The sequence below is a fragment of the Polypterus senegalus genome, chromosome 15 (genome assembly GCF_016835505.1).
Source record: "Polypterus senegalus isolate Bchr_013 chromosome 15, ASM1683550v1, whole genome shotgun sequence".
Classification (NCBI taxonomy): Eukaryota; Metazoa; Chordata; class Cladistia; order Polypteriformes; family Polypteridae; genus Polypterus; species Polypterus senegalus.
The window spans coordinates 53,530,753-53,602,841 of NC_053168.1; the positions used below are offsets into that span (position 1 = coordinate 53,530,753).

General features: G+C 37.3%; 1 protein-coding gene across 3 annotated transcripts; it reads right to left on the bottom strand.

Moving 5' to 3' along the window:
* Positions 1 to 961: 961 nt before the first annotated feature.
* On the bottom strand, positions 962 to 56,952 carry sp4 (sp4 transcription factor). 3 transcript variants are annotated; one of them, XM_039736410.1, is made up of 6 exons: positions 56,504 to 56,952; positions 56,021 to 56,103; positions 53,975 to 55,526; positions 16,096 to 16,309; positions 8,783 to 8,982; positions 962 to 3,155 (listed from the first exon to the last, which is right to left on the bottom strand). In XM_039736410.1, exons 1-6 carry the CDS (start codon positions 56,508 to 56,510, stop codon positions 2,911 to 2,913), a joined length of 2,301 nt encoding a protein of 766 aa, XP_039592344.1. In that variant the 5' UTR covers positions 56,511 to 56,952; the 3' UTR covers positions 962 to 2,910. The 3 variants fall into 3 exon arrangements, with proteins under 3 accessions (XP_039592344.1, XP_039592346.1, XP_039592345.1); XM_039736412.1 differs by lacking the exon at positions 56,504 to 56,952 and adding an exon at positions 56,314 to 56,453; XM_039736411.1 differs by lacking the exon at positions 56,504 to 56,952 and adding an exon at positions 56,189 to 56,453.
* Between the last annotated feature and the right edge of the window lie 15,137 nt (positions 56,953 to 72,089).

The following is a 72,089-nucleotide window of genomic DNA, read 5'->3' on the forward strand; positions in this document are numbered from 1 at the left end:
TTATACTCGCTGCTAGAAGTGCTGTACCACCCACATATTCAAGGTCTTTCAGTGGTGCTCTGCTGACATCTAGTCCACCACTATTATCTGTTTCTTATAATAGATAAAAGGTACATGTATTGCATTCTGAAAAAAACAGAAGAAACACAACATTTTGGCTGTTGATCTTTTATCAGATATTGTTCACTTTTACCGGTTTATTCCCGATGTAGATGTATATAGATTCTACATAGCATTAACATTTTTTATAATTAACAGAGACAACAAATTTTGCATAAATGAATTGTAGTTTGTGTTTTATATTTGTAAGCTTTTAAAACATAGAATCTGTATGTAATGGTACGTAGGTTGAGGCATTATAGATCTTACTGATAAAAGTACCTAAATAATAACTCAGTTTTCTTTATGTTGTTAAATCCATGCACACTAGATCAATGTGATGTATTTATAAGCAGTCATGAACAGAGGCAAAAACAATAATTTTCATCCATGTCAATGCCCTTTTCTGCCACGCTTCACTTCCAAACCTTGTACTGTACTCTGCCAAGAAGTTATACAGCATATACAGGGATAACACAACCATTTAATGTAGACATTTATTTTTTGGCTTGTCTCTCGAATATTTTCAGAGGTTTTGGCTTGCAACTGGAATCAAACATAAGTTTAAGTAGAAAATGTTTTAGTATCTTTTGCTGAAACCAAACGCAACATGAAGATTCCATCACTTTTTCCTCTAAAACTGAAGTTTCCATGATCTGTAATCTACACATATTGCCAAACTCTTCATTTCACTATTTTAAATATATCCAGCTTTATTTTAAGGAAATTAAATTAGATAAAAGCTTAATATTTGATCAATATTGTTGGTTCTAAAAAGGTAGTTTAAAATAAATCATGAAGCACATGTCTATATCAATCAGAAATACAAACATAAATCCAAGTTAAAATCAAACACTGAATGTATGGTGTATGTTCATTTATTATGAGGATGGCAAGTACAACTATGACCCAAGTATCAAGACTTGGAAAAAAAAGGTACCAAGATAGCATCATTTCCATTTAGAAGGGATTTATTAAGTTACTTGCAAATTCAATGCAGGCAACAGTCTTTTAACATATTTTTTCTTTTCATTCACAAAAACACTTTTTATACAAATTTTTAATTTTAAAAATGTCAATAAATTCAAGTCTTTAAGACTTGTCTAGCAAAATCTATTAAACTTCATGATGACCAAAACAATTTTTTTTTTAGAAAAAGGTTTACAAATGAGATGCTGCTAGAAAATATTAAGGAAAAATTATCTGTCAAGTAAAATATTACTGAAAACACTTTCTTAGTTTGGTATCAGTCAGTCTGTTTACAACAGCTTTTCAGTCTTTTATGTACTGTTTCTGTAGATCAAAGCGTAATGATGCTATGGTTGCGTGTATTAAAAAGGATCCAAATATTATAAAACGACATTATTTCAATGTCAAAAATTTATTATATATATATATATATATATATATATATATATATATATATATATATATATATATATATATATATATAACACATAGAAAAAAAACAACATGCTGTACCTAAATTTTCTGAAATGTAATAGGTAGGTAGCTTACGATACACACTTTAGCTTTTCTTTCTCAAAGGCAAATAATGAGAAATGAATGATGAAGAATAAATCAAAATACACTGTCATTTACTGGTGGCAAAATATGACTAGAAACCAAAATGAAATGGAGTCTCTCACTAACATCTATAACACAGGAATTATTACTGGTAAGTTATAATAACTCTGCCACTCTTCTTTAAGGTAAAGCAAAATGATGGCTTAAAAAAAGGAATGATTTTAAAATGACATTTTATTAGACACTATTGCACATTAGTGCCCTTTTACTTGTGGATAACTGAATGCCATTATTCAACAAAACCTCAAGCACTCTATTTTACATTCCTTTAAAGACACAGTAGTGGACTCACAATGCTAACTGACCATTGGCAATTTATGTTTTATAGGGGAAATGCACCTGGGCAGATTAAGCACCCCTTTTACTTTATGGTGAACAACTTCACTTTATTAAGGCAATACATTTTAAACCACGGTAAGAACTGCTGATAGATCAAAAACATATATTTTAGCCTTACAAATTTTTTTAATTAAATGAGTGAATAATTAATAAATTTCCCCAGATATTTTAACTTATATAGAAGAAATCATTTTAGATTTTATACTAATGTAAACATGATTTCATTCAAAAGATTGTCTTTACAGTATAGCTTTTTAAAAGTATTATGTAAAATGTAACAAAAAATCTTCAAAACCCAAGATTGCTTATATAAAATTTGTCTATTTTGTAAAACTAATTAATCTGTGTGTGCTTTTTGTAAATACTAGTGTCAAGTATTATTATTTTTTAAATTTATTTAAACAAACAGACTGTCAATTGTTAACAGAAAAAAAAAAAAACCACAGGAGCCTTTTATACATCCTGTACATGTCTTCAAACTAATGAAATACATTCTGAAAAATATTTCAGTCCTATGAGTGAGGTCCATTGTATAAGACGCACCAATATATTAAAACTAAACTTTTAGTTAACCAAATAGGTGCAAAATGGCAATCATTCTCTTGAGAACATAGGAGACTTTGTATTACACCAAAAGGTAACATTTTAAAGTGAAATCCACTTTTCATTTACATGATTTTTCCTTAAATCATTGTGCTTGTTTAACTAGTAACATGATACTTTTTACTTAATTCTCTTATCATACATATACTCAGCTTTAAACCTTAATATAAAACATGTTTTGATCTGCATCATTATTTATTTATTTATTTTCAGTCCACTTTCATATCTTGAAAGGTATGCAACCTTAAGTGCAAAATCGTGCCCAGGGATAGAAAATACTCTTTAGAAGTCTTCCATGTTATTTGAGGTGTTTGGAGTTGCTGGGTTGGAATCTTGGGATAGTGATGACACAGTGACAATCCGTGGTGATCCCAGAACTTCATTGACACTAGCTTCCATGTCTTCTGTTGTGACAATAGCTATGGCTGCTCCACTTTTTTTATTCTGGTGCGTTTTGATGTGCTTGGAAAGATGGTCGCTTCTCATGAATCGCTTTGAACATTCTGGACATTCAAATCTTTTCTCACCTGCCCAGAAAGTTAGAAATAATTGTAAATATATCTACATTAGAATTCTCAAGAAAACCAACTTTATCAATCAACATTATAAAAAAAACAAAATGCTGAAGGGACCAATAGTAAATAGTAAAAATAATGTATCTTTGCTCTGTTTCCCCAACCTCCCCCCAGTAATTCACATTTATAATATACCCTAACATACAGAAAAATGAAAGAGAATAGGTTCTCTCCCTATAGGCAATGCTGCAGGAAGATACTTGGGAAAACCTTTGCAACCCAGTGTTAAAAATAGGAAATTCAAAAATGGATGGGTTCAAAGAATAGTTGCATTAATACTACTTAAGGGTTAGGAGATTTTACGGAGAGAATTTGTGTACAGTAATCCCTTCCTATATCGCGCTTCGACTTTCGCGGCTTCACTCTATCGCGGATTTTATATGTAAGCATATCTAAATATATAACGCGGATTTTTCGCTGCTTCGCAGGTGCTGTGGACAATGGGTCTTTTTACTTCCTATACAAGCTTCCTCAGTTGGTTTGCAAAGTTGATTTCATACAAGGGACGCTATTGGCGGATGGCTGAGAAGTTAACCAATCAGAGCACGCAGATAAGTTCCTGTGTGCTGAATGGCTCAGCGATGGAGCGCTGAATTTGATTCTGCGGCGTTAACCAAGAAGTTTTGTCTCGCTCATTCAGCATCAATGTGTTTCGCTGTGTAAAGAGTTAACTTTTGTGCTCTTTTGTGTTTATCTTTGTGCATAGTCAAGCTCTTCATTGTGGCTCCAAAACAATCTGCTCCTGCTAGTGCTTCAGGGGCTGTGCCCAAGAGCCAACGGAAGATGTTAACAATTGCCGAAAAGGTAAATGTTTTGGATATGTTGAAGGAAGGGAAAAGCTACACCGCTATAGGACGCCATTACGGCATCAATTTTATTTAAAAAGTAGGAAAGGAACATAAGATCTACAGCCGCAGTGTCCTTTTAACCAGGGTGCAAAACGAGTTGTAAGAGGCTGTAGTCTGGATGGAATCTGCTTTAGGGATTTGGATTGAAGAAGAACAACGGAGGTGCTACACAGTCGCCTGAACAGGCTCCTTTAGAAGAGCTGTAATGCTCTCCTTTGTTGTGCAGTAAAACTAAACTCATAGTTATCGGACAAGTCATCGTGTCATTGTTGGTGAGTAACCATAATTAATTTTCTACTTACAGTACTTAGTACATGTACGTACATTTAGTGTCACTGTACACACATTTACTGTATACAATTTTTCTTGCATTGTACGTATATATTGCTGGTGGCCTGTCTATCGTAATGGCTGTAACATGTGATATCGGAGACACTCTATATCTTTAAAATAATATTTAGGTTTTACTGTATATAAACCGTGTGTTTACATACATAATTTCAATGAATCTTACCTAATAACTTAGAGAATGCAAAGGGTTTATGCTGTATAACTGTGCGGGGAATATTTATAAACAGTTTGGGAGAGTTTATAAGGGCTTAAAATATATAAAAATAACCATACAAACATAAGGTTTCTACTTTGTGGATTTTCACCTATCGTGGGGGGTCTGGAACGCAACCCCCGCGATCGAGGAGGGATTACTGTACTTCCATTTCCAATAGCTGGTGTCAACAACATTTTCCACATTTATTCTGACATGAGGGTCACTATTACTATTTTTGTTATAATATATTTTATTTTTTTGCATCTTTCAAAACACTCAGGTTATATTACAAAAGCATAAAACATACAAAATATTTAAATAACAAAAAAGTCATAGAAATATCATGAAAAATGTAAAACACAGAAAAGGAAAGTTTATAAAGATAGTTTTTAAGTTACTTTTTAAACAATAAAATTGAATCTATAATCATAATATGTAAATAGAGTGAATTCCAAAGCTTGGATACAGAATAGCTAAAAGTTCACCTTTCCATTGTGTAAAGTTACAGTGCAAGCTTGAAGGCATATAATCCTTAAGAAAATCCAACAAATAGACTGGAAACACAATATGGAGGGCTTTTTATTTAAGTAACAGTGAGGACACATGTTAGATTTAGTCATTTTAAAAGAACTAAAAGTAGAGGTCATAGAGGTTGTGCATATCAGGATCTCAGACTGCTTCTGCATTCTATTTGATGTAGAAATACTGGTAACTAGGACTAAAAAGCAGCACATTGTTAAAAAATTTTATTATAATGCATCTGCAGCTACGAGTTTTGCTAATATTCTGAATAATCGTCTGAAGTTTGTTTTTGTCCTTTAGCACAACCAGCAATGTTACCAGTAAGATGAATATTTTTTTAATTCTAAACTGACAACTGAAGCCGACATAGTGGGCCCTAGAAAAAAAAAATTAAGAAATCCTCAGTACTAAAATACTTAAGATTGTCTCTCTAGGAGTTTACTGAAGAGAAAATGCCACACGGCTGAGCGCAAGTGGAGGAAAAACTAAATTAACAGTACATTATGAAATATTAAAAACACATATGATGAAGTACAATCAAGTAGTTTGTCTTGAGAGGAAGCCCTGTTTTTCAAAAATTACAAATGATTATGCAGGAAATCCAGAGTTGTATTTTCAGCTGTTGACCATCTTCTTAACACAGCTCAATCAATAAAATGCCCCCTGAAAACTTCTAGAGAAACCTTTAAGGCTTTTGCCAGCTTTTTTAAACACAAAATAAATGATATCAGATATAATATGTCTCTCCAGAATTAAACTTGTTGAACTTCAGCATGCTCTTTTTAACAAATTAAATTCCTTCACTCACATAGCTCTATCTGAGCTGCGTAGAATAATTTCAGATTTCCATATAATAATTTCATTCCACTCATGTCCTTGACCCAGTACCAAAAGGCTTTTTAAAAAATGTCTCTGATGTGCTCATTGATTGTGTGTATGACATAGTTAACTCGTCATTAGATATTGGTGGCGTCTTCCCAGATTGTCTAAAGACTGCAATAGTTAAACCCCTGCTAAGGAAAAACAATCTTGACTCCGCTGTCTTGACAATTTTGGACCCATTTCTAGCATATCTTTTTTTTAAGTAAAATTTTAGAAAAAGCCATTTTTTTTCAACAATTAAGTGATTATTTAAATAAACATTCTGTTCTTGGAAATTTCAGTCAAGTTTCAGAACAAATTATAATGCAGAAACTGCACTGGTTAAAGTAGTAAATGGCTTAAGGGTTAATGTGGACTGATGCCACATATACAGGTATGTTCTTGTTCTAATCTAAGTGCAGCATTTGACACCACAGTCCACAATATTCTTATAAATCACCTAAGTAAATGGGTGGGGCTCACCGGCAGTGTTTAAAACTGCTTTTAGTCTTATTTAACAGATAATTTCTTTGTTAGCTGTGGTGATTGTAGATACTATATATGGTGTACCACAAAGACCTATTCTGGGCTCACTGTTATTTTCAATCTACATGATCCCATTTGGCTAGACTGTATTGAAACACAAGGTGAGCTACCACAGTTATGCAGAATGCATGCAGTTTTACCAATGTATGGCACCTGATGACCCTGATAGGCTATCTAATCCAATGTCTTACTCATATTTTGGAATGGATGAGTAGTAATTTCCTCAAGCCAGATAAAGAAAAAACTGAAATCTTAGTTTTTGGTAAAATAGAAATGATGAGAGTATTAGAAATAAACTTAATCCTTTACCATTAAAGGTTAAGGTGGAAGTAAAGAATTTAGGTGCAATCATGGACTCTGATCTAAACTTTAAATCATATATTAACCATATTACTAGGACTGAATTTTTCTATTTAAGGATCTTTGCAAAAGTTAGAACTCTTATAACATTGGAAGATGCCAAGAAATTCATTCACACTTTTGTTTTTAGTTAAATAGATTATTGTAATGCATTCCTAACAAGACTTCCTAAGAAAGAGAGTAGTTTGCCATTATTTCAGAATGCAGCAGCAAGAATCTTAACTAGAAAAAGAAAGTTTGAGTACATCTCATCAGTTTTAGTGTTGTTACATTGGTTACCAATGTTCTTTAGAATTTACTTTTTTATGCTACAAATGGTATATAAAGTTTTAAATAATCTTAGTGCACATGACTTAAGAAAAAAAAGATATGATTTGAGTATGCATATGCAGCAAACATTGGCATACTTTTTCCTCGAACAATCACAGTAGTTTGATGACAGATGCACACTCAAATCAGATGACTTCATAGCATACTGACACCTTTGCCACTCCATTGGACACTTGGCATATTTTTGTACAGAGTATCATTTCTTATGAGCATGGTAGAATATAACTGTCAATTAAACTGAATTGGACAGAAATAGCAAAATATTTAGCCCAATGCATTGGTGAGGTGTGGGACAGCTACCATATAGTAGTCCACCTGTAGAAAAGTTATAACTCTAGTCACGACAGCTGCTATGAGAAGTGGAAATGTATCCTTACTTCAAGAGAATAAAACCAAGAATCTTTGATAATTTTTTTACATCCAGTGTAGTTTTAATTGTTAAAGGCATGCCTCAACAATGTGGAAGGTGTGTCTTCTTAAATCAGGTGCTCCTTGAACTTTATTTTTTAATTAATTTCAAAAATTTGTAAAAAAAAAAAAAATTGCTTTACTTTAAAACAAAATTTCACATGGTAAATTAATATATGTTTACCCCAAGATTGTGAAAAAATAAGTTTGGGATTTTTCAAGTTATCTTTTATGAATTTGTATGTTGTTATTTTTATATTGTTTTAGAGGTATGGTTTATTATTTTTGTTTTTAGTTTATATTTAGAATAGGTATTTGCTTTTCTAGTTTGTGTTTATTTCTTTCTCCTTTCTTTTCCTGTTTTGGATTGTTTTCAACCTATTATTATTTCAATAAATACTTTTATTTTTTGTATTTTTTATTGGATTAAGACTAGGGTATTTTTTCAGATTTTGGCAACCCTAAAGTATGAGTTGGATGTAAAGTCTCCTTGCTTCTTACTTTAAGTGTTCTTTCATTTCTTTATGAAAAATAATGCAGGAAGTGCACAAACCCACTCAGAAATGTACACCAGTATAATAAGCCTTTTTATTTTTTTATTTTGATACCTTAATCAAGAACATTGAAGCTGTTTATTGGTGGTTGATGGACTGAGAAGATACCCAGTCTCAATTTAAGAAATCCACTGTTATCACTAGTTTTGCTTTAACACTCAGAATAGCAGAAATATGTCCCAAATCCCCAAGTATTACAATACGTATGCCTTCTATTTTATTGCCATTAAAACAATTGTGATATTAAAGCATTTTCAAATGCCCAGAAACATCTTTTTTCAATTGCCAATAAACACAGATAATGAGACATGAAGTTTTTTGTCTTCTAGCTCCCTTATTTAATGAACCAGCACAAGGAACAAATTTAATTTGGACAGTTAATTAAAACTGTAGCTAGTCTCTAATGCCACTAGATCCAAGTCAAGGTCTAATGTAAGTGTCCAGCAAAGAATTGTGGAGATGAAACAGATTACAGCATCTTCACTCAATTTACGAATAGTAAGTGGCAAAAAAAATCTTAGCATAATGCAACACCTTTTCAGTGTTAACATTTAAAATTAACCTGCACAAGCACAACATATGAATTCAGCAGTTAAACTGTACCTGTATGTGTCCTCCGATGTCTTTGCAGCTCATCACTTCTTGTAAACCTCTTACCACAAAAGATCCAGTTGCATACAAATGGTCTTTCCCCAGTGTGCCAACGCAAGTGAGCTCGTAAATGAGAGGTCTTTCCATACACTTTCCCACATCCCTCTATGTGGCAAATGTGTTGCTTCTTTTTTCCTGGTTCATTACTATTTCTGTGTGGAAGAAAAAAAAAATGTTTAAGTTGTAAAATATTTTGGGTAAAACACAACCATCCATTTTCCTAACCTATAAAACAAAATTTCATATTAATGTTTGCTACCCTGAGGTACAACATGGAATAGGAAATTCCAGTAACTTAAGTGTCCATAACCAAGAGGTTCCAGTAAGTTTGTGAAATCTTGTGGCATTAACTGTGCCTGTCAGTAAAATATATTGTCCATACTGTTCAGTTTAAAAACTTTTAAAAATCTTTTCATCATTGCCCAAAATATAATTTCAAAGACTGTGAGGTGTTTACTTTTGAGAGTTACTTTAAAGCATACATATATTTCTTTTTAAACTCAGAAAGTACTTAAAGATTCTTATAAGACAAGTTTCTAATGAGAAGACATGGATTAGCTTTATAAACTATTAATAAGTGTATGTCAATCAATTGATTTGGCTAAACCTAAGAAATTAGATATTGCACTGGGGTCAAAAAAGCAGAAAATAAACAAAACTTTCTCCATTTTCACCTTAACTATTTGTAAAGAGATGGCAGTGTACAATAGGTTCAGACATTTCTGTATTTGAATATTTCTGGTTGCAGGGGATATATTTATTAGAAAAAAAAATAACAAAATGCCCATCACCTTCATCTTTAGGTTTACATGCCTCTGGCTCATTCAGCCTACCATATGTCTCAGTGGTAACATAACATGGTTAACTGCCTTTGAAAAATGTCTTCCAATGGATCCACTGTATGTTTGTTTTGTTTTTTTTTCACTGTAATTAACTGTTAGTCTTCCAAAAGATTTGATTGTCGCATGCTCTTTGCTGATATAATTCTACTTGCCTCCAACACAGAGGAGCTGCAACAAAAGCTTGATCTATGGAAAAGAGCTATGGAGGATAGGGGATTTAAGATTATGTTAGAATATGTCCATATGACAAGCTACAAATTGCTACCTTCCTAGGCTTAATTAGATGAAAGACTGGTACCCTGTCCAGGGATTGTTCCTTCCTTGTATACCATGATCGCTAGAATAGGCTTGGGACCATACTATTTGTACTACTACTATTACATTCACTTTTAATGAAAACTTTGAATAGGGTGATAAATATAGCAGCTAAAAACGCTGCTGTTAATCATTAATATAGGTTACCATCTGAGTGGTATCCTGTGGAGTGAGCACTGCGATTTAGCCTCTACAATTTTTCTTCCAGACTAAGCCATATGGAGCCAGCAAGGAAAGAACAGAAGTGTGTAAACTAAGAACTGGCTAAATGTTTCTTGAATACTCCAATTCTGATGTTGAAAATGGTCTGCCTTCCTGTGCCTTTACATCCTTTGTTTTCAAAAATTTAGACAAGCATAAAATTCAAGTGAAGTTCAGTTTTAACTCTAATGAACTATTCTTTTGTACTTTACCTCCTGTTTAAAGGGGTGGCTTATTATGAAAAGATTATGCAGTTAGTTCGGGTGTAAAAGGTAAATTACTATCTGTTTTTTTCTGAAAAATATAGGGGTTTAAAGTAATAGTGGACAGACCATTTTTTTCCCTCTACGATCATTCTAGAGAAGTGTGTGATGTTATATTTCTTGTATTACATTTCATTTTAATGGTTATTTTATGTGTATTTGGGAATGACACATCTTTGTTAACATTGCCTGGGTAGCTTTTCCCATCCTTAGGCATTGTGTCTCCCAAGGTCATAAATTGTGGGTAATTGCAGCAATAGGTTTATCATCATGTCCTTATCCAAGCTGCAGATATCAGTCCTTTGTTAAGCCTTCTTTGAGAATTCCTTGGCTTTGAATTGATCTCTTAGATTCTTGACTTTCATTTCGTTCTTTTGACTTTGATTTTTGCACAACATTTTTTCTACACTGTTTTGGATCTTATCAGTTGTCCAGTTTTGATTTTTTTCTATTTCGTGTCTATCTCCTGACTTACCATTTAAATCTTTTGTTGACTCACCAGCATGTGCAGCACACAATTTCACTTATATTTGAGCCAGCAAAATAGTTATATTGTGGAATACATTTTACACTAACCAGCTAAAATTGCCTTTATTTTAGGGGGGGGGGGTTTGCAACACAACTGTATATATCAGATACACATCATCCAATCTCCTTTGAACATGGATTGAATTTTTAGATTTATAAAGGGAAATGTACCTTGGCCACACTGAAAACCTTCACATTACACTAATGCAAAAAGCATGCGTGTTAAATGAAAAACAGAAAAACAGACAAAGAAAATATACTTCAGTAATAGTCTGTCTCATTACTTTCCATAATCAAATACTTTACTGGAAAAATTAAAAGAAAAATAAGACACTAGATATATGTCCTGTTGTACAGTATGTATCTACACACTAAGAATATTTTTGGTTTCAATGTTATATAAAGAGTTATAAAAGATTAGAGTTTAATGTTAAAATCCAAAGTGAGCTCAAGAGTGAAGGCTGTGGATTGGGATTAGAAAGTAAACAAGGTAATTCTTTAACAAGCATGAATTTTAAAATTATGAAGAGAATAAGTAATGTTAATGCTTTATTAAAAATTTGTTTTGCAAGAAAGAAGACATCAAAGCACATCCAGAAATTAATCAATATTAAATAAAAAAAGAACTGGTGTTTAAAAAAAAAAAATTGGAATCAGGTTCTTAAAATTAATGAAACCAGCACATAGTGGAGTTCACACACACTAGGTTAATAAAAAATGTTGCCATAGTGGACTAAAAATGTCAGTTTTTTTTTTTTTTTTGAAAAGTACTACATGTGCAGAAATAAAATTACTTTTAGAAAGACGAGTCTCATTAACCTCCTTGGGATTTACCCCAAGCATTTCCTCACAAAGTCCAAAAAACATTCAGGGTTCATCCGTTGGTGTTGCTAAATTGGCCTGTATGTGTGCGTTTGTGTGTTCACCATGTAATAGATTAGTGCCCTGTTCAGGTGTTGTTACTGCCTTGCACCCAATGATTGCTGGGACAGACTCCAGCTGCCTCACCATCCTGCCTTGAATAAGCAGGTTAAGAAGATGAGATAGATATTGTCACTTGTGAACAGACTGAAATCCAGCGAGAAATCATTTGTATCTGATACATCTGTCTTGTGCTCTTCATATAACGGCAGTATTGAAAGTTGTTCAGTGCTAATGCCACACCATGCATGGTCAAAAGTGGAGCCTAGTTTACCATTTGAGCAAAACTAATCTCTGTGTGCTTCACTATCACTGCTAAAAGAAGCTAAAATGCGGTCACTGAATATTTCTGACAAACAACCACTATTTTGCACAGTAAATCTATTTTTCCGTCATGCACTTTACAATCTGACAGCTTATAGTCAATTTGCCATGCAGCCGTCCCCCATCATTAGCTTCTGTTTCCAGGGGAAAAGTTAACGTGGGGATGATAATATACAAGCAATTTGCTGAGGGATAACATAAAAAAGGACAAAGAGGACTCGATTGGCATATATAAATGCAAAGTGGACTGACTTACTTATCAGCCAAAAAAACATTAGTTAAAAGGCTGAAATTTGGCAATACATTACATCTACGACACCAGGTATCACCAAAGAAATGGTATTTCAATATATCAAGATTTAGACTTAAACTACAACAACAGAAAAACTAAATACCCAAAATTAGCTGACATGTTTTTTTATTTATCAATAAATGTTTAATTTGTCGATATTTATTAATATAATGCTAACTTACATGTTCTTTGCTGATCTGAGAGTGTACTTTATGGAAATGAAGGATGCAGCATAGAAGATTGACGGGGCACGCAAATATCACCACTAACCAATGGAATGGACGTACGGTATAACTGAAGACGGGGAAATAAAAAAAAAGAAAGAAAGACGATCATGCTGTGAAATGGAAAAACAAAGTTTGGCAAAAGTCAAGGACGATGCAAACCTCAATGGTTAGCAACTGCTGTTTTTTTTTTTTTACTTTTCACTATCAGTTCTTATATTGGTTATTCATTTAGCTCAGTCAACCTACATTTCTCAGCCAGTGTTATAATGTTCATATACTGTGTGATTTTTAGAAATTGTAATCAAGTGTCTACTCACACTGCATGAAAGAGTCGCTAGTCGTGTATGTGCTCAAACTCTAGGAATACATTTGTTTTGATTGACATACCATGGCATGGATGCTGAGACTATACGTGTGCATGGTCCCGACAGACAGTATTACCCATTCAAAAGACATGATGGCCACAGGTTTCTGACGTTTTCAACAAAGAAAAGAGCTCTGTTCCTGACTCTTGCTGTACTGCGTGCCAAAAGTACAAAGAAAAGAAAAAGGAGTAATTGGACATGCGGCTGGTTTAGGCATGAACAATACTGTCTGTCTATTTTACAAAGAGAATTAGAAGTATACAATCATTTAATTTACCAATGTGTGTGTTTATTTTGGGGTCTTCCAATAATGGGTTCCTAAAATGCTTTTGTCGTTGGTCATTCAGCTGTGTTGCTATATAATACTGACATTTTTGAAATTAAAAATGTGAAAATGAGAGTGATAACAATTCCCAGTGTACAGTATATTGCTATCAGAAAATGCATCTTATGAGACTACTCCCACTACAAGACAACTGGCTAAAATTTCTGACATAATAGAAATTCTTCCTATCTTCTGAAGAATTCTTCTGATGCATTGTAAGATGCAATCAAGCATTGCAACCCCTCTCGGAGTGTGTGTGAAATGATGTGTCAAAATTGTAGTGTATGCCCAGCATTAGATAGTGGTGTTTGAAATTGCAATGGGGAATTGCTCCATATTCCTTGCTCTTCACATTAATGTATCAGTGTAACACAGAGGGTCTCGACACTTATGTACAGTATATCCACTTCGAGCACTGCTTTGCATATACATTCACATCTGCAGATTTTTAATGTGAACTACACACAACTGCCGAGAAACATGAAAATAAATGCTATATTGAGTGAATGGCAAACAAATAAAAATCATAAACATCGAATGATAATATATACTCATATTTTACAACTCCAAATCAGAAAACGTTGGGATGGGATGGAGGATATGGAAGAAAAAAAAAGTGGCGATTCTTAAATTTACTTTGACTTTTATTTCATTACAGACAGTATGAACCCAAGATATTTCATGTTTTGTCTGGTCAACTTCATTTCATTTGTTAATATTCATCCATTTCTACATTTCCGGCCTGCAAAGCATTCCAAAAAAAAGTTAGGATACAGGAAAATTAGAGCCAGTAATGAGGTAAAAAAATTATATAATGAAGTGATTTCAAACAGGTCATGTCAAGATGTGATTATAATCATGATTTGGTACAAAAACAGTATCCACAAAAGGTTGGAGTCTTTAAGGAGCAAAGTTGTGCAGAGGATCTCCATTTTGTCAACAAAAGCATGAGAAAATTACTGAAATTTTTAAAAACAATGTTCCTCAAAGAAACATTGGAAGGGATTTCACTATACAGTGCATAATATCATTAAACATTTCAAGGAATTTCAATATGTAAAAAGGGCAAGGCCCAAGCCTAAACTGAACACCCATAATCACCAATCCCTCAGATGGCATTGCATCAACAACTGTCACTCGTCAATAGCTGATATAACCACATGAGCAAGTAATTTACTTTGACAAACCTTTGTCACGCACTACAATATGGAGTTACATTCACAAATATCACTTAAAACTTTACGGTGCAAAACATAAGCCTTATTTTAACCATCTTCAGTAGCAGTGGCAATGGCATCTGGGATGGACCATCACACAGTGGAAACGTGTACTGGGGTCAGACCAATCCGTATTCCAGATAATTTTTGGAAGAAATGGGTGCCGTGTGCTCCAGACCAAAGATGAAAATGACTATCCAGTCTGTTATTAGCAACAAGTCCAAAAGCCAGGGTCTGTCATGGCATGGGGCTATGTCAGTGCCCTTGGCAAGGGTAATTTATACTTCTGTGATGGCAGCATTAATACAGAAAAGTACATTGAAATTTTTGAGCAACATCTGCTGCCGTCAAGATGGCATCTTTTCCAGGTACATCCATGCATTTTCCAACAAAGTCATGGCTGCGAAAGAAGAGGGTACAGGTACTGGGCTGGCTTACTTGCAGTCCTGACCTGTCCCAATAGAGAATGTGTGGAGAATTTTGAAATGCAAAATGCAACGACGACCCTGTAATGTTGCATACTGTAAGACGTGCTTGCAGAAAGAATGGGACAAAATAACACCTCAGTGCCAAAACATCTTTTATATGTTGTGAGAAGGAATGACAACATTACAAAGTGATGAATGCTTTACCATCCCAACTTTATGTGCAATGTGTTGCAGGCCTGAAATACAGAAATAGATGTATACCTGTATTTACAGATGAAATGAAGTAGAAAGGACAAAACAGGAAATATCTTGGGTTAATACTGTCTGCAATGAAATAAAGGTCAAAATAATTTAAAAATCACTGCTTTTTTATTTGCATTTTCCATACTCTCCCAGCTTCTTCCAATCTGGGGTTATACATTATTCCTACCGATTACCCATTTTACATAACTGATGAAGTGGATGTTGCATAATTACTTTACTAACAGAATATATAAAGTACCAAGGGAAGACCTGCGCCCAGCAATACTGCTTATAATTCAGCTGATGACGTACAATTCCTGTAATAATTTTATACTTGAAATCAACTTGTGCATACTTTTTTCTACTTTCAGTTGGAATTCTACACTGGTTCAACATACAATGCCATTTCTGTTTTGTGTGTTAGTCAATTTTGGTGTGCTTTTGGGATACAGCATTAAGCAAAGTTAACCCAACTGCAGTCAATTTTTAATTTACTTCATGAGTAAGAGGGTAGAAAATGAACAAATTGGTCAGTGCTACTGCTTCACAGATCCAGCATTCTCACATCCAGTCCTGGTCTGTTTGGAGAGTGCACTGGTTGTTTTGTTTCTCCCACATCCATAAAGAGCTAGACATTAGGTTAACAGGTGATTCTAAACTGGCCATGAGCATGGATGTGTAAATGAGTGTACCCTGCAATGAGCTGCCATCCTCTTTCTTTTTTATTCCTATATCAAAAGAGAAAGGGTATTCGTAAATTAATACAATGCTCACCTTCCTTCCCCATCTCGGCAGTTAGGACAGGAACAAGCGACTCTTCTTAGCCTTTTACCTGGCTGACCCTCTTGGTCTGAAACTTGCTGTGTTTGCTGAATCTGCACTTGGGTAATTTGGTCAGAACTAACGGCAGTGAGAGCAGCATTTGCAATATTCCCCACTGCTACTGCAACTGGAGAAGATTTTACTCCATCCTGATTCTGCTGCTGACCTGGGAAAATAAAATTGTATTCTGGGTATAACTTGAGGTCTAACATGTAGTAACTTATAAAAAAAAATTACAAAAAAGTCAGTATCATATTTAACTCCGCAAACAAGCTTTTCAAATTTAATAGGGTGTTTTCAATTATAATTGTATAAAGAACAAAATATTATCGTAGAAATGATAACAATAAAACAGATGGATCATTCCAGGACTGGATACCTACTTATCACAGGCCAAACTAATACACATACCCTCATAATTGCTCTTATCACAGATTTTTAGAGCAACCCATCAGGCTAACATTAGATTTTTGGATTGTGAAAAAGGGTAGGTGCCCAAAGAGGAAATCCACAACAAGAATCCCAAATAAGTTTCTTTGTTTTTTATTTAAAAATAAACTTTGAGGCACATGTTTTTGTAACAATGCACTTTAAATTTTATGCCTAAAATGAACTTTAGTTTTTAACATGCTATCTCTACACAAGATAATCTGCAATTTCATTATCAATTATGTTTCTCAATTATATAAAGTTCATTTAACATATTTTCAATTTGAAATGACCAATTATTTCTTATGATTATTTTTATAATACACTAAAGTAAACTTTAGGGAAATGCATGATGTTATCTTGAAAGTCATCACTGAAGTGCCTGAAAGTGATTCAGTTTGGTATACTATCCATTAAGACATATTTTCTATGATATTCCAAAGAAACATTGTAAAGCCATTTAGCCATTTGGGTTGACGATCCAACCCTGTGTGAATCCGTTGGGATGAGACCCTTTGTTATTGTATCATTTACCACTACTTTACATTCAAACTTTAGCTCTCCCACACCCACTTTTATCCACCATTTTCATCTCATCCTATTAAAGTTTGCTTCAGGCTCCATTTTTTCACTTAACACACATCAGCAAAGTTGCACCTCTTACAATTTTCATAAATGTTTTTTTTAGTGTGCGAGAATCATTTCAAGTCAATACTGTCCTAACTTTATTTCTAGATATTCCACCTTTTATACCACCTACAGTTTCATTCAACATGCAACTTACTCATAAGTGCCTACTTTCTCCAAAGCAGCGCTATTTCCAATATCTAAGTTTGCACTGAAACCTGCAGCCAGCAGTCCTCTAACGCTCAACAAACATTGGCTATGCATGCGGTCTACACATTACTTAACTTAAAAATGCTCAGGTATTAAGGGTTTCCTGCCTATACTGCAGTTGTATCAATAAGTATTTATCAAAATTCAAGATAATTTTACAAAAATTACCATAAGGCATTTTGGTAAAATGTTAGTAAATTGTTTGTTGCACAATTATTATGTCTTTCTCTATTACTACTAGTCTTCCACCTTTCCGAAATTCGACTTACAATTGTTGAATTTTGATAAGACAAGTCCGACATAAAAAGCATTTGAGCAAGTCTGATGAAAACAGGCCATTCACCCCAACCCTACTCATAAATTCTATTGACCTAACGTGCAAAATACCATCAAGTCAGTATTTGAAGATCCCCCTAAAAGTGGTACTCTCTGCCACACCACTTGAATATTTATAAAGAAACATTTAACATTTATGCAAAGTTTACTATTACTATCTTCCATCATTCATGAACTAATTTTAAAGTTACAGCTGCCATTCATCGTGTTAATGCCCTTCGTAATTCCAAACACTTCTGTCATGTCTCCTCTTAACCTCCACTTGTTACATCTAAAAAGATTAAACTCCTCCGGTATTTCCTTGCAGCTTTGAACAATGGCTAGGACCATTACTCAGACAGAATTCTGTCTGGGTGGAATAACCGAGGGAGAAGGCCACACTGGAGTCACTATCTTCCCCAAGACACTAGAGGGTAGCCCCCCGGGGTTGCTACAGCACCACAGATTCATGCAGGGCATGTCAGGACTTGTAGTTTGAAGCAGCCCTGTTGGGCTCCGTGGATGCTGCCAGGAGGTGCTGCAGGTGTAGCTGGTTCCCTGGAAGGGCCACTTCTGCCACACCCGGAAGTACAGCCAGAAGACGGTGGAGAAACACCTTGAGCAGTTCTGGGTGCACTATAAAAGGAGCCGCCTCACCACCAATCAAGGAACCATAATCAGCTGGAGGTGGACAAAGCTTGCGGGAGGAGGAATGAAGAATTAAGAGAGACAGTGACAGAGAGAGAGAAAGAGACAAGGACTGTGATATATTTGGTGCTTTGTACTGTGCTGTGAAGTGTGGAGCAACAGAAAATGCTTTCCCACTGAAGAATAAAAGTTTGTTTTATTGAGCTGGTGTTTCAGCCTGTCTTTGTCAGGGTTTGGGGAGCAGTATGCCCCCGTTGATCCACATAGCTCACAGTCCAACAATTAGTATAGATGATGTTCTCTGGCCTCTCTCAGGCACTGTCCAAAATCTTCACTAATAATAACACTTATAGGTTTTATTTATATAGCAACGTTCCCATGTTACCCAATTTCCTCTTTATTATTTGTATACTGTAAATTATATTATAGCAGTAACTTTAATAATAAGGAGCACAACATAGATGCGCAAATATTTGAACAGGACACATACAGTTACAGGCTCTGTGGAAGAGGAAGACTTGCCGTAATCCCGGTAAGCTTAATGTTACTTCAGCGTTATGTGATACAGATGCATAATGCAGTGTTTTCTAGGCTAGGCACAATGACATGACTTTCCAGTTTGAAGTGAGGAATAATTCAAGTCATAGTCCAGCGCCCTACAATGCGAATAAAATACTAGCATATCGAACAAAGTTTTATTATAATCAACTGAAATGTGTGTCATTAGCCACTAGCTAATAAAATGGTTGCGAAGAAACGCAATTCCCTGTCTGAGCAGAAACCTTTTTTTTTTCAGTCTCATGTGCAAAGGAAATCAAAATCTCAGCGAAATGCAGTGGTAAATCTCACAGCACATCAACCACAACTGAAAGGCATATCGCTCATTCCAAGTGAAAAGACGGGAGAGTGGGGTGGAAAAGCGACAGTTCCAGAATAGTTGGCTATCAGACTTCAAATGGTTTTTATACAACTGGAGGAAGACGTGATAATGTATAAGTGTTGCTACAGCAAGTCTAGTGTAGCCAGTATAACAAATTTTGTGTCAGGATCACACAGTTTTAAAATGTGAAAATCAAACAGCACACTCCTGACAGCAAATGACATGCAGCATGCTGTGACAGTGTATTGGCTTTAAGCAAATGTGCAAAAGAATCTGTGGTGGTAAATGTTTCCAGACACAAAAAAAAAGACAAATGATTACATAAAAAAGATAAGATCTTTCAGTTAAAATAAACATAGCAAAGCAAGAACTGAGTTTCACACAAATGAAACCACTTGCTGTGGAAAATAGTCTGGACATATCTCCAACAAATGACAACTAATTTCAAACATTACTGCAGGTTTAAAAAAAAAAAAAAAGTATTAAAGTCATAATGGTGGAATAAATTCTTCAGTGGTTGAATACTGTGCTGGTCAGATATTTACATGATGGTTTGCCAGTAAACCTTCTCTTTCACTGAAATTGAAGAAGAAAAAAAAAAAAACTTCATTTAAATTACATGTTTAATTTTGAAGTGCATGTTTACTGTGATTCTGTATATTGTGTGTGTGTGTGTGTTCATAAGCCAAATTGCGAGTTCAGTTTATTGAAAACTATTGTTTTCAAGGAAAGTATGTGTGTATATGTTCATTGCACAACCACAGCCAGAATTGCTACTGTTTTATTTATATTTATTACTATTTATTTTCAATGTATTATGTATTATATATTATATACAAAAATCTATGTTTTGTTTAAAATATCTATAAGCAGTTCATTTAAAAAAATGCACTTCTGAAAATTTTATACAAATCTGTTTATTTGGTGAAAAGTTCCATTTCATGAATTTTGTATTTAATATCAAAGTAATTGTTTACAATCCAACTAATCCATTAAATCGACAAAATAATCATCAGATTAAATCGATTATCAAAATAATTTTTAGTTGTAGCACTTGGAAATACTGTCTCTCGCCGACAACAATCATCTAATCTTATTATCTGATAAACTTCATGATGCTAAAGAAAGGGTAACAATAATAAATTAAGAAGGAGTTAAGAATTAAAATAGAAAAAATGTAAAGGCATAAAAAACACACAGAAAATAAAGACAGTGAAATTATTACATATAAAAAAAAATGCTAGAAGCAAACTAAAGGTTTAAAATTACATAAGTAAAAATTTAAGATACTAGGGGGCTCTGCCCCTACTCGCCTCGCTCGCCAACCCCGTGCGAGCCCTACGCGTTAGCCATTTCTCAGATCTGCCGCTTGTGACGAATCGTGCTGTGCTTTTGGATAACACGAATATCAACTCTGTCTTTGATATTTCCATCTTTCGAAACTATTATCACTGACAATTCATCACGTTGTTTTATTATATATGCAAGACTGATCTTTCCGATTCATATAGAAATCCAAAAAAACTTTTGTCCATGTTTTTCAGATAAGTTTAGTGTAAAGTAAAATACTTTTGGATGTATGGATTTGTATCTATTATTGGCTGTAGAATTTTTAATACATCCGTTCGTTTGACTCTTTCGATTCTATGTTGCATCGCTTCTCCGTGATCATAAATATAAACCTGACTGAATTGCGGTTTCTTTGAAATTAAACTTGTAGTAGCTTTAATTGTTGCGGGATCACAGATTCTCATATTATATGGTCCTGAATCATGTAAATCTACATTTTTAACATTGTATGATGCGAACGTGAACAGATTATTGTAGATTCGGATATTTTGCCTATAGTGTTTGTGGATTTTACTTTCACCAAATAACAAATCTTTTATTTCTCGCGCATATGCCTCTTCATTGGGAAGAAACACTACTTTTCCCCCCCCGATTGCAACATGAATTAGATGATCTACAAGTCTCCGACTTAAACTTTAAAGCCGACCAATATCTACATACTTCTGTCATATCACCTATGTCGATATATTCTCTTATCTCTGTTCCGTTATTTCACAGAGTAATAATTTCCATTTTTTTACGCTAATGTGGTCTTTACTATCAGTTTTCTGAGACTTTCAAATTTTAGTACTTGCATAATCTCTAACCCGCTCTGCATGTGTATTGCTCCAACATTTTTGAACCTCTTTACTACGTTCTACTTTGTCTTCTACTCTTTGTCTATTTATACCCCCGCTTGGACCTGTTAGGTTTTCAATTCATCTCTTGGCACAAAGTCTTGTCTCGCAGGACGTGAAATTATCTCTCTGAAAATGTCTCATCTCGTCTCTCAGAAAAAGTCTTGTCTTGTCCCAAGTTTTTTTTTTATATAATTGAGAGATATACAGTTAAATTAAATCAAATCAGTTTTGTCCTTCTTCAAACCAGGAAAGGAGTAAACGCCCATCAGTTTTAAAAATTTTAACATGACATGTCGAATGAGAGTTATTTCTCTTCCACTGCTATAGAACCAGTCATATTATGTCTATATATAAATCTTTGACCTTCGTTCCTGCTTACCACAGATCATATTGTGATACTGTTTTTGGCTTTGGTTATTCTTTTCAATGAGGTTGCTTAGATACCCTGGGAATCCTCAAATATATTAAAATACATAATTTCCCAGATAAGGTAAAGAAAGTGAAAGTAAAAATAGGATAATGAGTGAATGAGTTTTCATGTGTCCAAACCTGACAAAAAGACAAGACAGCATTTATAGTTTAAACCTTGACAAGGTATGAATCTTTTTTTCTTTAATACAATTCTTACGAACTGTCAATTAGAGTAAAATTGCAAAACAAAAGTTGGGCAATTTCTTTTTGTCAAAATAATGAACTTTAGAAAAGTTTTTATCACAAAATAAACTCTGGGTTTAAAGAAAAATAACTATAATAACGGGTGTTTTCAACTGCTGTATCCCTTGGAGGTCTTTGTAGGTATAGATACACAAACACCCTAAATTAACTTTGAAGATTAAAATAAATAAACTTGCTTATAATGCCAAAGCTTGTCTGACTTCCACTGTTGACCTACAGGTAAGCAAACAGTATTTTGTCCATCTAACTTCTATAAATACATTATTCCTTTTGTATTCCACAGCATTATGAGGGTGATTATAAACAGTAGACACCTTATTTTGTACCACTTAGTACACCTCTGTTTACGTTAGCAACAGCTGTTATTTATCTTTGTTAATTCTAGTTGCCTCTCAGAGAAGGAAATGCTAACCACGTTTAAAAAAAAAAAAAACAATCCTGCCCTCAGTTAAGTAAATAAAACTGTTACAGTGTTGTGAGTGAATTAGAAACGCAACATTACATAACTAACTGCAATAATTCAGGTATCAGCAGAGAGAACAAGATTGAATTATAAATATACTTAAAAAAAACTTTTTAATTTAAGTTTATGTAGTATTATATACAGATCTTTGGACTTCCATTTACCAGTCCTCTAGCATTTAATAAATTTCAATCTAAGAAATTAAATTTAATGCCAAACTGAGCACAGAATGATCTGTGTCATTGTTAGGTTTGCTTGTGTTATCTTTGGCCTCAACTACCTACTCATGAACAATAATCTGTTTCCCCTTCTGGTTATAATGACTTACAGCTGATTCCAGATATCAAAGGGCACAAAGCAGAACTATAACTTGGGCAGGACACAAGTCCATTAATCCATGTCAAAGAATTTTTGCAAAGTTATTAAAAATAAAAAACTGAAATACATTATCACACAAGTATTCAAACCCTTTGCTCTGTACTGTGTTGGAGCACCTTTGGCACAAATTACGGCCTAAAGTCTTCTTGGGGATGATGGATTTTTTTGCCATTCTTCTCTGCAAATCCCCTCAAGCTCTGTCAGGTGGATAAAACCATCAGTGGACAGCTATTTTCCAGTCTTTCCAGAGATGTTTGATTGTGTTCAAGTCAGGGCTCTAGCTGAGCCACTCAAAAACATTCTGAGAGTTGTCCCCAGGCCACCTCTGTGTTGCCTTTGGTTTGTGCTCGGGGTCATGTCCTGTTTGAAGGTAAACACCACGGAATGATGCTGCCACCACCGTGCTTCACCCTTTAAATGGTATTGAGCAAGTGTTGAGTGGTGCCTCGTTTTCAGGCGACATGATGCTTAAAATTGGAGCCAAACAGTTCAATCTTTGTTTCATCAGAGCAGACAATCTTGTTTCTTACCGGCCGTGGGTCCTTTAGGTGCCATTTTGCAAACTCCCAGAAGGCTTTCATGTGTTGTCTGGCCATTCTGTCATAAAGCCAAGGTTAATGGTGTGTTGGTGGTTATCCTTCTGGAGGTGCAGAACCATATCAACGATGCTCAACATAATGTGATGCCCCTGAGCCAAATTTCAAGTGTCATAGCACATAGGGTTGAATACTTTTGCCAATGTGATATTTCAGTCTAAAATTCCATTTTCAATTTATCCTTATGGGGTATTCAGTGTTACTTGCTGAGGAAAAAATGAATTTAACCATTTTTAGCATAAGGCTGCAACATAACAAAATGTGAAAAAACTGAATGAGTCTGAATACTCAGGAGGCAATGTGAAAAGGGGACAGACACTTCATTCAGGCAGATCTCTAAAAATGGATTTAAGGAAACAATAATAGAAATTCTACTCAGATACTTTAAGTTGCACCTGCTTTTCAAATTACAGTTCATATTTTTACTTTATCTTTGATTCTTCCTATCTTTGGTAGCATCTGATACCTATGTATTTGGCCTATTTATCCTTCCTAACTTCATCACAGAACCTTTCAGTGTAAGGGCTACCATCACAAACAACAGACCCAACATCAACCTATTGTTATGTTCAGACAAACACAACAACAATTCTATGCAAATTTAGTATATCATAGAATGTCTAACAAGAGGCTGGACGACCAGCTGGCAGAAGACTTCAGAAAGACTTTCACCTTTATTTCTTCTACATTTTATGAACCGAAGGTTTGATTTTTACAGGCCTTGACCTAATACATATTCATACTTTGTAACTTACATATTAATACTAAACAGTTTTAAGTCTAATCTACCGTACTGTAAGTATTTATTTATATAAATTTCTATGCACATTATATATTTACACATACACTGCTTCTCGCAACAGAGACTCTGATTTCATCATTAGCAATGCATATATTCTTCAGGCGTTGCAATGCCGTCTCAGCAATGTTAATATATTTTTGCAGATGTCCCAGTGGATATTTGGGCATCCCCCCAGGATGGTGGTGAAATCCTTACCCGGCCGGGATGCCATAATGGAAGAATGGACTAAACAGGGGCAATACCTGGCTGGGACACCTTATGATTCCCATCCTGAGCAGAATTCCTGAAGGCTACAGGAACTGGCAAGAGGGGATGGCAGGGGGCAGTTCATCCCCCACTTGTTCCTCATATGGAGTTCCAGTCTGGACATCTGCATGCATGGAAGTTGAAGTCCAGAGCTAAAGTCCTGTACTGGTCCCTGGCGGAGATAGAGGGCCCTAATGGGGGAGGACCTCCCTGGCTTTCCCATGACCCAGAAGTGCTTCCAACAGGCCACGCCACATCACCAGGAGTACTCCCGAGTCCTCCATTAAGGAAACTGCACTGTCTTGTCCAGATGTCTCGGAACTGGGAGGAGAGATCTGCAACACTTGACTGGAGAAACACCAGTGCAGTGGGGGAAAAAGAAACATTTGTCAATTGTTATACAAGGTATTTGCGTGTTCATAGCTGGGGTGTGGTGCTCTTTGGCACCTGCTAGCCTTTAAAACTGGTGTAGTTGGCAGGATTTCTAGCCATCTGTGTGGCAGAAACCTGTTTTATATAAAGTTTAAAGTATTTGGACAGTGACAGTTTTTCAGAATTTTGGTTCTTTATGCCACCAAAATTAATCTGAAATAAAGCAATCATCATGTGATTGAAGTGTGTACTTTCAGGTTTAATTTAAGGAGTTTACCAAAAATATCTTATGAGCCGTTTAGAAATGACAGATATTTTTATACATGGTTACCCTATTTTCAAGGGCTCAGAGGTATTTGGACATTTGACTGACAAGCCATTCCATAGCCAGGTGGGAGCAGTTCCTTCATTGTTTCATTAACTGTTAAGCAGGTAAAAGGTCTGGAATTGATTATGCAGTGTCCTGGGCTTGTAAATTAAAGTACTGACTCACTGAAAACACTGATCTAACTCTACAATTAGTAATGTAATGGTATGCCTTTTTTGTATTTAGCAACAAGAATGACACATAGTTACATGGAGTGAGAACTCTTTAAAACAATCTTGTTATCTTCAGCAAATGTTAAGAAAGCTTTCAGTAGCTATATTGTTTGCAGTATCTAAATCAGTCAGTCAGAATTATGCCTCAGTAGCTAAGTAACTTTGTTTTGCATTACTACAAGGTTGCCGGTTCAATCCCCACCATGACCCGTGTAAACATTTGCCAATCATTAAATCAGTCTGTACTTAAAGGAAAACCAACAACAGCTGGTTTAATGTGCATTACCTGGGTTTGTCTAGATTGGCTGGTTAACCATCCCCAACCCTGCAATAACCTAACCAATCTTTGCTGTCAATTGTGATTTGTCCTTATCACACTAACAGAAATGCTGGATGTCCATCTGATCCATTTCATCGAAGTTCTTTCCAAATCTCATTTCATTAACTTTTCTTTTTAATGCAAAGAAGCCTGCCTCTTTAGAAGGAAAATAAGGAACAGTTCCCAGAATTTCATTTCTGCACACTTCCCTTTTGCTATCACATGCAGCTTTACTCAATGTGTCACCCAGTAACAAAACTTTCATACTTTGTGAAAAACAACTTAGTTTCCAATATCAAAGTTTGCATTTACTATATCATCATCTTGCATTCCTCTATCATACAACAAAGTCAACACTTCTGCAGGTCTTCAACAATCATCTCACTAAGTATCTGGCAAGATACTGAGAAATGGTGAAGTCCATGATATACAATATATTTCATATAATGTTAAATATTAAGGTTAACAAGAAAATACTATATTCATTATTTCATAAACAAAAAGACACCAATAAAATCAAAGGATCACATAGAACAATATAACATAATAGCAAAAACAGCTCTAATTGTAATGGATCTATATTGTTTACTGTACAACCAATCAGTGCTATTTTGCTCAACTCTGCCCTAAATAAACTCACTGACAAAGTGGTTAGTTTTCGGTTTTTAATGGAATACAGTTGTAAACTAATGTAACGGTTGTAAAACTCACAAAGCATAGTAGAGTGGTGGTTGACAGAGCCGTATTCCAAATTCAGCATCATGGATACAAATACCATGTCTTCTTGTTGTCTGTATTTAGTCTGCATGAATAACTAGGGTTTTTATTTCATGCATCTAAATTGATCCTTTGAAGCTGTATGCACAAATGGGCTCTGTATTGGACAGTCGCCCTGCCTCTGGGACTAGTTCCTGCCTTTCACTCAGTACTGCTTGGTTAAGGTCTGTTGCCTTGACATTAATGTAAATTTATAATTTGTGTATATATATATATATATATAGTGTGTGAAGGACAGCCGGGTCCCATGCCCGGCAGGGGGAGCCGCCATGGGCAGTCCAATACCTCCTCCGGGACGCTTGGTGGCAGCCTCCCTGGCCGACGGCGATTCCCCAACCGCCCGCAGGGCTCCATGGGAGATGGAGTCCTCCACAGCTTGGATGGGGCCCGGGGTGGCCACTAGAAGGGGCTGTCTGCTTCCCACAGCCCAGCTGGACGAGTCTTCAGCCCCACCCGGAAGTGCAATTAGGACCAGGTGGTTAATCACCTGGAACACTTCCGGGTGGGCTATAAAAGGGCCCAGCCACCACCACTCGACGAGCCAGAGTTGGGAGGAAGGGGACGAAGCTTGTCTGGGAGGAGTGGTGGAGCGAGGTGGAGAACGGTTTGTGTTTGGTGCTTTTGGGACTGTGTTTGGGCTGTGTGGCACGGGGAAGACATGTCCCGCAGCCGAAGAAAACTAATAGAGTCTTTGTGCTGTTTATACGTGCCTCCATGTCCATCTGTGTCGGGTCAGGCGCCTATATAGCGCCTTTGTTACTATATATATATCCCGACAGCAGGATCGTGCCCCGAGGTCCAGCAGGGCCTTATGGACTTTGTAGTGTTTATACACAGCCCTGCTGGATACCTTGGGGACCGCCAGGAGTCGCTGTGGGGGGGCTTATGGGCTCAGTGATGCCCTATAACCCGGGAGTACGTCACGGTCACATGACGGGAAGGAACGACGTGCTCTCGGGGTGAAGAACAGGACTGTTTTGCCCTGACCCGGAAGGAAAAAAGAACTGTGGTCTAATTGGACAGGAACACCTCCGGGTCAGGGGCTATAAAAGGACGGTGCCTCAGACCAGACACTGAGCTGTGCTGGGTGGGAGAGGAGCAAAGTGTCTGGGCGAGGAGGAGTGGTTTATTGTGTGAGTTTAGTAGTTTTGTATGAGTAGTGTGGAGGGTGCTTGGTGCACTGAAGAACAAGTATTGGACTTTTCCCGGTGTCTGGAGTTGTACCTGAGGCTGAGGGTTCAAGGGAGCACTAGCGCCCCCTACTGCCACTATATATATACACACAGATATATATATATACACATATACACATATATATATATATATATATATATATATATATACACACACACACACACACATATACACACACAGTGGAACCTCGGTTCACGAATGTCTCGGAACACGTACAAATTGGTTTACAACCAAATAGTTTGCCAAACTTTTGCATCTGTTCACGACCACACACTCGGTACACACACACACACACACACACACACACTAGGGGGCTCTGCCCCCTGCTTGCTTCGCTCGCTAACCCCTGTGTTTGGTTAATCGGATATACAGTAAATTTTAAAAGCTGTATTTTTTTTTTGTTTGGAATTGTTTCAGTGTCATTATTTACACTTTTACAAGCTTCATTAAAAACAATATTTGGAATTACCTTTTCTTCAAGATCGCATTGAATTTTAAGTCCGTTTCTGGAGATACATTGTTACAGCATAACGTATACCCCGTGAGTGAATATTGTTTCTTTTTCTCTAATAAAAAAAATCTGACTTTTTCTAATGTTTGTCCCTATAATTTGTTAATTGTCATAGCAAAAGCTATTCTCACAGGAAATTGTAAACATTTTAATACAAATGGCATCAAGATCTCCTTTGGTGTCTAATGTTATTCGCGGAATATATACATTACCTTCCTTTTCTCCAGTTTAAATGTGCATCACCTCTCCGTGAACATAAATATACACCTGGCTGAATTGTGTTTTCTTTGAAATCAAACTTGTCACTGCTTTAACTGTTGCGGGACCACAGAATCTCATAGCATATGGTCCATAATTTCTCTTTTTTAGCACTAATGTGATCTTTATCTTGTTTTGATCCTCTCGACTTTTTCTGCTTTTACATTCTGTAACTTGGTCTGTATGTATATCGCGCCCATGTTTTTTGTGTCTTTTGAATTCCACTGTTTTTGTTATCTCTAACGTGTTCTGCTTGTGTTTTGCCCCCTCGTTTTTGAACCTTTTTATGACGTTTAACTTTGTTTTCTACTCTTTGCCTTTTAATTCTGACCTCATTTTGTCCTGATATTTTTTCAATTACATCTGGTCCTGATGATTAATTTCCTTTTGTTTGAGCTAATGCGATCTTTAGTATCTTTTTTTTGATATTGTAGCGATCTCCGCATCCAGCTCGAAAGAGAAGTAAGAAAAACAGACTGACGTAATAAAGTGTCGCAAAAGTTTTACTTGAACAAATCGCCGACTTTGAAACCCCCAACACAACTTTCTAGCATCCTCTCTAACCCCTCCTCCCCCGGGTCTCGCCCGCATCAATCAATACTCCACTATCAGTCTTCCGTGCTGTACTCCGCCCTTCCTCAATCGGACCTAACAGTTACTTAAAACAAAAAAGGCTTCAACCTGGCTGGGACACTACAATATCTTCAAATTTTACTGCTTTCATATTCTTTACCTTTCTCTGCATGTGTATCACGCTATCGTTTGTTTGAGCCTTTCAAATTCCACTTCTTTCATAATCTCTGATCTGCCTTTTTTTCTCTCCAACGCTTTTGGGTCTCTTTTCTCCGCTCTGCTCTTTCTTTTTTGCTTAGTCGTTGACGTTTCTTCTAGAATGTATTGTCCTTATATGCTTTATATGTGCTGAGAGCAGAGGATCTGTGTGTGCTACATGCCTTTACACGACTATTTGCTGGCCGTGCTCTTATTTGATATCGGTTGTAAGTAGGGCGTGTCTTGCAACAATCTCATGTTCCACGTCCCCGTAAGACGGTCCTGAGACAAGCTTTTGGCACCAAGTCTCATGTTTACGGTCCCCGTGAGATGCTCTGCCTCGTCGCCCTGCTTTTCCTTTCCAAGATTTTTTCATGATAGATAGATAGAAGGCTGGAAAAAGAGTCAGCAGATGCAAAGCTTACTCGGAGAATTTAGAGCTTACAAACTTAGTAAATTTAAGGAGCGAAGCATAATACAATTAGGTCAAAGTTTGAGATTGTGCTCTTTATTCTCTTCTGTGGCATTGCTCAAAGAAAGTACAATATAAATTAATATGTCTACAGTATCACTTTTATATTGATCCATGTAGTACTCATTTGTCATGTTTCTATTTTTACATACTGCTAGTCATAATCAGGGCTGATTTTTGGGTCATTTGGCTATATTCCATATTAGACTCCAATTATTGTGTAATTGTCGTTAAGGTTGTGCCCCACACTTCTATGGATATGAGCTCAACAGGATACAAGGTCATTGTAATGCACCAGGCTTTATCCCATCTGCAGATAAATCCTTAAAAAAAAAAAAAAAAAAAACCAACCCTCTCTTTGCTAATCGATTTTCATGTTTTGCCTGGATTTGACTTCTTGCCTGATGTTTTGACTTAGATTCTAGGAAAGGGGTTCCCACAGTTTCTCAGCTTGCAAGCTAATTTTAAAATGACCAGATCGAAATGCTCTACCTACTACAGTATTTGGATTTAAAAATCTTTATGTGAGAAAAGGCTGACTCGCATAAATAAGTAGAGCCGAATAATACAGTCAAGGAGGTAGCACAGTTCCTCATGTTTGGGTACTTTTCCTCTGTGAGCAAGTTCCAAAACTGTCCAAGAGCCCCAGACTTCAGCTGAATGTCATCCTGTAGTGTCAAAATCTCATCCTCCACAGTAGAGGAGTTGTAGGTGAAACAGTGTTGCAATTTCTGATGCGAATGAATCATCCTCAACATTTTCCCTAAATGGATAGCACTTAAATGTAGCAATTGGCTCAAGTAAAGCTGAGTCTTGAAACCATCTGTCAAAGTTTGACAGGCAATTTTCAATCTGCTCTGTAGCGTATGCTGTCAAGTTGCACTCACACCTTCCATTGCATCTCCAGCATTGACGCAAGGTTTTGGATGTTCCCCAAATCAAGGCGCTGCAGCTTCGAGTTGCATTTTTGTTGCATTTTTCATTTAAAAGCATTAACTGAGCTAATCATATTGACCATGGAGTTCTCTTTTCCTTGTAGCTGTAAATTAAGTTCATTCCACATGTTGGTCAGATCGGAAAAAAATGGCAAGTCTAGCGGCCATTGATCGTTATCAAGTTGCTTTTATTCTGCATGTTTAATGACAAAGAGAAACTCCTTTTTCTCCGGCCAAGGGTCTTGAAATCTCGCAGGAATTTCTCCCTAGCCATCTGTCTTAACGAAGGCCTCTTTTTAAAATCTCTCCATCTTGGAAGGATTTCTTATGCTTAATGATCGAGTGACTCACCTGGAACGATGCTTCTGTGTGTCTGCCTTTGCTTTTGAATTCAGCCGAGTGAAAAATGACGGCTGTCCGATTAACTGCGATTTTAGTTCCCTCTCCTTTCTCTTTCTCAGATCGCTTTTCACAAGAAAGTCAGTTTTGTAGTTTTTATGAACAGTTCGAAAGTGCCTTTCCACATTTTCCTTCTTTGGAATAGCAATGATAGATTGACAGATCAGACTAACGCACTTCGATTGTGACATTGTGAGAAAAAAAATCCTCTTCCAATTCCACATCCAGCCCATACCCTCCCCAAACATTTTTTTTTAAATCCCTTCTTTAGTCGATATAAATTGGAAGGCTAAATAGATCACAGCCGGAGTTTTGCAGTAGCTCGCACATTTTTATTGTGCGATATCAGACTGGCCGCCCTGTATGTCAATCAAGTGGCAAATGCCTTAGGGAGGATATATGATAGACTAACGTTTAAAATAATTTTTTTTTGAATGCAGTGCGATCTACCTGCACTACCTTTGCGAAATACAAGTCGATCGCGATCGACACATTGGGCACCCCTGTTCTAGGGTCTCATCTGAGTTTCGGTTGGTTCATTTATTTTCTCTTTGTTTTGTTTGCCTTTTTCATGCATTTCGCAGTTCATCTCAAAAATTATTTAATCTGTTTCCTGCTGAGACGTGATACTGCTACATTAAGTGAAAAAACACAACATGGAAAAAATGTAGGTATTCAATTTCAACCAAACTCAAATACACCTTATTAATGGAGTTTTAAAAAGCCACTGTCTTACAGTAAGACAAGAATTCCAGAGAACACAATTGGGCAAAAGCTTATACCTACTGCTTAAGTACACGGAAGGAATGAACACTGGATGGTGCACCAGTCCATCAAAGGGAACACACTAGGCCATTAAAGAGTTCACAATTAGCCTAATACACCTGGCTTTGGGATGTTTGAAGAGAAGTGGTGTATGAAATAGACGGAACTTACATAAGATAATGAACAAAGACAAGATTCAAACCCAGCTCCTGCCACTGTGAATTAAAAGCACAAACAGCTGCACTGCCCAGATAATCTTTGTTTTTTTTTTTTATTTTAAAATGTTTTGACATAGCTCTCACGATATAGGATTAGTACAGTTTAACAAGAGTTTTTCCATGCCTATTTTTACATAATTATAAAATTGTATAACTCATAATAGTGTATAATTTGAGACAGATATAGCTGATTGCCACAAATCAACACAATAGATTGCTCTGCTAAAATTTGCATCTGTGAAGTGCATAGTTTTGGAAAAAGTAGTCAGGCATTCACTAGCTTTTTAGTATAACATTTTATGGTGTTTCCTAGAATATGATTCAACTCTGCTGACTATACATCATTAACTAAATGAACTGATTGGTAATATAACAAGTAATTGTGTATGTTTGGATTTGAAAGCTGGGCACACCCTACAATGTGCAATAATGTCCTAGTACATCACAAGCCACATTGTCTTACAGATTCCAAACTGTCTCATTGTATTAAAGGTGAATGTGGTAGTCAGCTATGATGCTCTGCACGTATTTTGTGCATGGATGCCAAAGTATGAGATTTCAAAGATACCTTAATGGTATAAGTGTATCCATTTTAGATACATAATGGCAATATCTTTATATGCTGAAACATGATTTTTAAGAACTTGACTATTCGAAAATTAGCTTCACACCTAAACATTCAGTCTTGGGTTTCTTGAGAATTTTTTAACTATCACAAGATTAATCATTTTTAACTTTAACTTTGACTAACTAAAAGGTCAATTAACATTGCAATACAAACTAAAAGCACACAGAGGCTAACTTACAGTGCCAACCTTTATGTATTAAATTGCATAGGCATATGTTGTTTTCACCGAAATGTTACTGGCTATGTTTTAGGTGAGATCTCACAATACTGATTGTATTGCTAGCTGCGATTACCACTACTTGTTACTTAACTGTACATACGGCATACTTTCTAATGAACTGCTCATCAGACTTAAAATCATGTCTGATAAGCTGCTACACCGCAATTGATGATCCGCTGCTGTGTCAAACCCTTGGAAAAGGTGGGAACCATGGCGGTTCACTAGGAGCCTGTGACCTTTTTGATAAGGGCTAGCTGGCTATTTGGTTTTATGCTGTTTTTTCCGACGCAGTCTGAGAGGATTAGTTATCCACTATTCTGTACTATCTGTCCCTGCTGGAGGTGTTGGACAGAATAGTGGCTGTAGATATGGTAAATTACAGATCAGTGTGTTGGAGAGAACTGGATTTTCTACTGGCCAAGAGGGGGCCATCAGGGCTATTGTTGTAATTTTTTCTTTGCTTCACCTTTTACTTGACCTTTTACTTCACACTTTTAATTGCTTTAGTACCTCAGTAAACCAAATAATTTATATTAGTGCAGATGAGGACAAGTGTACAAACGACAGGTATTTATTTACTGTATAATTTATTATGCTTGTCAATATTCATACTTCATTTTTATTAATTTTTCTTTATTGCTTTTTAATCTAACCTATATGACTTGGTTTCACACTGCCTTTATTATTTGTACAGAACTTATTTTTGCGTATTCTGCAATGTAGCCCTTTCAAGAGGAAATGTCATACATAAGATAAATGTTTTTCCTTAGGATGCAGGCAATGTCTTATAGTCAACTAGAAGAGCCTTTAAATTTGATAATTCAAAGCACAGAAGGTTATTCAAATCTTATTTTTAATAAGAGTTGAATCCATCGATGTACTATGATAAAAACCTTCTATTTGACAATTGATTAATGCTGTTCACTTTTCTTACACATCAGCTTATGATCAGCACTTGCTGAAAATTGTGTTCATCACAAATGCAATTCTTTATACTTGACTAAAATAACAATTCATTCAGTGCAGCACTCATACAATGAGAGACCAATACCACAAGTATATAGAAAAATGATCATGGAGCAAAAGTGTTATTTAAAGTATTTATGCTCACCCCTTAATTGCCAATTATATGGTTATATGATTATTGCAACAGCACAACATTAAAGAAAACAAGACTGTATTTTGAAAAAGTGAGAACATTTTATTGAAGGTATAATTTTACATATCATAACTAAACAATGGCATTTAATTAAAAGCAAGATTAATCACGTAAATGCCTAGAAGATCCTACTTAAAACTGTGTGATGTTTTAGTGTGATGTGCAACTGTACACAAAGCAAATCGTCATGGCTTGCCAGTAAATGCATTTTTTCGTCACCATTTGCAAGAAAAGGATAAAAATGAACATCAATTTAGCATTCAAAAGGGTAATGCTAATTTCAAAGTTTACAGAGTGTATTATGGTGAAGCACCTTCAAATTTCAGTGCTATGGGCAAAGATGCCCAATTTAGTTACCCAGAGGATTAATTACCTTTTTTTTTTGGTGTGGTCCTAAATTACAGGCCTCAGCACATGCTTCCTGAGCTATGAGCCTTCCTGCATGTTTCTTTACTGTATATATAGTACAGTATATCAAGGCAACTAAAAGATGCCATTTATAACCCAGTAAACCATAGTTTATGAGTATACGGTCATAGGAAGAGCCCAGCTTTGGCATATATAGTACTAATATTGTTAATCTCATAACACAGTTAACCAATTGAATAAACAATATATTACAACTTGTTTTAATGAATCTGGACATTTATTTCTGTCTAACTCAGAAACTAATACATGCTAGTGAAGAACAGAGTCCTTATAATGTTTTATTAATACAAGTATTAAAATGTATCAGATGTAAGCCTTCCAATTATTTATTTTTAAACAGACAATAAAAGCAATCAAAATGCCCGATTTGTCACCTGAATTACAAAAGATTACTGTCAAAGCATCTCAGGGCAGAAATATTTAAAAATCACATGTTAAAACAAACTTATCTTATGGATGAATTACACTTCAATTCAAGCCAATACATTTATATTCAAGAATATTAGCATAACCGCATACTTGGCAGTCAGAGGAGCTTGGAGTCCTGCTGTTGAGAGAATAGTTGGAATGTGTGGGTTGAGGAATATGAACCCTTCACTCTGCCAGAACACCAAGTTACTTGCATTTAAACTCTGCACTTTTTTCACTTTAACAGTGGTTTTATCCTTTAGTGTTGGCAGTATTATAAACACTCTCCAAAGGAATGGGTTGCGCTGAAATTTCTACCTGTGCATCAACTCTTATATTGAGAGCCATCTGAAAACATTAACATAACTTAAAAGGAATCATTGCTATCCATTAATTGGTCCCACTCATATTGTTAAAAGAGATGGACTGACAGATGGGTATGGAGACTAAATTACCATGTTTTTTTTAATAAAGTGTTTAAAAATGTATACCTGATCTGCAATGACAGACTGCTCTGAAACTTGCTTCTAAAGCTTTGTTTAAATCTCATTAACCATCACTAACTTTATTGTTATGTTTAAGAATCTTGGAGTTCAAAACTACAGATTTTGTAGTATCTTAAAACTCCACATTTTCAGTTTTTATTTCTAGTGTAAATGTTTGTTTCTGGTGCGAGATTACTGAACCAAGCTGTTGTATCTTGCTTCTTCTGCAGGATTGCACTCCATTGTTGTCAGTGCATACAAAAAGCTTAAAATGTTTAGATCAAATTAAGGGCTGCTATTTCTTATGACCATGATAGATTTCCCCCATTTAAATAATATCTTTGGATCACATTCACATACCGTGGCTTCAACTTGTGGTGGAGGGCATACAGTGATTTGGAGGAGTTTATGATTCACATCAATATGAACTACTCCATACATGGACTTTGTACTTAGAATTAAAGAAGCAAACAGACGTGCTTTGAGTTATAAAATTTGTTCTCTCTAGGACTACCTGCATTCAGAGTCAAAGGAAGAAACTTGTGCTGGATGGAGCTTGCAATGCCTAATAAAAATGTAATCACACCCACATCTAAAATTTGAGTATTTTAGCTAAAGAGAAAGAAACCCTCTGGTTAGGAGAACACGGGAGCTGTGCCCCAAAGATACTACTTTTTAAATTAAAATATAAAAAGTATTTCACATTAAATAACTTTGACCTTTTTCTTTCAAAAATAATGACACCTTACATTTTGCAAAGGGTTGGTTAATTGGGGCACTTCACTGATGCTATTGTCCTCAAAAGAAACTTATTTTTTTATATTGTGTACATTTGGGTTACGCAGAAAAATTTGTATCAGTAATCACTTTTTTTCTCTTTTATAAAATCAAAATGCAACCTGCTACTCCCTCCAAATTTGGGAACCTCTATAGAAGAGAACATGGCTTGGGAATTCTGGAATAGGTATGTTGCCATTTTTATTTGCAAAAATCAGTTAAAAGTACAATGGTGCATGAAAGTGCATTTAGGCCTACAAATTACAATGTTACACGCTCTTTCCTAAAATTATATACAGTAATTTTGTCCAGATTCATTTACCAAACATGTTCTAAAAGTGGAAGAATTGCAGGGAGGGATTTAGAATTCCAAATCATAATATACCATACATTGAACCATGTTACATTTTGGTTTGCAGTGGACTGGTTATAAAGGGTGTTTTACAATGAAAAAAAATTACAGTGGTGCCTCATACTTCAAATGATTCTAACTTCGAACGTTCCAGAGTTGGAACTATAATTTCAAGAGACATTTGATCCAGAGTTCGAATGATGCTTCTAAGTTCGAGCTGTGCACGCCATGAGAAAAATGCAGCAACAGATGACACATATGATGGGACCGTTAACGTCATCTGTTGTGTACAGTCTTAGTTTTAGTGCACCAGCTGTTGTTGACATACAGGCATAACTCGATACCTGTAACCAGAATGAGGGAATAAAATCAGGTCTCTTTAATTAGCAGAATGCAACAATCTTATTCGCAGCAACCTGTAGCTTCACGCTATCCATCATATTTGCTGGGGATCTTGCATTTGAGAGAAACATAAGAGGAGCCTCTGCAGCCTCGCCCACACACCTGCCCTGCAGACCGATTTCTGCCCCCTGCGCCACCTCTGAATGTTAGCCCAGGACACCTGGCTATGTTCACTGGGATGTCATGAAAAGGAGAAACTCCGCTGTAACAGTCCGCTCGCTGCATAGTCCAATTTAAAGGAGATCGCGCCGGCTGTTAGACGTTATTCGCCCAGCTAAATGTCATTATGACAAACAGCAACACATACACAAAAGGAGAAACAATGCACCAAAATGGAGAACAACAAACCGCTGCATATATAAATTTAATTTTATTATACAGCATTTACATATTTCATTGTTTTCATGATTTATTATTTATGGCATTTAATTGCGTTATTTTTACCTTACATAGCAAATACACATAATTTATGTTTATTGAAATGGGTATTGTTTAGTGTCTGGGAACGGATTCATTCACTTTCTATTATTAATTCTGGGAAAAATTGATTCGGACTTCAAACGGCCTCCCGAAACGAATTAAGTTCGATGTAATACATACGGTTTATTTCACCAGTCAGTGTGACCAATAGAGCATTTATGTCAACAGTTTTACGTTGTAAATATTTCACTCTAATCTATGAGTCTGATTGTTACCTAAAACACTTTTCTGGCATTAAAACACTGACCCTCACTAAGCATATTCTAACAAGAGAGAAAAAATGTCCTATAGTTGTTTTAACCACATAGCCTTTCATTTCTGCTCACTGATGCTTATTCCAAACCTAAGACTTACTCCTTGAAGGGCTGCTTTGTAGAAATCATTCCCCTGCTGAAATTGACTTATTTTTCTAATTTAAAATCTGCAACCTTTTTCAATCTTGGCATTATTATCCCATATGTTTTGTAAAGCACTCTATCAAATAACAGCACAGAAGACGTCCTGAATTCACCAGACATATTTTAGAAAATGTTTCCTTATGGTGGTGGTGTCTATGTATGCAGGGGTTCATCACAAAAAGAAGTGTTATTCAGAGAACAATACACATCGTTTAAATACTTAGCACAGACATTTCTAATGCCGGCTCTGTCTTCACCTACAAGTAAGCAAAATTCTTCAATGTCCCAAGGAAGAAAAGAACAGAACGGTGAGTCTGCAAGGAGTGTTCATGGAGAAGCTGCACAGAATATCAGGAGAAACCTAGTATGAAACTGTCTGCAACTGTAAAGGGCAGTAAGAATTTTATTTAATTACTTACATCACTGGGCAATGTGCTTACGATCAGCACCATTGTGACTAGCATGTATTTTCCATCTTTGGCTCAAGAGACCCTCTTGCCAAATTCTACTTGTACATAAAAAAGACAATGCACTGTCACACATTAAGGCACTACCTTCTTCTGTTCATAAGATGACAGATTACAGTTTTTGTTGCCGTGTCATATGTAATGATAATTTAATGAGAGTTTTATTCAAGCAAGATATTTTACCATATATTTCCACAACAAATAAAGCTTGATTAAAAAATACAGGCAAAATGCAACTCTAAAAGATGTAAAATAGTTACACATCATTAGTTAGCTATATGGCCAAACATCTGTGGACATCAGACCACAGTATTGTGCGATATGTATTGTCTAAGATTATATCTTAATTGTTGCTTTAACAACGTGCAAGCTAAAATTATCGAGTATGTCGCTCACGTTGCAAAAAACAATCAAAAACACACCTCCATCTGTGTTATGTTACATCATTAGTGTAAGCCTCTCTCAGTGTTCATTGTGTTAATTGTGAGAGAAGGAATTGTACCATCAGAGTTTGAGTACTCAGATGTTTTCTTTTTTTAACATTTCAGCCCGTTTATAATAAAACATTAACTGATAAAGGAGTTCTGTGTAGTTTCATTAACCCTTTGCAGCAGTTTTTACAAAGCAGCACATTGTAGCCCACTAGTACAACATGTGTGGTAAATACCGGTTTCAGTGGGATAACAAAGTCACATGCAATCTCATTCACTTTCTTTGCTCCCTCATACTGCTTGATCACGTTTATTTTTCTGCTGAGATCAATTGCCTTTTTTCCTGTAATTTAAGACAAATGTAACTGAACATAGTCAAAACCACTGCAGGTAAAAAACTGAGATCAAGATGAATGAGTCATGGCATACGGACCTGGTGTTGCAAAAACTGTTGTTCCTCTATAAAATACAATTTAAGCAAAACTGATCTAGTACTGAAATGTTAAAAAAAAAAAAAAAAATCTTCTCTGAACAAATTCTTAATCATTTTGAACAAATCCCCTTAGATCCACACCCCTTCGCCCCACTCTGTCCAACATAGAGGGAGCAAAACAGGGAAAAAAAACACAGGAATTCAGAGGTGAGTCTGTGCACACTGCTTTTGAAAAAGAGATCAAAAGCTGCTTGATGATACTTGAGCTGGACAGTGTAAATCCACTTGAGTGATGGAAAACAGAAGAATTACATTTCCCCAAATTGGGGAAACTTGCAAAAAATGTACATGTGTGTCCCTGCCTCAAGCAGCTCTTCTGAGAGGGCTCTCAGCACCTGAGGAGATGTTATAACTTGTAACCGTGCTGTTCTTAAGCCAGATGCTGTGGACAGACTGGTGTTTTTGTCACTCAACTTGAAATTTCCTATGTACAATTGTACAATTGTTTTATTTTTTCTAATATCTTTGTGCAATATTGGACAGAACTTGAAGTTAGTCATTTGTCTGAAAAATATTATAGGTTTGGGTTCTTTTATATCTTTGTAAAGTATACGACAGAATTTGTTTACAAACTAGGCTGACCCGCCTTTTAAGGCGACCGACTTTTAAGTTGACCACTTCTTAAGGCAATTCAATATGTAGATCAATTTGATATTTTATACAAACTCATTAATTTGGTTATATTGCATTTGAGCGGTATTACTTTAATACTCGTAGTTTCTGTTATTTTTGTGATGAAATTTTAACTTTTTTTCTATATTGAGGTCGCCCTTTTGAACCTCCCTGATATTTACTACGCGGTGAGGCATTTGTACTCTATCAACATTAATTATTTCCAGAGACATAATTCTGTCTATTTTTCCAGCGCATCGCACACAAAAGCAAGGAAACGATGGGAGCACCAGAACTCTGCTCACATCATGTCGCTTCGTACTGCAAGCTGCAAGTAGTAAGTCTGTGATAAGCGGAATACCGCTACGCTTTCCACTCACGGGACGGAAGGACAATCCCGACCTCATTTATATAGTAAGAAAGAAGAAGAAGATATCGCACAGTCTGGAGTAGAAAATCATCTGTTACCTGGAAAAACGAAACTACAAATGCCATCGTGCATTGCAAAATGGACGGGGCGTGTGTGAAACTCCGCGCCTGCATAGCACTCACGGGACGGAAGGACAATCCCAACCGCTTTTATATAGAAGGAATGATATAATTTTTTTTCCTGTGCATTATTTGGCAGACCTTTGGATTTTTACAATATAGTACAGTATGTTAGATTTTTGTTCTTGCTTGTATGCTGCACAAGTCATCTTACATCAGAGCAGTTTGTTTATCTAGACTGTAATGTTCATGTCCTATAGTTAAATTATGATTGGTATTTTATTCCCTTTGGATTCTTATCTTGTTTACATTAAGAACAAGTGTCTGTTTAAAACGCTCTCATTATAATAGTTTTGTTGGTCTTTTGTGTAAATCCTGTAAGCCACTTTGAAACACTTGCACTGTTTGATCTCAGTAATACTTTGACTGGTGATTTTCATGCTTGTGTCATTTTACTTCAGTTTAAGTAAATAAATAAGACTTGTTTTCCTTAACTGTTGTTTCCATTAATCTCATTAATAAGCTACAATTAATATCCTATAAACAAGACCAAACTAGATCAACAAGACTTTTACAAACACATTTTTAAAGGATGCAAAATATCGTCCAACTATCATTATCATCAATATCCCAGAAATATCGAGAGATCATTTTTTTGCCAATATCACATACCCTTACCTGACCATCACAACTATATGAGATTTTAGGACATCCCATTCCAAAATTATTTATATTAAAATGGAGTTGGTCCTCTTTTGCAGCTAGAACAGCCTCTACAGTTCTGGGGAGGCTTTCCTCAAGATTTTGGAGTGTGTCTGTGGGAATCTGTGCCCAATAAGCCAAAGAAGCATTTGTGAGGCCAGGAACTGATGTTGGAGGAAAAAATACATGGCTCACAACTGGCACTGCAATTGATCCCAAATGCATGAAGTTGGGATGAGGTCAAGGCTCTGTGTAGGTCTCAAGCTCTTCCATGTCAAACTCATTATGCCATACCTTTATGGACCTGGTTTTGTGCACGAGGCGCAGTAATGTTGCCACAGAAAAGAACCTTCCTCAAACCGTTCCCACACAATTGGAAGCATACAATTGTCTAAAATGTCTTTGTATGCTGTAGCATTAAAAGTACTCTTCACTAAAACCAAGTAGCCTAGACAACAGCTGAAAAAACAGTCCCAGTATGCAGACCAAAAGTTAACATTCTCCTGGTATGTGCCAAACCTGCATTCATCCACCAGGCTACTAGGTAGTGAAGCATGATTCATCATTCAAGAGCACAAATTTCCAGTGATCCAGAGTCCAATGTTAATGTGCTTTACACGACTGCACATAGTAATTGTACACTTGTGTGCAGCTGCTACACCATGAAAACCCATTTCATGAAGCTACCAACTCACAGTTCTTATGCTAATGTTGCTTCTAGAGGCAGTCTGGAACTCATTTGTGAGTGATGCAACTGAGAATAAGCAATTTTAATGTACTATGTTCTTCAGTACTTGGCCTGCTCTGTGAGTTTGAATGGCCTACCACAAAGTACCTGAACTGTTGTTGCTCCTAGACTTCCACTTCACAATAACAGTACCTATAGATTGACCAGGTGTCTAGCATAGCACAAGTTTTATGTACCGACTTGTGGCAAAGGTGGCATCTTACGACAGGTTGGGGAGCATGCGCTAATGCCATGTCTAAAGTCTGAGTTCTACTGTATGACCCAGTCTACTGCCAGTGTTCATCAACAGAGAATGCAAGGCTATGTGCTTGAGTTTATCCTCCTGTTAATAATGAATGTGGCTGAAAAACCTGAACTCAGTAAATTTGAGGAGGACACCCACATACTTCTGGCCATAAAATAAATCAGCCACAACTGCACAAAACTTGCAGTATCCAAACACACAGAAATCTAGTGCTATATTAAAAAAATCTATATTACTAAACGAAGGTTGTATATATGCATGGATGCCAGAGGCCAGCAGCACAGCGCCTCAGTGTCCCAGAGTCAATACCCAGGGGCTTCCCAGTGTCACTAGGTGGGGCACAAACACCACACCACAACACAACCTGTAAACTAAACTTCAGGTCACAATACAACCGCCGCCCGAATGCAAACGTGCACACCACCGCATATACAACCTTCGTTTAGTAATGTTTGTATATATGCACGGATGGCGGAGGCCAGAAGCAAGCCGTGCACAATACAACCGCCGCCAGAATGCGAACGCGCACACCACTGCATATATTGGATGGCTTCCTGGAGAAAGCCACGTCTTTCTAACTACTGACAGTGTCGATTCTGAACATGAAAAAGAGCATCTTAATTTCCCATTAGAATATTTAAACACTATTAGCCCGGCCAGATTACCACAACACAATCCTAACAAAGTTGGGATAAAATTACCTTTTAAACTTAAACAACACCAATTTCCCATTAAGGCTGCATTTGCCATGACGATCAACAAATCCCAAGGACAAACCATGGACAGAGTAGGGATTCACCCATCTGAGCCTGTATTTGGACATGGACAACTTTATGTTGCCTTTTCAAGAGTCCGGCGTCGTGTGAAGTTAAAGTAAATGTTTTAACTATTCCATACCAGGGAGAGCTGATTCAAGGACAGGAAACCATCTTTACCAAAAAATGTTGTTTATAAGGAAATTTTTGATTAACTATTTTGAATTTACCATTTTATGATTTTTTTCTTTCCAATTTACTTCATTTAAACCTTTGCACTCCGGTATTTGTTTTACTTATAAGTGCAGCAACTCAAAGACATTTTGGACTTAAATGATGTAACAATTACATTTCAATTTTAGTTTTAATAAATTGGTTAATTTTAGTACAAATATATTTATTTAATTTAATCAAAACTTTCTCAGGACACTCTCACCCTCCATTATTTTTCATCCCTCCAAAGATCGGAGGGAACAGAAAGTGATTGCCATTCTTGGATTTGCGTGGTATACAATAGTCTACATATATGGCATCTGAAACTAGCTTTATATTAACAAAATTGTCACCACTGATGTTGAGGAATATTCTGCTTTTCACCAAACTTTAAAAAGACAAAAAGGGAATTAATGTTTACATTCATGGCCATTACCCTGCAAAGCTTCCTTGTAAATAGTCACTTGATCTTGTTTTGATGTTAAAATTAGCACTATATGACAATGACAACATTACATGAAGATTTTTCACCCAAAAGTAATGCGTATAAAAAGAACAGATTAAGTACTTTGTTGTGCAACTGCAACATGACATAGTGGAAACATTCCCCTACAGATTCATTATCAAAGTTACTAATTAAGTACATTTCCATTTAAAAATACAGAGATGCATCCCCATGATGGTAAGATGAACACAGGCACTAGGGAATTTACTAAAGGAGAACAGAAAACAGTCTGCACAAACAAAACTAAGAAAGAGATAGATAGATAGATAGATAGATAGATAGATAGATAGATAGATATCTACCTTAATATAATTGGTACTCGGCCAATTTGTATAAATCTTTATAAATAAATATGTAAATTTTGATCATTTAAACCAATAACTCTACTGTAACTATGCAGTTACCATTGAGTCTCAAGCATCTTTGAACTTCTTTTTAAAAGTAAGAATATACACATGAAGAAAAACCCTAAAAATATACACCCAAACAGAGAGACATATTTTTGCTACTATTATAGGTGACACAGATTGGCTGGCATTCGGACTGGGCAGCCTATACAATGGATAGAGCCCAGTTCCCCTCCCAGTATTATTGGTGGCAGCATCCCTCTGGTGGATTTTCAATATGCGCACCTGCAGGGTTGCATGAGAGTTGCAGGCAGGATGATTATTTGTTTAAAGGAGGTTCTGCCTGACCTGGAAGTGCTTGTTTGGTGCAGTACAGTGGGAATGGAAGTACTCCCAAGTTCCTGCATAAAAGTAGCCACATAGCTTCACCCAGGCGAGTTAGAGTTGGGAGAGGAGAAGTACAATGCCCACCTGGAAGGATTGAAGGATGAGAAGGAGGATAGGGAAAGAAGAAAAAAAAAAAACTTTATTGTGAAGGTATTATGCTAAATAAAAATATGCTTGTTGAACCCAAGACTGTGTCATTGTGCCTAGGATATGGGGCTCTGTCCTTCTATACAGTATTATATTGTCTCTAGATATGATTACGATGATAAGGTCAGATGGCTGGGAGGACAGAAAAAACCTCCAGTTAAGATGGAGGAAAAATCAAAAACACGGGTTCCAAGGCCAAAAGATTGTTTAGCCCCCACTGGGCATTTTACCTAAACCTACAGGTCCTGCTATCTTTGCATTAAATTTTGAGATGCTGGAAAATAAAACACAGGATTGAAAAATAGCAGCTACAGGTTATGAAACCTCACAAATTCAAATCTTTCACTGGCTTATTTTCAGTTGCTGGAAAATTAACAAAAGGTAGCTACAGATTATGAAACAGAGTTTTCAAACCTTTTTCTGGCAGTACAATGCATTAAACTATCATAATCAATGATTTTTGTCATTTTGTAAAGCCAAAATCATTGCTTTTGCCATAATTAACCAATATGTCACCCTACACTTTTAAAATGTTCAATGAAAACTGATAATTTAGTAGCAACAACAAACCATCCCGTATCTAAAGAGGAGCTTGAAAGGCAAAGGTTATATTTTTCCTATCAGATAGCACATACATACATTTTAACTTATCAAGTCATGGGTTATTATGTACCCTGTTCATAGTAATTTTATTTATTAAATTACTTAAAATAGTAATACATTTGATACACAAAGGAGTGTAGAGAAAAATCAAAACTATTTTTATAAAATAAATGTTTTAAAATAGAATAAACATTGCCTGAATAGTGAGAACATAATGTACTGCTATATCAAATCAGTACTTTAAGTAAGAGCTTAACAGAAACAAGTATTCCAGTTTGACAAATATATTCTACACGTGCCTTTATAATGTCACATTAATTTGTTTTCACTAATTATTCTTGGGTGGATTTTACTGAAATATTTGTAGCACTAAGAATAATGTTAACTTGTACTTAGATATGTGCATTGCAAGAAATGGGGTTTCCCAAAATTCTTTGTAACTAAACTAGTATATTAAACTTGTTTATCGGCTAAGTCTGATCCAACTCGTATGTTAATCCTGAAGAATATCTTGCTACCTCCTGCATTACCTAAGCAACAGACAGTGGCCGCCAAAGAGAGTGTCAGGATGCAACTGCATAACAAATAGCTGGAAATGCCAAAGGAATTACAAAAAAAAAAAAAACCCAAAGAAAAGAAATAAAAAAACACTACTATACATCATATTTGACCAAAGTCAAATATATATGTCCATAAAGTAATGCAAACATGAAACTCTGAGGACTAATCATTGTGCTATATGAAAAGACTTGCCTAGTGGGAGTTAATCAATGCCTTCACACAACTATTGTGGCAGGAGGCTGGGTGTCAGAACCAGCCGGGACGCCTGGAAGGATTATACGTCCCGAGGGCCATGAGGGGGCAACCGCTCTGGATAGCAAGGGGACCACGGGGAAGTAGCAGGGAGGCTCAAATCCGTGGGGGCCCGTGACTATCGCTAGGGGGCGTCCGAAGCCTGGGAGATCTGCACTTCTGCCACACCTGGAAAGGTGGAGGAAGGACCTTCCAGCGACGCCCGGAGTGCTATGGGTGCTCATGCGGCACTTCCGCCAAACCAGGAACTTCCGCTAGAAGAATGTCAGCAAGCACCTTGAGCACGTCCAGGTGACTATAAAGGGGGCCGCCTTCCTACAGTCAGGAAAAGTCGGGAGCTGGAGGTGGACGAAGCTCCAGCGACAGAAGGAAGAAAGGCGGCCCACGGACGTTTGAAAGGCCCGTGTTTAGGGGTGTTTAGTGTGGGAGCAGGGTGTGCTTTGTTAGGACTTGCTGTAAATAAACGAGTGTGTTTTTGTACTCATACTGGTGTCAGTCTGGTGGTGTTCAGGCAACTTCTCACACTATAAAATAATGAGTTCCAGTTTGATATAAACTATAAAAAGAACAATTCAGGCTTAATTGCTATTATGAAGACAATGTCATCATGGCAAAGAATCTTCCTCCTGAACCAGAGACGGCAACAAGGACACCTACTTCGTCCATGTAACCAATTTATGTGGATAATGCAGCAGTACAGGCACAATTAAACCAGCTCGCTCACTCTAAGTGCAATATTGGAGACATATAGGTTGACAAGAGCTGAAATAACAGCACTACTGCAGTTGGTGGAGAAATACCTGTCCTGACCCATCCATCACTAATATGCCCTGACACCTGTTGTTCAGCTACTAGTAATACGAAGATATTACACCACTAGAGGATTCCAGCAGGATCAGGGATGCACAAGGCAGCTGTGTCCAACGCTATACACAGAGAGTCACCAGGCTTCTTCTTTCTCAAGTAAACAGATACAGTGTTTCCATCCACATCTGAAGCACTGTGTGAAAGTCACATCAGGTTCAACACCATCTGCAGCATCCTATGCATTGTTGGAGTGATGGATGGGACACTCATACCAATTCACATGCCTAGGCCCAGCCACCACATGCAAGTAATACAGAGTCATCAAGGGCTCTTTACAGATGTTGTGGCAAAGTGGTCCAGAAGTACCCATGAAGTATTTATCTGGGGCAATTCAGAAATCTGTTGCAAGGCAACGGGCAGTGAATTTGGGGGCAGTTTCCAATTGGGTCAAAGCTCCTATCCTCTTCACTTATATGAACTGACAACTATAAGTACTCCATAGACAATGGCTGAAGAGCAGTATAATGCTGCATATCAGCAAATATGCACAATAGGAATGTGGAAAATGCACTTCAGATGTCTCCATATATCTTCAGATGGCATCAGGTACTCACAAGTTGTGTGTGCCATGCTACACAATGTTATTATATAAGAAGGTGTTTCACTGCCCATTGTAGATGAGGAATACAAGTAGGGGAGGTTGTGGTGGTTATAGAGGCTGACAACAACCAAATGCCACATCTTAGATGACAGGATGCCCAGGCTGGTGTAAAAATGAGGCAGATGGTCATCTGAAATGAATTCAGATGAATATTTTGCTTGGTTTATCTTTGATTTCATTAGAGGTAGATGTGTTATTATTTGTATTGTTTATGTGGAAATGACTGCAGAAGTGGGTCATTTTTTTACTACTTCTATTACTGTTAAATTATGCATATCATGTACTTTAGAAAAAAAACTCACAACAGTAAAACTGAAAGACAATATTTGAACTATGTGTTGTCAAGGATAGTCTCCTTCCTGAGTAGGTGGTGGTTGTCTATATGTAGAGAGAGTACAGTAATGATTAATTACATTGAGTAACACTTAGCGGAAAACAGCAAAGGTGTCTGCTTAGGTGCTTATATACAGGATTTTGCTTAATTGGAACTTTAATGCGACAGTGTTTTCACTTCACCTTTCTTTTGTCACACTTATTTCATCTTATTAAAGGACTAATCACAGCACTTTAAAAATTGTTGATGGAGTACATTTTCAATGTATCTGACTTTTACGGCTTGCTGTGGGGTGGTGTTACCCGAGTTATGCTTTATTTTCGATTGTAGGATTCTATTCATAACAAACTTTCAGGAAACCGGCGTAAAAGTTGCTCATTCATTACTTATGTACAGTACTTTTTTAATTCATTTGTTACTCAGGAAGTTTGAATGCCTTCAGAAAACTCACCCCTGAATGACAGCCTGTTTTGGCATTATTAATTTAAAATAAAAGTATAAATCCAATTACTATCTGTGCCACCATGGCAGTATTTAAAAATGGTTACAACTTAACCTTAAAGACCAAAAATTTTTTTATAAATGAATACATGATAAACTTTTCACATCAAAATCAAAATATAAATGTACAGTTTGAATATATCAAATTACTGATACTTACTGTACATAATAATACAATATGCGTGCAATTCTTATACCAATTCTGCGATTAAATGGTGAATATCCATAGAGGAAAATATGACAAGCGCTTGCTGAGTACTGAATGTTTTAAATTTAAGTTTTTAGTAATAAATCACTGTGTTTTCTCAAAATATGAAATTATTATTCTCAAAGCATAAATTGTGCAAGGAAAACATGAATAATTTATGTCATAATGTTGAAGAATGAATAAAGATTTTTAGAAAATATTAAATCATGAACAACAGAAAACATGACATTTTTAAAACAAAAACATTGTCTACATCAATAAGGCCATAGGTTAACATTTTCGAAGGACATTATCCTGGCAGGTCTCATACATCTGCCTACTCACCATGACTAATATTGATAAGGTTTCACACATTAAAACAGCACCTACTCTGCCTAAGGAAGATAAAGCCTGAGTGGGAGTAGTAGCAAAGCTCTTCAGAACAGGAAATGAACCTGAAAGAAGAAGCTTTAGAGGTTTCTCCAGCGTTAAGTGTGTAGAGTGCTTGTTTCAAAGAAATATGGACAGCTGCTCATCATAATTACACGTAAAATGTGAAATATGCAAATATTACATTTTACTGGTTAGTTGCACTTGCATGAAAAATATAAAAACACCCAATGGGAAGATGAGAGCAAAAATTCATAAAATGTCAAAAGTAAATGTTATCATAAGCACTGAACAAAATGAATGCATTTATAGAAACAAATAAATGTTTTAAAAATAAATTCTTACTAAAACCCACAGAAAATACCACTGTGCTAAGGCAGTGCTTCAAGGTTAATACTGATGCTTCACAGCTCCCATAATTTGGGCTCATTTTCCAGTGTTGTCACAGTATCATGCTAAAGTTTCCATGTTCTCCCTGCACCATTGATTTTTCACTGGGTACTCCCTGTTCTTAAACCCCTCTGAAATGCCCACATCACAATAACTGGAGACTCTAAACTGGCTTGGTGTGAATAAGTGTTTGTATGCATGTCAGTGTTCCAGGAATTCATTGCTCATTTGTTTAAGACATTGTTTTACTAGAATTTCCATTCATTTAACTTTAAGCTGTATATCTTCATATCCATGCACGTTACATTTTTCTGACTGTAGCAGATGTTATTGTGGCAATAATTGAATTTATGAAAATAACAAATTAGAGATGTAGATATTAGATAAACAGGACTTGGTCCATTTTTAATAAGGCTGGTGTAAATAACTGTAAATTTCTCTAATTTGCTTGATGTTCATTCTCGGTCAAGAACCCTTCTATAAATGAACTAGAGGTTACACTGACAAGATTGCACAGACATTATGACCAAGCTTTCAGCTCCCTGCCAGGCGATGAGCTCAGCTTTGTTGGACTCTCATACTACCATGATGTGTTCTGAAATGGTGTACAGTTACATAACAAAAAGCAAGGAAAGTAAATTAGTATTAGCATATTGAGTCAATCAATAACTATCACCAATTTTCATTTGTATTTAATCCAGCATGCTTTAAGTATATGTATTTGCATGTTTGGTGATCAGACCTGCAGAAAATCTGACTGATGCACGGTGAAAAAAAATGTATAATTAAAACATTGATCAAAAATGTATAAAATGTCAAACGTACATGTTAACATTTTTGAACACACAACAAAATGAATGAATTTGGGGAAATGTGAAGTTACCTGACTAACTCGCTATAAAAACTGCCTTTCTCTGCTTCGCTATCCCTGTGAAAGTTTGCCTCATCTTTGTGCATATTTAATGTTGCATAGCTTTGCATTCTTCTAAGCCAAACATCACTTAGCCAGACATGTACAACTCATGATTATGGGTAATGAAATCAAATATTGAGTATCAAATATACCAACCTCAATCCCAACAAAACTATTTTATTAGGGTAGGGAATTACATTTTAAATTAATATCTCCTCTTAAATTCATTCTTCCATATCTGAACTTGTTAAATCCAAATCAGTGCCTTAATGTGCCAGTGACAATCATGGCAGCATAGAGCACAATGCAGTAAACCCATCTTGGAATGGGTGCCATGCTAACTCAACTCACCTAATAAATCTATTGTGTGCACATTTAGAATGTATCAGATAAACCAAACTACCCTGAGAAAGCTCAAACGGGCACAGTCAGAACTTGTAAACATCATACAGATGGGCACTAAGAACCAAACGGTTCCATGGAGCAGCGAAGAAACACCGCACACTACTGAACAACCGTGCACACCCCTCTTTTTAATCTTTTAAAACAATTTGTGAAATTAAATGTTAAAATAAGCAAAGTAGTCTGAAAAATAAAAGGACAGTTAACAGAGATATAATCTAAAGAGGAAATTCACTATTTTTTACATATATGTAAATTTCAGGATGCTTGCCAATACCACAAAACCACCCAAAACCATTTTTATATTTGCTTCTTGTTTGAAAAAGATATATTTTTAAAAAGTCATTTACACACTTTTTTTTCCTCATAGAAACATATTACATCTCAATATTCATGTTACAAAAAAAAAACCTACTCCATCCCATAGATGCAATTGATCCATCATCAAATAACTTAACTCAGTTCAGACTCATGGGTAACAGTGTTTGTTTTAACAACATTATATACAAGGTGGCAACCAACTTTAAACTGGGTACCAACTTTAAACTGGGTACCAATTCATCAGAGTGCACTCAAACACCCCTCCCCCATACTTGTTCATCCACCAACTAACCTAAAACACATAAATTGTCATTTAATATGAATAAACCTACATTAAGAGTGTCCAGATGGGGATCTGAAAATAGCCCTCTGAAGCGGAGATATGACAGTGCTAACTGATGCGGCACACTACTAAAATGACATGGAGTGTTGGAGTGTTTATTTTTTCTTATATATTACTTAATTAGCTCAGAATGCATCCTTATCTTTTGTGGTTTGTGCTTTTAAAAAAGACCTAAGGAAAAATTATCAAAGTATGTCTTCCACAGTGGGTGTGCTTGTTGCAAGTGACAAGGTTATTAAAAAAAATGCTACTTCATTCCACCCCTTATAAGAATGAAAAAGTACAGCTAAAAAATATGAAGATATTTTTTAACAGAAGAAGTATTATGTTTTTTAAACAGTTGACATACAAAAAGCATTTTTGGAAATATAAATTCTTCATTCAATAGACTGTTGTCACTATTATGACGTGGTTATTTCTAGGTAAGAGTGAAGATAAAAATTTACTTTAGGATATAGACCACAGCCTTGGTAAGTATCATAAGAAGCCCAAAAATAAAAAGAAGTAGATTTCTTTTTTATTAAATTAACTAAACATATCCAGTTACTATACATTCTTTTGAAATCATGAAGAATTAATTTTTGAATAACAAGTACATTTTCTATTAGAGTTTTGAGGGGGGTCACTTTATGTATGTAATCTGTGACTGATATTGCTTCACATGCCTTATAGTCATTTTGTTTCACGAGTTTGTTAAGTTGTGCATGCATGTGCTTCAGTTCCTTGATAATGGTAGCAACATACTAGTGTTAGTTTCATTTTTAAATAATGACATTTAAAAAAACATTATATACACCTGTCGTCTACTTCTAAATTGTTACTACATTCTATAGAAGTGTATCTGATTAATGTTTTGCTTTTTTACCCCCAGAAAACACTACTTTATGAATAAACGGTACATGCTGCATGTGATACTAACACCAGTCCAATTCACTGGAAACTAGTGTTGAAGTGATAATTAAATGCTTAATTTGCACTATTCTTAATGCTTTTCTGAATAATATATTTAAATAACTGGATTTATGAGTTAGAAGTTAAATCATATCAGATTAAGAGTACTCAGTAAATAGACTTGTGTATTAATAAAACTAATAATATATATATATATAATCTATATTTTGAAGGCTTTTTAATACAGAAAACCATTATTAGTTGAAAAATGACAATGTAGGATTTAAGTGAAATGCAATTATAGGTACAATTTTAACTTCCAAGTAAATTTAGCAGGAGATGGAGCATTAAATTCCAGACAGAATACAGAGGTCTGCACTAAAATTCTCACTTTGCCTTTTGCTACTTTTCTGAGGAGGCACATGCCATTTAATAAAGAAAACATGTTTAAGGTAGTTAATTAAATCCCAGTCATTCAGAACCGGTTTATTGTGGCTACCTTTTTTCTCTGTTCTGAATAATTTGTTTGGAATACAGTTTACTTTAAGATCACCATGAAAAATACATATTAGAACACTTCTACAATAACTTCATTGCACAAACTTCAAATGATTTAAAATTTGTTAGTATAAACAGGAAAAAGATTTTACCACACAAACATTTAGTTAGGTTTTTACTTGTTATTGTCTTTAAATACTGTCAAGAGTCAAACTAAAAATTTCTGCAGCTCTGTTCAGTGCATCAAAATAAAAGAATCGTTCAAAATCTGCAAAGACTTAGTGTCAGGTTGCTATTGTTACTTTGCAACAGTCTAATTGCAAACATTAACATGAAGGACCAAAAGGAGCAATATTAGCAATAAATATTTCCATCCATACATTCACTGATTTTCTGAAAGGGCTGTACCCATTATACAGCCAAGGAGAGCTAGCAGCATGAGGTGGAGATCTGGAGCTAATGATGAAAAGGACGTTAGCCCATGGCTGGACAGACACACCCACTAATTGATCTACCCATCCATTTTATCATCATTAAAAAAAGCCTATTTCAAAAGAATCAGGCACAAGGTAGGAACCAGTTTTGGAAGAGATGTCCATCTGCTGTGGGGCATTTTAATTCTTATGCATAACAGACCAAATCACAGCTTCCATTGAACCTAACATGCACATCACTGTAATGTGAGAGAAGCCAAACTACATGGAGAACATCCTAATTCAGAGACAGATAAAACTTGCAAACTCCCAACCAACGAAAACCACATAAAGAAATTAAACATAGATCCCCAGAACTGTGAAGCAAAAGTATGAACTGTATCAAATTAACACTTGCTACAAATATGAAAAAAAGAATTACAAAATACTAGAATACCGTACAATGAAAAAAAATGTATAACTAAATAAACTAACAATAATACTGATGACAAATTATATGTGCAGATGTCACAAAACATACAAATAAAGTCCACACAACTCTCATCAAGAATAAAATTTGCACAGACACGTAACTGACCACAACACATGCATTCAATAACCCCTGGACAATTTTAACTTTTTGACTTGGGGATTCTTTTAGTTGCACTACTTTGGACAATAGTCTTTTTTAAGACATAAATCTGCAAACAAACCAAAAACTACATAAAAATGAAACGTGTTTGTATAACATTTAAAAGAAAACATAAAAGGTCTTCCTGCACTTTGAAAATATACATAAATACTCCAAAAACACATATACTGTATATTTAAATTTGTACAGTATTCCTATTTCCATTCTCTGCATTCCAAGAAAAGTTTCCAAATTCAACTCTTTCAGATTTAAAAGAAACTAGAAGCCAAAACAGAAGAAGCTACGGTATCATTTTCCAAACCTGAATATAATGAAGATCAAAGCCTACTCTTTAAAACGTATATGTTGAACAATTATATACAAGCACTAATATCCACTAACTTTAAATAATCCACCAACCTCACCCTTCAAACTGTAAAAAATCCACAAGTGCATTCTGCCTTACCTGCCACCCCGGTGATTGTAACAGGTAATCCTTGTACTTGTACCCCTGCGGTGCCAAGGTTTCCGATGTTCACCGTCTGAATGTTTGGCACAGATGCAAGTTGTGCCGCGTTCAAAGTAATCGGCGTCCCAGTGACAGTAAGTGGTGCGATCTGGGCGAAAGTGCCTCCGGTCGCATTTGAAGTCACCGGTGTCAGCGTAAGCTGCTGGGGGACCCCTGTATTCTGTACTTGTACGTTGGGGAGACCCTGAATGTTCTGCAACTGCACCGTCTGCCAACTAATCTGCCCAGAAGGCGTCAATGTCGGGGCCCGGATGAGCACCTGGGTGGGACTCTGCACCGCTTGCAGCTGCACGTTCGGCTGGATTGCTTGGAGAGCCTGTCCCGGCTGCAGCTGGATGGCCTGTTGGGAAAGACCCTGTAGAAGCTGCTGCTGAGGCTGGTGGATCTGAATCTGCTGCAAAACTGGTTGCCCCACAATCTGCACCTGCTGAATTTGACCCGGCTGATCGGACAGACCATTGGCCTGCAGCTGGTTTGAACTCTGACTGTCCGCGGTGTCCGTGGCCGGAGGTACCTGTGATTCCTGCTCGCCGGCAGTGTCCGTGGGGGCTGACGCCCCTGTGTATGAGCTCGCCTCGGAAGAGCTCACTACCAGGTTGTCACTGCTGGACAGAGAGGTGGCGGTGGTTGTAGTAGTTGTAGTGCAGGTGGAGGAGGAGGAGGGAGATTCCTGCATGGCACTGCTGACAGCTGTGGAGATAGGCGTGGAAACCATGGGATTCCCGTTGGAGACCCCACCGTCGGAGGGCTGGACGAGCTGGACAGACCCTCCTCCCGCAGCCACATTGTTTATCACGGGCAATGCCAGAGTGACTCCGCCTATGTTAATGGGTAAGGTGGTCACCACTTGAGTTTGAGCGCCAGGGAGTGCCTGCAGTTGCAATGGGAAAGACATGCCAGGCCTGATCTGCAGAGGGATCGCTTGGTTCTGGGTCACAATGTTGGCGGAGGACGTCCTGCTCGGAGTGGCGAGGATGGCTTGGTTGTTACCGGCGGGTATGAGCTGGATCTGGTCGTGCTGCACGTTCGCAGAGCTAATTTGGATTTGTTGGCCCTCAACTGTTTGGATCTGTGGAATCACTTGATACTGGATGCCCCCCGCGGGGTTCTGCATATTCTGCACGTGGATGACTTGAAACTGCTGCTGCTGGCCGGCCGCTGTATGGCTGGAGGTGGTGCCGGCTTTATTCTTGCTGGCCGTAGAACACTCATTGCTGCTCGCTGCTGAGCCAGGGGCCACGGCAACCCCCGAGTGCACGATCCCGTCTTTCGACACTGTAGGGGCGGCGGCAACAATCTGCCAGGCGTTTCCAGCCAGCTGCGTCGTCACCAGCTCCAGCTGCTGTGGCGGATTCTGTAGCTGCACCAGGCCTTGGCTCGGGTCAATAATTATCTGCTGCTGCTGACCACCCCCTTGTCCCTCGCCTGGTGTACCTCCTATTTTGCTGCAGGTGGCTGCGAGCAAGGCCAGAGGAGAGGGCTGAGAGTCCTGTAAGAGGGGGGGAAAAAGAAATAAATAAATAATACAGGTGGGCGGGTTTAGAACGAGAGAGTGGGTGTGAATTAAATGCTCGCTGGGAAAACATCACCTGAAACGGGGGAGGGGTACCGGGGTAAAAAAAGCGGAATCAAGGCTGTCATAAGAGACACGTTTCGAAAAAGAGGGCTTTTCAGTTATCATTTAAGACTGGTACTGCTAATAAAACTAACAGTAGTGTCGTCAGCCCGACTGGCGCCATGTGATGCACAACGGAATTTACCTTTGAAACATCCGTTCCACACGATCGCAGTAGTTATGTGAGCCCAAAGCACTGCCTCGATTCCCAAAAATGCACACTGCAAAGTTATATGACAGGGGAGGTGTGGATGACAGCCAGCGTGTAACCAAAGCACACGGGGGCAGGGAGTGTCCATCTGAAGGCGGCAACAACAAAAAACGGGGAGGACAGCTGTACATCGTGTGCAGGATGCATTCAAATTTACCTGCGATCCAGAAGTTTTGCCTTTATTACTGTATTCACCTCCAGTTTTGCCTCCATCCGTCGCCATCGTTTCTTTCTTTCGATCTGGAAAAAGAAAACATGCCTTTAAAAGACGTCTTTATACTTGTGGAAAAAAATCACCGATAAAACATATAAAACAACTTTATACTTAATCAGTCACTAATAATACACCTCCGATTTAAAATAAAGGAGGGGAGGCGGGGGGGACTCAAAACGTGGTCCGAAACCCGACCCAATGGATACAAAGTAACACCCTAAAGGAGGTTGTCTCACTCTCTTTCAGACATTAAAAAATGCTAACAGGTCGACCTCCGATAGAAACACAGCGCAAGATATGTCCACACAAAACACAGACACGCACAAAATAAAAATAAATAAATAATCAGAAACGGAAACAAAACGCAGACGGGGGGTTTGCAGAACGAGGGGAGGGGTAAGGAAGCAGGGGAGGAGGGTAACGTACCACTCATCCCGCATTAATAAAAATACAGAGAGGAGTAGTTTAAGAAAAAAAGGCCGGACGGTGTGGATTCAGAGGCTGGCTGAAGCTCAGAGAAGGACGGCCTATTTTCCACGAATGGCTGCTGCTGGGCTGTGGCGTAGCTCCTCCGGCCGGGATAATCAGGTTCCTCTCTCTGATGACTGGCAGGTTTGTGAGGAAGGGCGGTCCAACCCCCAAAGCAACGACAGCAGCAAAAAGGCAAAAAATGCAAACCAAAAACACGGGTTGCCCTCGTTCTCGTCGATCTAAAACTCGCTCATCCGATCATCCACAGACTCGTGCATGCCGTTTTTTATTTATTGTGCATTTTACAGGTCTGCAAAGGGTATTTGCAATTGCTGTTTTTTTTCTTTCCCCAACAAGAACCACCCACCCTCATTTCCCCAATCAGTATCAGCCAAACCCACTGGCTGCATGTATTAACGCCCCCCATTATATAATAGAAGTGAGATCTTCATCCTGTCCTTTTATTATTCCAAAGCCCTTTTGAACATATTTAAAATCAAATAATGGATATGTGCCTTCAACAGATGAAGCAAAAACAGCAATCTGCTCTTTGATTTAAGATTTAATTTAATTCTAAAAGTGGGCGGACGTCCCGCCTTTTTTTCCACTGCCTGTGGCGAATCGCCGCCCTTCTCTCGCAATGCATCCTGGGACTTGTAGATTTAGGAGTCTTCTTTTGCTGAGCCTTCTATCACGCGGACTACTATTCCTATGATGCAACTCCAAAAAAGGTGGTACGTGGTGGTCTAGTTAGGTTGAGAAGACGAAATAATGGGCAGGGCAGCGTAGCTTCATTGTGAGGGCTGTGCAAAGAGAAAGGGGATGGGGAAGGGACACCTTTATTCTTTAGCTCTCAGTCTGGGGAAGTTAAAGTTTCCTTCTTACTCGCTTAACTACAGTGGTTACAAAAAAAAATCAGGCCACATGTTTTGGTGTCTACATTTCTGGTGATATTTCCCTAGCCAAATACGGACATAAGAGCCAGTTTAGCTGACAAGAAGCTGACGCGCAGATCAACAAGTATTTAAAATATAACGGTACTCACTTTAGCTCAGTTTCTTACCCGAGTGCAAAGAAAGGCGCATCTGTTCAAATATTTTTGTACAATACTACAAGCACAATATAGGATTCATTGTGAATGAACACAGCACAAGCACATCTACAATAGTGCATATTGTAGTAACCTACAAAACGTAATAAATTGTATATTTTGTGTTCATAAGTACTTGTGAACGCTTTGAAATCACTTATGTTTTTTTGCCTGGCACTTCCTGACTCAAAGTTACGAGAAAACACGTCCACATATGATACACCATTCAACTTGTCTTGATTTCTAGTTATGCAAGTTGTCAAGCTTTTTGGCACTCCCGCCACTGCCCATGCAGTATATTATTTTGTCCTTCTAGACTGCAAAAAAAAAAAACCCTCATTTTTAGACTATTTTGGACCATATTTTGTGCAGGAAATTGCACTTCTATAATAATGAATAAAACAATAGGTGTCTTTAGCAAAAATGATCAGAAGGACTTCAAGTTGTGCATGCCACGTCAAGCACCCTCAGAGGTTTACCCCCAATGCAATATCAAGGGCCAAAATTACTCCTTTTCACAAACTTTAAAAAATGGAGATCAGTAATATACAGTAGGCATGTGCATTTCTGTTTTATGCTATTTCAAAGCTGCTAATCACATATTTCATAGTATTTTTGATAACTGATTCTTTTTCAGTGGTCCTAGCCCTCCAAGAGCCACTCTCAGAAGGATAACATTGACAAATTTCAAATAATCATATTTCAAAGTGAGTTATTACAAATAACATGTTACTTTTGATTTTTGATTCTTTACTTGGAAATCAAGCTTTTTATGGACCTCTTTCAGAAGGTGAAAACTGACAAATTTCTATTACAACTGAGAATATTTAGACAATTCCTGTTTATTATGCAATTCTACACTCTTAAAAATAGTGATTCTTTAATGGCATTTTATGGTTCTTCATTAGGTTCATCCTAGAACCATCGATTTTCCAAGCACCATTACATTCTGGGAAGGGTTCTCTGAATAGGAAAATGGTTCTTTTTTTCCTATGAAAAACTTTCTAATACATAGAAAAAAACAGAAGTGTTTAATGTATAGTAGGCCACCTAGCAGAACACTAACAGGTTAAGAGAACATTTGGACTTAGCCTGTGGTTTTGCATGCACCAAGAGTCCTTTTAAAGTCATGCCATATTGGTATTTTACAAATCTGTTATCATCTGTTCATGGATATTTATTGTATAGAGCTTGTTATTGATCCAAATAAATAAAGGTTCTTCCTGGAGCCTGCCTGTTGATGGGTCTTTTGGGAACCAAAAAATTCCCCTATGGTATTTCTCTCAAGAACCACCCTGGCACCTTTATTTTTAAGAGTGTACACCATGAATTAAATCATTACATTTCTTATGAACACCTTGAATTAGGACGACTTATGCTAATTCAGACTTTTTGAATATTCATTCACTTTTCTCTTTTTTTCAATTCTCATGTTTTGATTTAAATGGCCATTTATAATCTGTACAAGTTGTATGCAGGTGTAGGTACATGTATTTGACATCAATGTATCGTGAAAACATATACTCTGAATCAAATTCAGAATACCTAACAGAACTTTTTATTCATTTGCATTAAAGGAAGTCCATTTGTGCAAGCACTTATCCATCCATTCATCAATCCAGTTGTAACATACGTTTTGTAGAATGTATACTTCAAACATTCTTTTCACATACTTATGTATAACCAATACAAGATATGTCTGAACTTACATTTTCACAGATGTGTCTGATGCTTTTAAGCAGGTGCAGCATTAGCAAGTATTGTGGTTTAGAAATTTCCTGCATCCTCAAAGGAGCCAGCTATACGGTTTCTACCCAGTGTGTGCAGCTGGCTTACATGGGTAGAGAATTCATTGGTCTGTCTTCTGAAAATGGATTTTAATTTATACGGTTAAGGAGCTAATCATCCTGTCTTTTCAGAATCTTGCTGATTAGAATCAGAATCACATTAATGTAGAGGAATATAACTTTGTTGCTTTGAAATTGCTTATAACATAATACATGACAAACAGATAACTTAATATAACATAAAGTAAAGAGCACACATTATAAACATTTGCAGATAATGTAGTTATATAGAGGATGTACAAGTGAAAGTGTATGTATACTATACCTTTATTGTACATACACACACATTCACACCTTTGTAAATATATAAAAGAAAACACAAATATTTGAAGAAGACTGGCTACATTTTTGGTTTCCAAGGGCTATAGCTCAGTGAAAAAACTGTGTTGAATGTCTGTTCTTCCTATAAAGCACTTTGAGTTACATCGTTTATATGAAAATGTGCAATTGAAATATATGTTGTTAGCTTTAGTTTTAATTGACCTAAAGCATTTATCAGAGGGTGGTCTTTGGATCATTTGATGTGCTGGGTAAGATGAGTAGAATATTTATCAATGCACCTTCATTCACCCATAATGGGTATAAATGTACCTTTACCAATTAACAGCACATATTTTCAGGGTGTAGAGGAAAACTGAAATATTTGGAAAAAACAATGCAGACATAACATGTTAACATGTCTGTATAGATTATGATCTGGCCTGGAAATAATGCAGATATCTGTAGCTGTGAAACATCAGTGCCAACCACTGTACCACTGTACCATCTGAGTAAGCGTATGAACTTTAATAGCCAATTGCTAAAAGAGTTAGCAGATTTGTTTTTTAAACAGTGATATGGGAAAAAAAAATATGGGTTAGTTTTTCAGGTGAAGCTGGCTTCTTAGCAGTATTCTCAGTCTAGAAAGTAAGTCAAGGATAATATTTGAAAGTTGATTCATACACAGTAAATGGAATTGTGTATTGGAGACAAAATATTTCTTTGTTTAGAAAAAGAGTAGTCCCATTACTATTTAAGTATTCTTACCTGCATACACTGTCACAAAGATAAATTTTAATGATTTTTTTCATTGCATTTTTCCATCTCTTGTAACTGTTTCATGTTGAAGTCAATGACTTTTATTTATATAATATTGCATGACACTTTTGGCACAGGCTTTTGCAATGACAAAAGACAGAATTTTTGCAATATGAGGTTATCAGTATTTTTTCTAATAGGCTATTTATTCAGTTTTTCCATTGTGCATTTATTCAGGTCATGTATCATCTTGTTCCATTTCAGATTGTGCCAAAATGGAAATCACCAATAGTGAAACCAGTATTCATTTTAGTAATCAAAAAACAGCTACAACAGACCTGACAAGAGCTGATGTGACATATTAACACAATCGTTTATTAGGAAATTGCTTTAAAGTAAAATCTCAAAACATTCAAAACTCTGATCCTCTGAGCAGCTTTTATTAAGTTTTAGTGTTTTATTAAGTTTTACTGAGTGCCATAGCTTGTCCCAGCAACACTTTGCAGAAGACTGTAACCAAACCCGGAATGGACCGGTAAAGGTACCAATTTATTACAAAGCATACTCATGCATACTTAAGCTTTCTTATGTTTGTTCAATAGAGATTTACAGTAAAGAATCTCTTATCTCCTGTTCAACTCTTCCACTGTCTTTGCTTTCTGGGCTGGTTATCTTTAAAATGAATATAGTTTCATTTCATTTTGTGAGTGCCTTATTACCCAGTTTCGGTTTGGAAAGCCACTTTTCTTAATTAAACATAGTAGGGAATCCAGGACTAATGCTAGGAAGTGTTAGCACTGAGATAAAGTTATTCAGGACTGGGTTGCGGGTGGTACTCTTTGCCGATTAAAGATGTACATTTAGGTACTGGGGACCAAATGACTTGGTTGTCTTTCTTATTTGCCAGTTCTAGGTAAATGCAATAAAAGTATTTGTACAAAGGGCTGGGGAACGATGAGGTGGATGGTAAACCGGTGGAAGGTGTAGGTGTTTCATTTAATAATTTAATCATGCACACTGTTCTAGTTAAACTTTGTGTTGGTTATTTTGCTATTCAATAAACAATTGATTATAAAAAGATGCCATTTTAAATGTTCCACTGAGCTTTATTTTGTAGAAGATGGGCAAGGAATATCAAAAAAGGTAGCACTTGTGCAGGGGTTATCTCATTCTGGTTCATTAGCTTGTTAGACGAAGAGGAAATAATTAGGGCTTTGAGTCTTTGTGTATCCAACAGGTTTTTTCTTAAGTCCCCTTAAAATTATTCTTTTTTCACCCTTATGGTGATACGCCATGCATTTTCAAACTCCAGAAAGGCAATAAGGACATTCAAAATCTGCACCTAGTTTTGAGTAACTGCAATAGCAGCATCAACCACTGTATCACTTCTATAGAATTAGGGTAGTGGTCAAAGGTAATTTGACTTTGGGGATGTGTACTAGGAAAATTACCTGATGTAAATATGAATTAGAAGTTTTTATGTGCAGTATATTATATCACTCAAGGCACATTCAGAATCTCATTGACTAAAGAATGTTACAGGATGTGGTGTCTGTTAGCATGCTAAGTTAGTCTCAGCATTTATCACTTTTATTTTTGCATGCTCTGGAATAGTCAAAACTGTGAATATATACTCAAAGTCATAGGTCTTAAATGTGTACTTGCAATATAATGTAGCTTATAAGATGAAGGAACTTTTTGTGTTTTCTTGAGGTCATATCATTGGAGCTGTAAATTCATGTTTTAGTAAAATCATCAGATGGATATATCATATCTTACTGAAAATTTGCCAAATGACTAAGCCCATTCATTAAAAATAGAAGACTCACCACCTGCATGTATCTAGCCCTAATCAACACCTAGTATAATACCTCCAAGATCATGACAGCAATTAAGGCTGTATTACCTCACTACAGTGTGGAGAAAAAGTAATATTAGCCTCTAAACCTTTCAATAACGAGGGACAAAAAGAAGATCCTCTCTTCCCCAGGTGTTGTAATACAAAATTTACCAAAAATATAAAGAAAATATGACTAAAGAGTTCTGCAAATATGAAATTGTGTATTAATATTATTTTGTATACCCCTTCATTGGTTCATTCCTCATTTACTTTTCTGGACCCATTTATTCCAATAAAGAGTGGTGGGGTTCAACGTTTCTGCTGACCACACTGAATATATGGAAGGGCCAGTTGGAATTGGTGCTAGGTCTTTGTAGGTCACTACATTCACTATGGGCCTTTTTATCACAACAGACTCAACCAGAGTAATGAACTTAACCCCAACCAATGTTTATTGTTGTGCTTCCTCCATGGAGCACATATCCTCTAAGTTCTAAGTTTGGGAGTTTGTCAAAGTGGTTTCCATCTGTTGATGATATTGCTGGTCGAAATCAATGTTTCCCCAAGCTTGCTGAAAACAGCCTGTGTGAAGTTCATTTTACCCTTTCTGATCTGTCAAATGGTTTGGCAGAATTTATTTGATGCCATCTAAAATTTATCCTCCATGGCTTTATCAAAGTATGCCCTCATACAAAGACCTTCCTTTTAGCACTGTTGCAGCAACTGTATTTTTGGCCTTCTGGTTTTACTACCAAAATCTAGAATGTCTAGATTTGTCTTACTTTTGCCTGATACTCAACAGACATTGCATCCACACCTCACCCTACACCTTTGCAAATGGAGAGCCCATATAATGGAACTATTCAGCTTTTTTAAGCTTAGTCCATTAAGCTACATAGGTCACCTGCCAAAAGACATACATCAGTGACTTCTACTACCTAAACCTGGGTTCAAGAGTGGGTCATGGTAACCATGTTCTAGAAAAAATATATCTTAGCTTTATTTGGAGCTAATCATAAGAGTTACATTTTTGATTGTTTCTTGCCTGGATCCTTAGGCCAATTTGTCTGGAACACATATCCCCTGACACCATATCTCTAAGAACCATAAAGTAGAGAAGCCTTTCCATCATACTCTGTTCAAAATCCTGGGGGATTGTCTCTCAAGTAATATACAGTAATCCCTCGCTATATCGCGCTTCGACTTTCGCGGCTTCACTCTATCGCGATTTTAAATGTAAGCACATCTAAATATATATCACAGATTTTTCGCTGGTTCGCCGCTTTCTGCGGACAATGGGTCTTTTAATTTAGGTTACATGTTTCCTTAGTTTGATTGCCCAGTTGATTTCATACAAGGGACGCTATTGGCGGATGGCTTAGAAGCTACCCAATCAGAGCATGTATTACATATTAACTAAAACTCCTCAATGGTATAAGATATGCTTCCCGCGCGGTGCTTGTTTGCTTCTCTCTGTCTTTCTCACTCTCTCTGCCTGACGGAGGGGGTGTGAGCAGAGGGGCTGTTTGCACAGAGGACACGGACGCTCCTCTACAAAATGCCGCTTTATCGCGGTGCTTCTGTATACTTAAAAGCATGTATTTGCTTTTCTTTGCGAGCGCGCTCTCTGACATTCTCTGCTCCTGACGGCGCTCCTTTATGACGGCGCTCCTTTGAAGATGATATGTTTGCTTTCTTTTAATTGTGAGAAAGAACTGTCATCTCTGTCTTGTCATGTAGCACAGTTTAAACATTTGACTAAAGGGTGTTATTTCATGTCTAGAGGGCTCTAATAATGTTAACAGGGTGGGAGAGTTTATAAGGGCTTAAAATATATAAAAATAACCATACAAACATATGGTTTCTACTTCGCGGGGCTGCGGATGGGGGGGTCTATAACGCAACCCCCGCGATCGAGGAGGGATTACTGTAATATAATATAATATAATATAATATAATATACATTCTTATTTCATAATAATAATATGCAAATATTTTTTGATATAAAAGTGATCTTCAGAAACGTATATCCTGGCTGTGTTCCATCAGTAGACCATTAGATTTTTATTTTTAACAAAATTATTATTGGAAAACTTTGTTCATTCAATGAATTACAGAAATGTGAAAAAAAAGTATTGTTTGTTTGCTAAAGTTCCCTTTATCTCAGATTTTGTATTATATGGAGACAAATAAATTAACTTATCTGTGTAAACTGTGTTCTGTGGGTTTCAGGTAAGGAAGACAGAAGATTCAAGGTAAGGTAATCATGGTGCCAGGGAGTTTATTATGATATGCAAGGAAGAATTTCACTGTAATCTGTACATCTAAACCTGACCTTATAAACTATCCAAAACTATCCTCTTTAATAAAACTCCTGTGTGCGTCCAGGTGTCTGTGTGTGTCTTCTGTTGAAGTGCACATGCGCTGGGCCGCACGTGTTCAGTCTCTCCCTGTGCAGAGAGAGAGAGAGAGAGAGACACACACACACACACAGGCGTGTGTGCGAGAGAGAGAGACACACACACACACACACACAGGCGCGCGAGAGAGATACACACACAGGCGTGCGAGAGACAGACACACACACACACAGGCGTGCGAGAGAGAGACTGATGGCTGGCCGGAACACGTCATCGGGTGCTATATAGCACCTGATGCCGCGTGTTCAGCTCAGACAGAGACAGGGAGAGACGTGGATAGGCAGGGACAGATTAGTGTGTGCAGACTTTCACAGCTCTTACATTCAGCAAAGACCCAAAAGTCCTTTTAAGGACTCTAGTGTGTGTTTGACAGTCTGTATTTTAGACTACATTCATCTGGGCACAATATACTGTGCATGTTCTGGGGTTTTTTGGGACATATAGTATTCTAAAACAGTGGCTGTAGTTCACATTACATTCATCTGGGCCTAGTATACTGTGCATGTTCTGGCCTTTTTTGTGACATATACAGTCGGACATCAGAAAAGAGTTTCTGTACTTTAAATTCAATTTAATCTGGGGCAAGTATACTGTCCATATTCTGGTCTTTTTTTGTCACATATAGTGTCCTTAAACAGTGGCTGTGGTTCACATTACATTCATCTGGGCCTGATATACTATGCATGTTCTGGCCTTTTTTGTGATATATACAGTCGGACATCAGAAAAAAATTTCTGTACTTTAAATTCAGTTTAATCTGGGGCAAATATACTGTCCATATTCTGGTCTTTTTTTGTCACATATAGTGTCCTAAAACAGTGGCTGTAGTTCACATTACATCCATCTGGGCCTAATATACTGTGCATGTTCTGGCCTTTTTTGTGACATACAGTATAGAGTTGGACATCAGAAAAAATTTTCTGTACTTGTGGGGCAAATATATTGTCCATATTCTGGTGTTTTTTGTGACATATACAGTCCGGCATTAATATGAAGAAGGTGAGCAATAAGGGACAGGGAAGTGGGTGTGATGCTGATGGTGCACGCAGAGGCCGTGGCCCTGGGCGCTAAGAAACTGTGCCTGCTGCCAGTGCACCAGAAAAAAAAAAAAAAACTGTACCCAGCTTCATGTCCAAGTTAGCTGGGCGGCGCAGTACAACACTGTCCTAGTCGGGCCAGTCCGAACAGTTGGTCAGTTGGATTGCTGAAGATAATGGTTCCAGTCATTTAAGCACCACACTCTCTTCCACCAGGTCCAGTCTCTGTAGCCAAGAGCCTGGTCAACAAAATCCTCACTCTGATCATCCTTCCTCCCACCATGTAGATGTTTGCCAAATGAGTGATCCCACACTTGAATATTCCGAGGAGCTCTTTACAGCGCCACAATTAGATTTGGCCTTCTTGCCCAGCATGCTGGAGGAGGGACCTGAGATATTGTGCCCTGATTCCCAATGTCTTGAGCCTTCACAGTCGCAAGAAGATGACGGTGGTGATCGACAATCATTCGTTCACGAAGTGGATGATGATGAGACACAGTTGCCAAACACTCAGGTTATGTTAAGGTCAAGTCAGGAGGATGAGCAGAGTGAGGAAGTGGAAGAGGAGGTGGTGTACGATGAGGTCACTGACCCAACATGGGAAGGTGAAAAGCTGAGCGAGGACAGCAGTACAGAGGGGGAGGGATCCGCAGCACCGCAACAGGCAGGAAGAGGCAGTGGTGTTGCAAAAGGGAGAAGTCGAGCCACACCAAACAGGCCTGCAACCGTGACACCGAGCACCCCCATGCGGAAATCTACCTTGTCAAGGGACAGGTGTTCCGCAGAATGGTGTTTTTTTAAGGAATCTGCAGACAACAAAAGAGTGGTAGTTTGCAACCTGTTCGGTACCAAAATGAGCCGGGGTGTGAACACTAGCAACTTCACCACCACCAGCATGATCTGCCACATGGCATCCAAGCACCCTAATAAGTGGGCCGAACGCCTGGGTCCACAATCTGTATCTGCGGGTAACACCACTGCCTCCTCCTCCCTTGTGTTACGCACTACTGGCCAATTCCCTGTCAAAGGCGCTGGCCCGGATGCTCCGCTCCCTGCACCTGGACCTTCACATCAACCAGCAGGATCTACATCCACTTCCCTGCCCCAGCGCAGCGTCTAAATGTCGATAAAACAGGCATTTGAACGCAAGCGCAAATACCCACCAACCCACCCACAGGCCATAGCCCTAAATGCGCAACTTTCAAAATTACTGGCCCTTGAAATGTTGCCATTTAGGCTTGTTGACACTGAGGCCTTCCGCAGCCTGATGTCGGTGGCCGTCCCTCGGTACGCAGTCCCCAGCCGCCACTATTTTTCATGGTGTGCCGTGCCCGCTTTACAGCAGCATGTGTCCAAAAACATCACCCGTGCCCTGACCAACGCAGTAACTGTGAAGATCCACCTCACCACGGACACATGGACAAGTGCTGGTGGCCAGGGACGCTACATTTCCCTGACTACACACTAGGTGAATGTTGTGGAGGCCGGGAGTGAGTCATACCCTGGGATGGCACAGGTGCTACCCATGACCAGGATTGCAGGCCCTACGTCCATCAGGGTCTCCGCCAGCAGCTATGCTACTGGCTCCAACCTCCACTTCTCCTCTGCCACCTCCTCCTCCACTTCCACCTCACACGTCAGTCAGCCATCAGTCAGTAGCTGGAAGCAGTGTAGCACTGCTGTGGGGAAGTGCCAACAGGCCGTGCTGAAGCTGATCTGCTTGGGGGACAAACTGCACACCGCTGCAGAGCTGTGGCAGGGTATAAGGGACCAGACCGAGCTGTGGCTCTCGCCACTCAACCTACAACCAGGCATGGTTGTGTCTGACAATGGCCGTAACTTGGTGGCGACTTTGGAGCTCGGCAACATGACACACATTCCATGCCTAGCCCATGTTTTAAACTTAGTTGTTCAGCAGTTTATCAAAACCTACCCTAATTTGTAAGAGCTACTAGTGAAGGCATGCCGCTTATGTGCCAATTTCAGAAAGTCATCCAAAGCTTCAGCTGGTCTGTCAACCCTGCAGCAGCGCTTGCGGCTTCCAGCTCACCGACTGTTGTGCGACCTGAGCACGCGCTGGAACTCTACGTTCTACATGTTGGCCAGGCTTTGTGAGCAGCAGAGGGCAATTGTGGAATACCAGCTGCCACATGGTCGTTGCCTTTCCAGTCAACTGCCACTATTCACAAGCGAGGAGTGGGCATTGATGTCAGACCTATGTGAAATTTTAAAAAACTTTGATGAATCCACAAAGATGTTTAGTGGTGATAACGCTATCATCAGTGTAACCATCCCACTGTTGTGTCTACTTAAACGATCACTGCTCACAATTAAGGAGGACGCTCTGAATGTGGCAGATGAGGTAATGGGGAGGAGATGACACAGGGTGATAGTGAGACCATCCACAGTTTGGCTTCACAGCGTGACTTGGACCATGAAGAGGAGGAAGACGAGCTGCTGGAGACTGTTGCCTCTGCTACAGAGGGTAGTAGTACCCATGTAACTTTAATTACATCTGTTCAGCATGGATGGGAAGAGGAGGAGGAGGAGATGGAGAGTCATCCAGATGTCGACATTGATGTCTTGCCTGTTGGTACTCTAGGACACATGGCTGACTTCATGTTAGGCTGCCTTTCCCGTGACCCTCGCGTTATACGTATTTTAGATAACACGGATTTCACCCTTCTCAACCCCCGCTACAAAGAGAACTTCTCATCTCTCATTCCTGTGGCAGAGAGGACGCGTAAAATGGTGCAATACCAGAAGGTACTTGTGGAGAGATTGCTCCAAAGTTTTGTCTGACAACGCGGCCGGCACAGTCCGTACTTCCTTAGGCAACCGAGGAAGGGAGACAAGGGAAACACACAGCAGTTCCAACAAAGGCAGGGCAACACTATCCAAGGCATGGGACACTTTCATGACACCCCGCCAGCAACCTCACCTTGAAGCGCGGACTAGTGGTACAAGGAGGAAAAAGTTTTGGAAGATGGTGAAGGAATACATAGCAGACCATGTCAGCGTCTTAAATGATCCCTCAGTGCCGTACAACTACTGGGTGTCCAACCTGGACACGTGGCACGAACTTGCGCTCTACACCTTGGAGGTACTGGCCTGCCCTGCCGCCAGCGTTTTATCTGAGCGTGTATTTAGTGCTGCTGGTGGAATTATAACAGATAAGCGTATCCGCTTGTCCACTGGCAATGCTGACAGGTTGACTCAGATAAAAATGAACAAGGCCTGGATTGCTCCTGATTTCTCAACTCCACCACAGGAGAGCTGAGCTGATAAAGGCAATTTCAAAATATCTTTTTTAATGGACTTTAAAATGCACCACACAAGGTATGTGGTTGACTCTTGTTTTCTCCTCCTTCTCATCCAGAGTGTATATATTCCCTGCACTCTAATTTTTTTAATAGGGTCAGCTCAAGTGCAGGCCCTCAACTCAAATTTTTTTCTAGGGTTTGCTGAACAGCATGCACTCGCATCTAATGTTTTAGAGCGTCAGCTCAACTGCAGGCACTCGCATGTAATGTTTTAGAGCGGCAGCTCACCTGCAGGCACTGTCATATAATGTTTTAGAGTGTCAGCTCACCTGCAGGCACTGGCATATAATGTTTTAGTGCGCCAGCTCACCTGCAGGCACTGGCATATAATGTTTTAGAGCGTCAGCTCATCTGCAGGCACTGTCATATAATGTTTTAGATCGGCAGCTGAACAGCATGCACTCGCATGTAATGTTTTAGAGCGTCAGCTCACCTGCAGGCACTCCCATATCATGTTTTAGTGCGTCAGCTCACCTGCAGGCACTGGCATATAATGTTTTAGAGCATCATTTTTCCTGTAAAATTGATTTTTTTGGGGGGTTTTGGGCGTGTTTTTGTCAGTCTGTAAAAGTGGTGTAACAACTTGGACAAACTGGTTCCCAGCAGCAACTTGGGATTACAAGATGCATCCAGACATCGTCCCCATGCTGTTCCCGGTCCATTTGGGTGGTGTTTCTGTCACTTTCTGACCTTTTCCAATGGACCAGGCATACTCCCCTCTTCAGAGCAGGGGGTGCCTGGTTGTCTCCCATTGACTTACAATACTCGGGTATACTCGGTAGAGCACACGAACATCGTGATGTGTTCAGACCAAACACCCGAACACCCGAACACTTTGGTGCTCGCTCATCACTAAATATAATACAATATAATATAATATAATATAATATAATATAATATAATATAATATAATATAATATAATATAATATAATATAATATAATATAATATAAAACACAATTATTGTAAGTTTGTTCTTTTTGTACAGCTTCTTTTTTATGCAACAAAGTTTAAATTTGGCACATGGATACTTCATTCTTATGTCATGCTTTTGACATATAATTGCGGCTTTGACCCCTAGGGCAGTGACACATTTATGTAGAATAATTGAGTGGGGTGGTCTTTTGGCCTTGGGATCTCTGCAGATTTTATTTTTTCTCCAGTTTCACAGGAATTTATTTTTTCATTTTTTATGTCCTCCTCTTCAAAATGAGATGAGGATTTTTCTTCTGCTACATGCATATCTACGTTAGGTAAATACATACAAATTTATTCTTATGTAATTTTTTGGTAAGTAATGTTTTAATTATTTTTATTTACTACTGTGTTTTTTTTCTTGTTTTTTTGTTTATGTAAAGCCCTTTGAGCTACATCCTTTGTATGAAAATGTGCTACAGAAATAAATGTTGTTTTATGGATGTGGACCCTATGTATTATTTGACCACTTCAACGTCTGACTTATTGCTTCCTAGGAGAGGTCTTCCATTTTAAGTGTGAAGTTTTTTTGAATTGGGTTCTTTTGAATGTGACAATAAGAGCTTACAGATGCATTTTCTAAATCATTTGTGTCTGATGAATCCCCTTGTTAGTTATGTTTTTTCATTGCTCTGTAAGGAAAATTCCTGCAGGTACAGTTAGTTGCGTGTACATTTACAGTTAGTTGTAATATCTTTCAGGAACATTATTTTTGACTATATTTCTTAAAGAACATTTACATTTTAAATTCTCCCAAAGTATGTTCTTAAGCAAAGTACACTTTCCCTAACATGTTTAAACAATATATACTGCCATCCATTATTCATATTATAAAGTCATTATTTGAATTTGCAGGTGTTGCTTACATTTCTTAATACATATTTCTAAATAACTGCAATTAATTTATAGTATCATAAACACACTGATTTCTTAAACAGAGTTATCATGTTTTGGAAAATGTTTGGAAACAGCATAAATTTATAAAATATGTCATCTACTCATTTACTTTATTGACAATGCAAAGAATTTGTCAAATTTATGCTGGCTTTTTGACATTTGTACTAGATGTAACAAATATGTAAAAAGGTGCAAGCTACACGTAAATTTATGACTTCTCAGTTATTTATTAATTTACAATGCATTAGACATTTTTATAGGCACTTGTCTAATTTATACTGCTGAACTGTAACCTGAAATGAGCTGATAACACTTTATTACAAGATAAACACACTGACATGGTCAGTATCACAGATATTTTCTGCTTTTTGCATTTTGATAACTTTATCAGTGTAATGTGGATTGCATTTATCTTGTCTTCTAGATTTTAGAATTGTGGCAAAACATAATGTATGTTCATTCTAATTCTCTTATTTTTGTTTTTTTGTCACTTATCCTTTTGAAGGTAGTGGTGATAACAAAATGAACAGGCCAGACTTGACCTCACTGTCCCAAACTATTTTCTACAATTTGTCCAAGTCTATTTGTAGCTGCTACCAGATCTACTAATAAATACAATTCATACAGTGTTTGTGCTTTGTTTCCATCCAGTGAAATATTTCTGGCACACTTTATGTGACAGGATCACAAAAGACATCCTAATTAATTACCTAAACTGGTATCTCTTAATCCAGAACAGCAGCAGCTCAACTCCAATGTAGTCAATGTAGATTCTTTCTCTGTCATAGAATGTGAGTTTTAAGAAACTACAGATGAACTTTACGAAGACTCACATCTTACTGTTTAGTTCACAATCTGTATCTCATGACTACAGTTGAAAAATGAGATAGCTGAGGACATATTGTGACTACTGCTTTGCCACGACTTTCTGATATAATGAATTATTCTGCTGGTCAGAGTCACAATCTATTTTACCCCCATTCATGAATGATGCACTGAGTTACTGAAAATCCTTCACTTTTGACAACTGCCCTCTATTCAGAGTGAAAGTCATTCATGTTTTCTTGAGATTGTCTTCAAAACTAGCACAGTATTT

Coding starts and splice junctions, on each gene's coding strand:
- sp4 (XM_039736410.1), bottom strand. Junction 55,527..56,020: donor GCAAAACTTCTGGATCGCAG/GTAAATTTGAAT, acceptor CCCCTCTTACAG/GACTCTCAGCCCTCTCCTCT. Junction 8,983..16,095: donor TGCCGAGATGGGGAAGGAAG/GTGAGCATTGTA, acceptor TCTTCCACACAG/AAATAGTAATGAACCAGGAA.